A 70530-nucleotide genomic window follows, 5' to 3' on the forward strand; every position below is an offset into this window, starting at 1 on the left:
TGGAGTGGAGTGGAATGGAATGGAATTGAATGGAATTGGGAATGGAATGGAATGGAATAGAGTAGAGTAGAGTAGAGTAGAGTGGATTGGAGTGGAGTGGAGTGGAATAGAATAGAATAGAATAGAATAGAATAGAATAGAATAGAATAGAATAGAATAGAATAGAATAGAATAGAATAGAATAGAATAGAATAGAATTCTTCTAGTCCAGCCCCCTACTCAAGCATGAGAACCTACTTGTTAAAATGCATTTGGAACAGCTGACTTCCTGCGATAATAGCTTTAACATCATTAAACATCCACATCTGCCTTTCCCAGGTCCTTGGGAAGAGCTCCAAAGGTGGACAAAAATTCCAAATCCAGTCTGAACATCTGGCTGACTGTGCGCCTAACCATAATAAGGTGCTGGACCAGAAGCATTGGAATATTGAGCTGCAAACCTTTGGAGCACCCCTAGAGGGCCACAGAGAGACAGAGAAACCACCCATTGCCCACTGCCGCCCTCTAGTGGCCTCCTGCAAATTGGCCAGTCAGGCCAACAGCTGTATTTTAACCTGGACTTAATTGGCTCCTTTCCTGGGAATCTCAGTGGGAAAACCAAAGAGATTTTCAGGTTCTCACCATCCCAGGGAACTTTTCCAAACCCATCTGGAGCACGGCTCTCTCGTACACCTGGGCTTCCCATAAATTTTGATTTATTACTGCTCCGAGCTCATTACTCACACATCTGTTTTTAGTTTAATCCACCCCTGCAGTCCAGTCCCCCCCCTTCCAGCTTGACTTCATTAGCTCCTATGGAAACAATGAGGTCATCCAGGGGGCGGAGCCTGGCAGTTCTTGGAAGATGTGCATGAGCTGCCCTCACTGGTCTCTTTTAGACCAATCCACAGGACATTCTTCTTCATCCCGATTGCGACATCGGTTCTCTGCACCGGGCATAAATCAACATAACCCAAGGCACTGAACTTGCAGATTTGCAGCCTGTGAGTCATGCACACACACCTGCCTGTGCATGTCTGCACGTTGCACAAGTGATTTTTGAAGCTCCTTGTCAAACCACCTGAATGCCGTCTCCAGCATGGATCCAGAAGGCTGAATTCAGAATCAGAATATAGCTGGAAGGGACTTTGGAGATCTTCTAGTCCAGCCCCCGCCCAAGCGGGAGATCCTATACCAGGGGTCTTCAAACATGGCCCTTTTATGACTTGTGGACTTCAACTCCCAGAATTCTCTATCTCCCGTGTTTCCCCGAAAGTAAGGCCTACACAAAAAATAAGCCCTAGCTTGATTTTTGGGGGTGGGCCTAATATAAGCCCTACTTCCAAAATAAGCCCTAATTTGGGGGCGAGGCACACACCCAAAAATCAAGCTAGGGCGGTGGTGTGGGGTGGAGCTGCCCCCACCCACCCTGCATCCACTTCCCTTGCAGCCAGGTCTCTCCTTGCCAGCCCATTTCTTCTTCTCAGGCCTCTTCTGCAGCCAGGCCTGCATTTCTCAATCACAGGGCTTTCCAGAAGGCCATTGCACCGAGAACAGAGCTATGGATTCAATCCGTACTTCGGTTCTGCAAGATCTCTGCAGCCGAGGACCAAACTATGGATTGAATCCATAGCTCGGTACCTAGCTGCTTAGACCTTCCGGAAAGACCTGACTGCAAAATGCAGGCCCAAATGTAGCTGCAGAACTTTTGGCCCCAGAAGAAGCGGACCGGCTGGGTGAGGCTGTCAGTGCCGGAGGTGAGATAAGGCCTACCCCAAAAACAAGACCTGGTGCCTCTTTTGGAAGCAAAAACTAAAATAAAATAAGACCCGGTCTTATTTTGGGGGAAACAAGGGTATGTTCTTCCTCAACCAAGAGACAGCTATGACCTGGATGACAGAGTCTCTCTGAAGACACTTGGTTCGATTGGTTTGTGGCTCACTCTGCTGCACAAAAAAAGGCAACGCCCCGTTCATGCTTTTTAAGACAGGTAATCCACAACCTACCACCACAAGGGAGCCCAAAATTTATGTTCCTAAGCTTGTGAGCTTTGTCCCCATTTTGTGACCTTTCCTGCCGCGGTTGTTAAGTGAATTGCCGCAGTTGTCAAGTTAGTAACAAGGTGGTTAAGTGAATCTGGCTTCCCCCATCGACTTTGCTTGTCAGAAGGTCGCAAAAGGGGGCTACAGTACAGATAGTCCTCGATTTACAACAGTATGTTTAGTGACTGCTCGAAATTACAACCGCACTAAAAAAACAAAGCGACTTTGGACCGTTTTGCACTGATGACCACTGCAGGATCCTTACGGTCATGTGATCATAATTCAGATGCATGGCAGCTGGCATGTACTTATGACAGTTCTACGATCATGTGATCGGCATTGGTAACCTCCCCAGCTGGCCTCTGACGAACCAAGTCACTGTGGGAAGCCAGATTGGCTTCATGACCCCACATTCATTTAACAACTGCAGCGATTCGCGCAACAATGGCGGCAAAGAAGGTCGTAAAATGGGGCATAATTCACTTATCAATGGTCTTGGTTAGCAATGGGAAAATTTGGCTGAATGGTGGTCATACGTCAAGGTTACCTGTAACTCAGTTAATTGCAGATCAGGCTATGCCTCCCTTTCTGTCCACCTTTTTGTGTGTGTTTGTGTGTGTGCGTTTGCGTGTCTGTGTGGAAGAAACTTGCCATCAATCTTTGCCATTTCATTGGTTCTTTTAACGGCACATTGCTTTGCAGCAGCGCCACCTAGTGGCAGATGATGGGAACAGGAAGATTTACTAATTGTTTAAGAAGCGTGGTAATCTTCAATTTACAATCACTCGTTTAGCGACCATTCACGGTTACCATGGCACTGATAAAAGTGACTTAGACTGGTTTTTGCATTTAGAACTGTTGCAGCATCCCCACGGACACGTGATCAAAATTCTGGGAGTTGACAACTGGCATGTAAATAATAATAATAATAATAATAATAATAATAATAATAATAATAATAATAATAATAATGATGATGATGATGATGATGATGAATGTGCTCAGTTTGAGAGTGGGCAACTAAATTTCATTTTTGATGTGTGCTGTTGTGCCCACAGTAGAAAAAAAAGACAATAAAGGTAATCTTATCTTAATAATAATAATAAAAATAACAACAACAAATGCATACAAAATCAAACTTGAGAAGACAGCAACAGATAGTAAGTGCCACCTATGCAAAGAAGCTGAAGAAACAGCGGACCACCTGGTGAGCTGCTGCAAGAAGATCGCACAGACTGACTACAAGCAGCGGAACGACAAAGTAGCCACAATGGCGCATTGGAAGATCTGCAAGAAGTATCGTTTGCCTGCAAGCAAGAACTGGTGGGATCATAAAATATAAACTGCTCTGGGACTTCAGAATTCAAACAGACAAGCACCTGCAACATAACAGCCCGGACTTAACAACTGTCGATAAGAAAGACAAAAAAGTCTGGATAGTGGACGTGGCAGTGCCTGGAGACAACAGAACAGACGAGAAAGAACTGGAGAAGATCACAAAATACAAAGACCCACAAACAGAAATAGAAAGACTGTGGCAAAGGCAAGCAAGGGTAGTACCAATAGTAAGAGGCGCCTTGGGTGCAATCCCAAAACAACTGCAGCATCCCTTGAACACCGCCATTGTCATTGACAAATTCGCCATTAGTCAGTTGCAAAAGGCGGCCTTACTAGGAACTGCTTCCATCCTGTGACGAGATCTGTAATACCGTCAAACATCCACATCTGCCTATCCCAGGTCCTTGGGAAGGACTCGACAGGTAGACAAAAATGCCAAATCCAGTCTGAACCTCTGGCTGACTGTGCCATGATCAATAATAATAATAATAATAATAATAATAATAATAATAATAATAATAATGATGATGATGATGATGATGATGATGATGATGATGATGTTGTTGTTGTTGTTGTTGGAAGGGACCTTGGAGGTCATCTACTCCAACCCCCTGTTAGGCAGGTAACCTATACCATTTCAGACAAATGGCTGTCCAGTTTTAGCAAATTTGCTGTGGGTTCACATGAGGTCCATTTGCAAACTTCTCAGCCGGCTTCCGACAAGGAAAGTCAATGAGGGAAGTTGGATCTGCTTAACGACTGCACGATCCACTTAACAACTGCAGCGATTTGTTTAACTCTGTGGTCCAAAATGCAAAAAAAGGCTGACATTCAGTGGCAGTCTTCAGCCACCATTTTATTCCACCTAAATAAAATGCATTAAAAATGGTGCATCCAAGGCAAAGTACAGGTAGTCCTCGACTTATAGCGGTTCATTTAGTGACCATTCCAAGTTACAACGGCACTGGGAAAAGTGACTTCTGACCATTATTCACATTTAACGACTGCTGCAGCATCCCCAGGATCAATTCAGACACTTGGCAACTGACTCACATTTATGATGGTCACAAGTATCCTGTGGTCACGTGATCTCCTTTTGCGACCTTCCGACAAACAAAGTCCATGGGCAAGCCAGATTCACTTAACGACCGGGTTACTAACTTATCAACTGCAGTGATTCACTTAACAACAGCGGCAGGAAAGATTGTAAAATGGGGCAAAACTCACTGACCCAATGTCTCACTTAGCAACAGAGATTTGGGACTCCATTGCTGTTGTAAGTCGAGGAATTACCTGTAAGGTATGGAATGCAAATCCCCGAGTTTCCTTTAGTTCAGAGGTGTGCGACCTTGGCGATTTTAAGACCTGTGGACTTCAACTTCCGGAATGCTTCATTAGAATAGAATAGAGCTGGAAGGGGCCTTGGAGGTCTTCTAGTCCAGCCCCCTACTCAGCCATGAGAACCTATATCATCTCAGACAAGTGACTGCCGAGTCTCTTCTGAAAAACCTCCAGTGATGGAGCACCCACGATTTCTGGTGGCAAGCTGTTCCACTGGTTAATTGTCCTCACTGTCAGGAAGTTTCTATTTAATTCCAGGTTGCTTCTCTCTTTGGTCAGTTTCCATCCGTTGCTTCTTGTCCTTGTCTTGCCTTCTGGTGGAGAATAGATTCACCGTTCCATTCTATTCTATTCTATTCTATTCTATTCTATTCTAGTCTGTTCTGTTCTGTTCTGTTCCTTTATTCTGTTCTGTTCTATTCTATTCTATTCTGTTCCTTTTCTTCTATTCTATTCTATTCTATTCTATTCTATTCTATTCTATTCTATTCTATTCTATTCTATTCTATTCCATTCTATTCCATTCCATTCTGTTCCCATGTTCTGTTCTGTTCCATTTCTTATTCTATTCTATTCTATTCTATTCTATTCTATTCTATTCTATTCTATTCTATTCTATTCTATTCTATATTCTATTCTATTCTATTCTATTCTATTCTATTCTATTCTATTCTATTCTATTCTATTCTATTCTATTCTATTCTATTCTATTGAGCCTTGGTGGAGCAGTGGGCTAATGCCTCCTTAAGTAACACCAGCTGCCTGCAATTAGTGCAGGTTCGAGTCCCACCAGGCTCAAGGTTGACTCAGCCTTCCATCCTTCCGAGGTAGGTAAAATGAGGACCCAGATTGTTGGGGGCAATTAAGCTGACTTTGTAATAATGCCGCTTGGGGGGTGTATGAAAGCCCTAATAAGCAGGCATATACATAGAATGAAGGCTACTGCTAAGCTTGTAAGCCGCCCTGAGTCTTCGGAGAAGGGCGGGATATAAATGGAATTAAAAAATAAATAAATAAATAACTGTCCAGGTAGTCCTTGACTTACAACCATTTTTTTAGAGCCATTGGAAGTTGCAACAGCACTGACCATTTTGCCCACTTTTCTTGGCCTGATGTTCACCAGATGTGTGTGAGAATGGAGGTTCAATCCTTCTGGAGGACATGAAGTTAGTCTCTTCCCCGGCTGCCCTTTGTAGGCGACAGAAAAGATATCACGTCCAGAAAGTCTTAACAAATCTGCTTTTTCCACCCTAAGCTCAATACCTCAATTTGCTTTTTGTTGTGAAATGTTTCTCCTTCTCCTTCTCTCCCTTGTAGCACTGATGATGTGATTTAGTTGGGTGATGAAATGTCTGCAGGAAAACAACCAAACTCAGGAAGCATTGAAGACCCCAGAGTCTTCAATGCAGCATTCCAATCTCTCAGGGGCTGCCCCAAAGAAGAGGGAGTCAAGCTATTCTCCAAAGCACCTGAAGGCAGGACAAGAAGCAACGGATGGAAACTAACCAAGGAGAGAAGCAACCTAGAACTAAGGAGAAACTTCCTGACAGAACAATTAACCAGTGGAACTCCTTGCCTCCAGAAGCTTTGAATGCTCCAACACTGGAGGTTTTTAAGAAGAGACTGGAAAGCCATTTGTCTGAAATGGTGTAGGGTTTCCTGCCTTAGCAGGGTGTTGGACTAGATGACCTCCAAGGTCCCTTCCAACTTCTTCTTCTTCTTCTTCTTCTTCTTCTTCTTCTTCTTCTTCTTCTTCTTCTTTTTCTTCTTCTTCTTCTTTTTATTATTATTATTATTATTATTATTATTATTATTATTATTATCCTCTTCCTCTTCTTTCTTTTCCTCTTCCTCTTCCTCTTCCTCTTCCTTCTCCTCCTCTCCCTTGTAGCACTGATGAGGTTACCTAGCTAGGTGATGAAATGTCTGCAGCAAAACAACCAAGCTCAGTGAGCACTGAAGGAGGAGTCCCTCTCCTTCCTTCCTTCCCTCCTCCTCCTCCTCCTCCTCCTCCTCCATCTCTCAGCTTCTTTTCTTGACGGTTTTCAAGGTGCTAGTGATGACATACAAAGCCCTACATGGCATGGGTCCGGATTACCTACGGGAGCACCTACTGCCAGCATCAACACCCCTTCGTCCTGTGCGCTCCCACAGAGAGGGCCTCCTCAGGGTGCCACCGGTCAGAGAATGGCGGCTGGTGACCCCCAGGGGGAGAGCATTCTCGGTGGGTGCGCCAATCCTCTGGAACCGCTTACCAGCCGAAATCCGGATGGCCCCCGACCTTCGCACCTTTCGGCGAGATTTAAAAACCTATCTATTCCAGCAAGCCGGCCTGGCCTGATAGATTTGGGGTTTTATTTGTAGATCTGGGGTTTTTATTTGTTTTATTGTTGGTTTATTGTATACTTACTTTGCTCTGTACACCGCCCTGAGTCCTCCGGGAGAAGGGCGGTATATAAAACGAATAAATAAATAAATAAATAAATAAATAAATGTTCCCCAGATGAGTTGGTTTTCAAAGCCATGGTGGGCAGCGACATGTGTGAATGGAAGTCCAATCCATCTGGAGAAAACGAGGCTGGGAAAGACGATTCAAATTCATCCTCAAGATATTTCTCCTTGTCGTCTTAAGCCCGAGCAATTCTCTTTTGCGAACAGCAAAAAAAAAAAAAAAGGCCCTGAATCATTTTGAACAGTCTTGCCTTGCCAAGGTTTCTAGCTTGTCATTCGATCAGTCAAAAATGTTTGACAAGCAGGTGACAACATGGGAAAACACAAAAGCAGCCTGGTTTGCTTGTCAACATCCTGGATGGTTTTCAGTGAGGGGCAGAAGGGGGAGAGAGCCTGTTCCGTTGTCCAACCTTGGCAGTTTTAAGACTTGAGGACTTCAACTCCCAGAATCCCCCAGCCGTTTTCATTCAGCCCTGGGGTCCATCCCTCTTTTGCTTCAGCGCCCTCTGTCGCCATGGCTGGTCGGTCTGCTGCCTTCCATCCAGAGGGACGGGCGACAAACACAAATCACAAGTTGTGTGATTTTAACTGAGTTGGTTAAATGTGTTGTGTGAACACAGCCTGGCTGAAGAGTCAGGACAGCTCTTGTGTGTTTGGCCTTATTGATCGATTGATTTGTAAAGCGACACTAGAACTCCCAGTCTCCTTCTGATTGTTCCAAAGTCACCCAGCCGGCTTTCATGCCTAAAGCGACACTAGAACTCCCAGTCTCCTTCTGATTGTTCCAAAGTCACCCAGCCTGCTTTCATGCCTTGAGCGACACTAGAACTCCCAGTCTCCTTCTGATTGTCCCAAAGTCACCCAGCTGGTTTTCATGCCTAGAGCGACAGTAGAACTCTCAGTCTCCTTCTGATTGTTCCAAAATCACCCAGCCGGCTTTCATGCCTAGAGCGACACTAGAACTCTCAGTCTCCTTCTGATTGTTCCAAAGTCACCCAGACGGCTTTCATGCCTAGAGCGACACTAGAACTCCCAGTCTCCTTGTGATTGTTCCAAAGTCACCCAGCCGGTTTTCATGCCTAGAGCGACACTAGAATTCTCAGTCTCCTTCTGATTGTTCCAAAGTCACCCAGCCGGTTGTCATGCCTAGAGCGACACTAGAACTCACAGTCTCCTGGTGATTGGCCCTAAATCACCTTGACAGCACTGACTGCTGATCCACACTAGAATTGCACACTATTACTGCTCACACAAAACGTTTAATCAAGTCAGACACATTTACCAGTTGCGTTTCAAGGATATGCAAAGCTTGGTTGTGCTAACCTTGTTTCCTGTTCTTTTGTGACTTAGCATGTTATGTGAATCCAGAAGCAGGCTAAATCAGTGACAAGTTTCATGGATTGTGTGAAGGCTTTTGGTTCTGCTTTGGGGTTGTTGTTTTTTTTTACACTCTTCTGATCACCAACATTTTTCCTTATAAATTCCAAGTATATTTCTCAGCCTCAGAGATTTCAATATTGAATTGTAAGGCCGTTTTTGTGGCGAAGTAGGAATTCTGCAGCAAATTCTGCGAAACCCTCCTCATTTGTCAAGTGCACCTTAAGATTAGAAATGTCATTGTGCCAATTACGGAAGGATCGAAGGACTTTTTTTTTATTCACAGAAAGTGGCCTTTTCCAGGTTAGTTTTGGAAACTAAACTGCACCCTAAAAAAAACCTAACTAACCTGGTTAAGCTGGCTGCACAAAGACTGCCGGAGTGTGCTTGCTTTGCAATTTTTCTAAACTGCAGTTTGTTTATTTATTTGGCTTTCTTTGTGAGATTCAGGCTCGCATTTTCTCCCATAAATAACAGCTAAGCCCAAATAATTCGGGGATAACAGCTCCCTCTCTAATTGATGAAGAATATTATTGCTTACAATCTTAAAGGTAAAGGTTCCCCCGCACATGCGTGCTAGTCGTTTCCAACTCTAGGGGCCGGTGCTCATCTCCATTTCAAAGCCGAAGAGCCAGCGCTTGTCTGAGGATGTCTCCGTGGTCGTGTGGCCGGCATGACTAGACGCCAAAGGCGCACGGAACGCTGTTACCTTCCCACCGTAGCGGTCCCTATTTTTCTACTTGCATTTTTTACGTGCTTTCGAACTGCTAGGTTGGCAGAAGCTGGGACGAGTAACAGGCGCTCACTCTGCTACGCGGCACTCGGGATTCGACCCGCCAAACTGCCGACCTTCTGATCGACAAGCTCAGCGTCCTAACCCACTGAGCCACACCGCAATCTTAATCTAAAGCAAAATATAAGCAGAATTGCCATCCGGGGCTGATCGTTCCATTGGCTGGCAATATCAAATGCCCACTGGAAATCATTCGACTTGATGACCCTTCTCTAAATCATGTGGTCGTGGGTTCCACAGTTTAACTTGTGCATAGCTTTAAAAAATATGTCCGCATAAGTTTAGAGAGCTATTTGCTTTTAAGTATCCTGAATCCCCACAGTTCAGCCTTATTCAATCAACCCAGTTTCTCTTTTCACCGTTTCCTCCCAAAGCTTGTTGAGAGGAATTATCTTCAATTCTACAATTTTTTTTTTGTTTACCTTGTTCCTCAGATACAAAGGACCAGATGTGGTCTCCAGCCCCTTTGATCTTGGAGCAAGTCAAATGATCAAAAGACCACGATATATAAAAAAAATAGATGCGGAGGCCCTAGAAAGAGTACAAGTCGTGCCCGACTGACAACCGCAATCGAGCCCGAAATTTGTGTGGCTAAGCGAGACAGTTGTTAAGTGCGTTTTGCCCCATTTTACGACCTTTCTTGCCGCAGTGGTTAAGTGAATCACTGCAGTTGTTAAGTTAATAAACATGACTGCTAAGTGAATCTGGCTTCCCCCATTGAGTTTGCATGTCAGAAAGTTGCAGAAGGACAGCCATTTGCCTGAAATGGTAGAGGGTCTTCTTCTTTAAGCAAGGGGGTTGGACTAGAAGACCTCCAAGGTCCCTTCCAACTATTCTATTCTGTTCTGTTCTGTTCTGTTCTATTCTATCCGGATTTATGGAATCGGTTGCCGTTTGAGCTCCGGATGGCGCCCGACCTTCGCTCCTTCCGGCGCGATCTGAAGACTTATTTGTTCGAACAAGCCGGCCTGGCCTGATGGCGGATGGGTTGGGATTTTATTGTTGTTGTAAATATATTTCCCTATTGTTTTAGCTTGGGCATTTTGTTTAATCTCTTTTAATATTTGTATTCTTGTACTTTTATATGTTTGCCCTGTTCACCGCCCTGAGTCCTTCGGGAGAAGGGCAGTATACAAATAAAATTATAATTATAATTATAATTATAATTATTATTATTATTATTATTATTATTATTATTATTATTATTATTATTCTATTCTATTCCTTTTCTCTATTCCTTTTCTATTTCTTCATTCTATTCTATTCTATTCCATTCCGTTCCTTTTCTATATTCTATTCTATTCCTTTTGTATTCTATTCTATTTCTATATTCCATTCTGTTCCATTCCATTCTATTCTATTCTATTTTCTGTTCTGTTCTATTCTATGCTAATCTAATTTCTATTCTAATCTAATTTCTATTCTATTCTATTCTATTCTATTCTATTCTATTCTATTCTATTATTCTATTCTATTCTATTCTATTCCTTTTCTATTCTATTCTATTTCTATATTCCGTTCCATTCCATTCTATTCTATTTTTTGTTCTATTCTATTGTAATCTAATTTCTATCCTATCCTATCCTATCCTATCCTATCCTATCCTATCCTATCCTATCCTATCCTATCCTATCCTATTCCTAAGTCACTTTTTCCAGTGCTGTTTTAACTTCAAACAGTCCCTATACAAATGGTTGTAAGTCATAGACTTCCTATAATTACAAGTTGGCCTTGTTATTGCAATTGGCTCGCCGAGTCCCAGGGATGAGCAAAGCAAAAGCAGGCGTTTTATCCGAGAAATACCGTCTTCCCGGTGAAAAACATGGCTCTCTGGGGGGGTGGGCCTCGGGCTCCCCAAAGGACCCACAGAGGGAACATTCATTAAAATAATTGAACGTTCCAGGAAGCTGCCGTTCGAAGGAGACCTACATCTCTGCTGATTGGATGGTCCAGAAAGAGAAAGAAGATCTGGAAAAGCAGCCGGGTGAAGGAGAAGAAGAAGAAATGGGCAAATATTGAAAAGAGGCCATATTTTTTTGCCACTCCTGGGGTTGTTTGTTTGTTTGATTTTTTGGATTTTGGGGGTGTTTTTTTCAAAACACTTGTTTGGATTCACACAATATTCCGGGGCTTTTGAACGACCCTGTTGCAAGTTGACACGGTAGGTTTGATTACGTTCAAGCAGTGTTTTAAACCATATGGACTTCAACTCCCAGAATTCCCCAGCCAGCTATGCTGGCTGGGGAATTCTGGGAATTGAAGTCCATGTAGCTTAAAGTTGCCCGGGTTGAAAATCACTGTGCTAGAGAAGACTCTCAAATTGTTTTTTTCCTTCCATTTCTCCTCACCCAAGGCTCCTCTCCCAGGGAATTCTGGATGTCCACCCATCTTAAAAGTAACCAAGGTTGAGAGACACGGCCTTAAAACATTAGCAAGCCACGAACCCTTTCGAATTCCCCTCCCTCCAAATTTTAACCTTACGTAATGCAGGGGTTTGCCTGTAACATTAATTTTGCATTATGCACATCTGGTCTTGTTTTCCTAACAAGCTAAGGTTAATTTGATATATTTATCATGGGCTTGCTCCTTCATCAACCCTTTAAAAAAAAAGAAAGAAAAACAATTAGCCCCAAAAAGACTGCAGAAGGGGGGGGGAGATGAATGCAGGACAGATTTCCTACAGGAGGAAAAAAAAGAATATCTTTCTTCTCTTTCTTCCATTCAGAAACCTCCCGATTAATTTCTTCCCCGTTCCTCTGAATTAATAACTTCTTCATTAATTCTTGGCTCCCCTTTTCCCCGGAAGAAGACATGGTGAGGACGTGCGCTATCCTAAAGAAATATGCCTCGAAAAAGTAGGAACAGCTTAATCGACTGAATGAAAGACAGGCAGTCCTCAACTTGCGACCACAGTTGCCAGGTGTCCGGATTTTGATCATGTGACCTGGAGGATACTGCAACGGTCATAAAAATGGTCCTAAGTCACTTTTTTCGGTCCCTAAAAGAAATGTTGTAAGTCAAGGACTTAAATTTTTAGGTTTTTATCCTACCTTTATTACTTTATAAGTAAGGCGGCAAACACATCCAAAGTTCCTGTAGGAGATGACCAGGCTGAGCCCGAGGGAGGGAGTCAAACGAGTCATAAGTAATAATATAAATGTTGGAAGGGACCTTGGAGGTCATCTAGTCCAACCCCCTGCTCAGGCAGGAAACTCTAGACAATTGGCTGTCCAGTCTCTTCTTAAAAATCTCCAGTGTTGGCGCATTCACAGCTTCTGCAGGCAAGTAGTTCCACTGATTAGTTGTTCTAACTAATTCCTCCTTAATTCCAGGTTGCTTCTCTCTTTGGTTAGTTTCCATCCATTGCTTCTTGTCCTGCCGTTTGACTGTTAGTAGTTCAGATTCCTGTAGAGAGCTTAAGCTTGCATTCAATTTTTTTTTATTAAAGAGTTTTACAAAAAAAAATTCAATACATATCCCCAAAACCCACCCACCCCAAGCTTGCATTCAATCTTGATGTTCATTTGAACTGGCTGGATTTTCTGATTTTTCCCCCCTGCCATGTGACAGTCCCCTCTGAGCCAGGGAAGCTGGCTGGGTGAGTTTAGGGCTAGTCGCTATGGCTCAGAACTAGACCACCTCACAGGGTTTTTGGTAGAGGGAAAATAGGAGGAGGAAAGAATATTTATGTTCATTGCCTTCACCTGTCTAACCCCACATTAGACACCAAAGCCAGTAGGGTGAGTTTGGACCAATTAACCAGGAGACTGTGAGTTTTAGTCCCGCCTTAGGCATGAAAGCCAGCTGGGTGGCTTTGGGCCAATCCCAGGAGACAGTGAGTTCTAGTTCCACCTTAGGCTTGAAAACCAGCTGGGTGGCTTTGGGCCAATCCCCAGGAGACAGTGAATTGTCTTAGTCGTGAAAACCAACTGGGTGCATTTGGACCAATCACCAGGAGACAGTGAGTTCTAGTTCTACCTTAGGCTTGAAAACCAGCTGTGTGGCTTTGGGCTAATCCCCACGAGAAAGTGAATTGTAGTTCCGTCTTAGTCGTGAAAACCAACTGGGTGGATTTGGACCAATCACCAGGAGACAGTGAGTTGTAGTTCCACCTTAGGCTTGAAAACCAACTGGGTGACTTTAAACCAATCCTTCTCTCTCAGCCCAACCTACCTCACAGGGTTGTTGTGGGGAGACTAGGAGGAGAAAGGTGTCTTGGATATGTTCACCGTCTTGAGGTATTTATTAAACATAATAAAGGTGAGATATCAATAAATAATTCCAGTGCCCACCATTTAAGACAGCTGATAATAAAAGAGGAGGCCCAGTGGTCTGAAAATCATGGAGATGGACCCCATTAGACTGCTGTAATCTTTTCTCTTTTTTTCCTGCCTGTTTGGCAAATCCTTACCACCTTGGGGAGCCTAGCTGGCCAAAATATATACATATATTTCTTGCATGCTCCTGTGATTTTAACAGCTGCAGGGCTGGCAGAGTTCCAGCTTGAATGAGGCTTTCTCCATAATTGCACGTGGTTGCCAAAAATCTGAAATTCTGCTTCTTAAACAGAAGCCTTTGCCAAAATTGAGCTGGCTGATCCAGGGTGAAAAAGAAACTCCAAATTTTGCCCGTTCTTCCAGAAAAGGCTTGCTTCTTACCACTTCCTAACTTTGACATGGTGACTCTTTCACACTACGCTCAACCAGAGTTAAAATCCCAAAAGATGCATTCATATCATGTACTAAACTTGATTTTTTTTAAAAAAAAACAAAACAAAACACCACATTTAGCATGTTCTGAAAATCCAACCCTGCCTGGTTAGCAAAGGGTTTAAAGTTAAACCGATGTTTCTCAACCTTGGCATCTGGAATTTGTGTGGACTTCAACTCCCAGAATTCCCCAGCCAACATGGCTGGCTAGGGGATTCTGGGAGTTGAAGTCCACATGTCTTAAATTTGCTAAGATTAAGAAACACAGTGCTAGAGATGACCAAAACCTTTTTTGTTTTCCTGGATTTTTTTCCCTACGTTCCCCTGATTACGGAATTCTGAGAGTTGAAGCCCACACCAATTCCAGATGCCCAAGTTGAGAAACACTGGTTTAAAAATATTAAGCTATTCCAGAAACCTGGTTATTTCCAAAGCACTTTAAGCTTTATGGATAAATGAATCCAGGTTTGTGCGGACCTCTTTAAATTTTATTTTTAGGATCCTGAGGTAAGCAACGCAGAGAGAGAAGGAGTGCCCTATTTTGAGAGAAAACAGTTGCATATTTGGACACTGACAAGCAAAGTTTTGGACTTAGGTCTTTAAATTTCTTCCCTCTTTCCCCACAACAAAAAGTTTCTGCACATAAACCTCACCCTTTCTACACAGGCCTTTATAATATGTTAATTCAGCTTAGGGTACCAGTGGCTTTTAATCACATTTTTGCCTGGTCAGTTCCTCTGCCGGTTAACACTCCAAAGTCAGCAAGTCAATTGGAAGACAAATTAAAATACAGATAGTCCTTGACTTACAAACATTTGTTTAGTGACCGTTCTAAGTTACGTTGAAAGAAAAATCAGGTCCAGTTCCAAGGCGGCTGTCTCAGAACTGCATGCTGCTGTTGGTTCTGCTCACCATTAAACCTTCTTTCCTAAGTAGCCAGCCTCCATTTTATTTCCAGCATCTTAGCCTCCATTTTCTTTACTCCCGGCTTGGAACCAGACCTGTTTTTTTCTTTCAACGGTTACAATGGCACTGAGAGAGAAGTTTTTTCTTTCAACAGTTACAATGGCACATGACTGTTTTCACACACGTACGACCGTTGCAGCATCCCCGTGGTCACATGGTCAAAATTCGGATGCTTGGCCAACTGGTTCATATTTACGACAGTTGCAACGTCCCAGAGTCATTTGATCACCACTGGTAACTTTCCCAGTCGGCTTCTGACAAGCAAAATCAAAGTTGGAAGCCGGATTCCTTTAACGACCACGTGATTCACTTAACAGCTGCAGCGATTCGCTTAACAATGGTGGCAGAAAAGGTCGTAAAATGGGGCAAATAAAAGCTGTGCTCTTCAGCAATAGAAATGTTGAACTCCCTCGGGGTCGTAAATACATCGACCACCTGTATTCGAGGCCTTTTTCATTCCAGAAAAAAAAGCACAGTATGCACAACAGGAAAATAAAGACAGGTTTTTAGTGACCGAGGAAATGCTGCTTACATTTTTACAGTGGCCAAAGGCCTGGGATGAAGAAATGAGGGTTTGAGACAGAAGGATTGGTGAAGAGTTGTGATGTTTTTCAAAAGGCTTAACACGCAGCAACTTTGCTGTTGTTGAGAAGGCTTTTCGACTTTTGCCAACGATAACCGGAAACCAAATTTGGAATGTGGCATAGCTACAGCAACATTCAAAGTTCAGAATACTGTTACTTCCTCTCTCAGTCTAGCAGATTTTGGAACCATGCAAGGAAACGTTGCAGGACTATTGTGAGGGACAGCGTCAGTGAAGGGGTGAAGGGGTGGACAGGCGCTGGGGATAATCAGATTCGAATCCAGTGTTTCTCAAACTTGGCAGTTTTAAGACATGTGGACTTCAACTCCCAGAATTCCACAGGCAGAATACGGGGATCCTAGGATTTGAAAACTGGCTGAAGAATTCTGGGAGTTGAAGTCCACGCATAGGGTTAGGAATTTCTGGGGTTTGAAGTCCATGCATGTTGGATGAGGAATTCTGGGAATTGAAGTCCATGCATGCTGGATGAGGAATTCTGGGAATTGAAGTCCACATATCTTAAAAGTTGCCAAGTTTGAGAGATGATGTTCCAATCCATCGCCAGGCATGAAAAGAGACCAGATTTGTCCCTCTCTCTCTGCCCAATCCTGGTCACTGGGTTGTTGTTGTAGAGAAAATAGAAGAAAAATAGGAGAGAGAGAGAGGGAGAAAGAGAGAGAGAGAAAGGAAGGAAGGAAGGAAGGAAGGAAGGAAGGAAGGAAGGAAGGAAGGAAGGAAGGAAGGAAGAGAGGAAGGAAGGAAGGAAGGAGAGAGAAAGAAAAAGAAGGAAGGAAGGAAAGGAAGGAAAGGAAGGAAGGAAGGAAAGAAAGAAAGAAAGAAAGAAAGAAAGAAAGAAAGAAAGAAAGAAAGAAAGAAAGAAAGAAAGCCACATTGGGTTGTTTTTGACTCCAAAGCAACATGAAGATAGATTCTTTTTCTGTGATGCTCTGTCTCTAAGTTGGTCTTTCAAGTTTTTCACGTTCAAAGCTGTCCATGCTCCTCCTTTCCTGCTTCTCTAACTTTCATTGCCTTAGAACGATGGCCCCTTTATGACTTAATGGACTTCAACTCTCAGAAGTCATGAGCCAGCCAGGCTGGCTCAGGAATTCTGGGAGTTGAAGTCCACAAGTCATAAAATGGTCATAGTTCCCTCACGCTGGCTAAGGAATTCTGGGAGTTGAAGTCCACACGTCATAAAAGGGTCATAGTTCCCTCACGCTGGCAGAGGAATTCTGGGAGTTGAAGTCCACAAGTCATAAAAGGGTCATAGTTCCCTCACGCTGGCTGAGGAATTCTGGGAGTTGAAGTCCACAAGTCATAAAAGGGTCATAGTTCCCTCACGCTGGCTGAGGAATTCTGGGAGTTGAAGTCCACAAGTCATAAAAGGGTCATAGTTCCCTCACGCTGGCAGAGGAATTCTGGGAGTTGAAGTCCACAAGTCATAAAAGGGTCATAGTTCCCTCACGCTGGCTAAGGAATTCTGGGAGTTGAAGTCCACACGTCATAAAAGGGTCATAGTTCCCTCACGCTGGCAGAGGAATTCTGGGAGTTGAAGTCCACAAGTCATAAAAGGGTCATAGTTCCCTCACGCTGGCTGAGGGATTCTGGGAGTTGAAGTCCACAAGTCATAAAAGGGTCATAGTTCCCTCACGCTGGCTGAGGAATTCTGGGAGTTGAAGTCCACAAGTCATAAAAGGGCCTTGGTTCCCCCCCTCTCCCCCCCCCCGCCTTAGTGTCATGCCAAACACCACAGCTTGCCCAAGTCTGATCTTTATAGGAATAGCCCACGTCACATTATCCTAACATCTTTTCCAAGGCCTTCGTGGCTTCGTGGCCTACCAAATGCTCCTCATGTGTGTACAGTAATTCTCGATTTACGACCACAACGGAGCTGCAAATCTCCATTGCTAATCCAGGCAAGCATTAAAGTGAGTTCTGCCTCATTTGATGACCTTTCGGCCACAGCTGTTAAGTGAATCACACAGTTCTTAAGCGAATCGGGGTTCCCTGTGGACTTTGCTTGTCAGAAGACCCCAGGACACGGCAACTGTCATCAATATGAGTCAGTGGCCAAGCGGCTGAATTTTAATCCCATGATCATGGGGATGCTGCAACGGTCATAAGTGTGAAAAACGGTCGTAGGTCACTTTTTTCAGTCCCGTTGTAACTTTGAAGGGTCACTAAATGAACCGTTGTAAGTCGAGGACTACCTGTATTTCTTTCAGAATAGAACTGGAAGGGACTTTGGAGGTCTTCTAGTCCAACCCCTTGCTCAAGCAGGAGATCCTATACCCTCTGGGGGATGTTGCAACGGTCGTTAAGTGTGAAAAACGGTCATAACAACTTCCGTCCTGTCTCCAACCTTCGCTTCCTTGCGAAGGTCGTTGAGAGCGTGGTGGCACGACAGCTCCCTTTGAACCTGGAGGAAGCTGAATATCTAGATCCGTACCAATCGGGTTTCAGACCGGGGCACAGCACGGAGACGGCATTGGTCGCGCTGGTGAATGATCTCTGGCGGGCCCGAGATAGAGGTTATTCTTCTGTCCTGGTCCTATTAGATCTATCAGCGGCTTTTGATACCATCGACCATGGTATCTTACTGCGTCGTCTTGAGGGGCTGGGAGTGGGAGGCACCGTTCTGCGTTGGTTCTCCTCCTACCTCTCGGACCGTTCGCAGACGGTGTTGGCAGGAGGGCAGAGGTCAAGCCCTAGGCCTCTTAATTGTGGAGTGCCTCAGGGTTCGGTGCTCTCGCCCCTCCTGTTCAACATCTATATGAAGCCGCTGGGAGAGATCATCCGTAGCTTCGGGGTGAAATATCATCAATATGCTGATGATACCCAGCTATTCATCTCCACCCCGAACCAACCCAGTGATGCCCTTGATGTGATGTCCCGTTGTCTGGAAGCGGTACAGATTTGGATGGGAGAAAACAGGCTTCGACTCAACCCGGCCAAGACTGAGTGGCTGTACATACCGTCATCTCGTTTAGTCCAAGAGGTTCCATCTCTGACTATAGGAGGAGAGATGTTACCTCCCATTGATAAAGCACGCAATCTGGGCGTCCTCCTAGATCCACGACTCAGTTTTGAAGATCACATTGGAACCGTGGCTAGGGGGGCATTTGCCCAGATTCGTCTTATATACCAATTGCGCCCCTTTTTGGACCGAGATGCCCTACGTACAGTCACCCACGCACTCGTTACCTCCCGTATTGATTACTGTAATGCTCTCTACATGGGGCTGCCCTTGAAGACCACCCGGAGGCTTCAGCTGGTGCAGAATGCAGCTGCACGGGTTGTGATGGGAGCTTCCCGATACTCCCATATTACACCCCTCCTGCGTGAGCTGCATTGGCTACCAGTTGCCCTCCGGGTGAGATTTAAGGTGCTGGTACTTACCTTTAAAGCCCTACATGGCTTAGGTCCGGGATACTTGCAGGACCATCTGCTGCCGGGAACAAATTCCCATCGTCCAGTACGCTCACACAGAGAAGGCCTCCTCAGGGTACCGTCAGCTAGGCAATGTCGGCTGGCGACCCCCAGGGGGAGGGCCTTCTCTGTGGGAGCACCAACCCTATGGAATCAGCTCCCCCCAGAGCTTCGGATAGCCCAAAACCTCCAATCCTTTCGCCGCGGCCTCAAAACACACCTGTTCCACCAGGCTGACCTAGACTGACAGGCATTTTAATTAATTTATATTTAGTATTTTTAATTCATTTTTAAATTCTCTAATTTTTATTGCACTGATGTTCTCAATTTCATTTTATCTTGATTTATGTACTTATTATATGTTTTATTGTGAGCCGCCCTGAGTCCTTCAGGAGATAGGGCGGGATATAAATCCCATCAATAAATAAATAAATAAATAAGTCACTTTTTTTAATGCCGCTGTAGCTTTGAATGGTCACTAAACAAACTGTTGTAAGTCGAGGACTACCTGTATTTCTTTCAGAATAGAGCTGGAAGGGATCTTGGAGGTCTTCTAGTCCAGCCCCCCCCCCCCACTCAAGAAGGAGACCTCTACCCTTTCAGACGGGTGGCGGTCTGCAGTCTTTTCTTAAAATTCCTCTCCTCTCGATGGTTGACCCTCCAAGGCAGAAGCTGTCCGCCATCTCCACCTCATCAATTCCAAACTTTCCCTGACCTGGGTCAAGGGGGTTGTGTGAAGACCTCAAGATTTCTCGGAGCTCCTCACAAACTCTCCCCAGAAGGAAAACTGGTAGCCAGGCGTATAATCCAGATATCGGCTACTGTTTGAATCCCCAGGTGCAGAGCCAAGGGTGAAAAGGTGGTAAGCTGACAACTCCACAGCTGCCGATCCAGTTTCACCGCCTCGGAAAGCCTTGGGGGGTTAGGGTGTTTGGGAAACACAGAAGCGCCCCAACCCCACGTGGCCGGCTACCTATTTGGCAAGGCGTGAGAGAACAGCGTGTCTTTGCAGATCCCGGGAGAGAGAGCTTTTGGGGTGACTCCTGTCTTGATGTACGTTTTAATTTCCAGGAGCTGAGTTTTTAACCAAAGGGTTGCCGTGACTCACCAGGGTTTCTTTGAAAAAAACCATACCGATGCCAGCCAGCCAAGACTAGCTCAGCCAGCACCGGCAGCTGAGGAAGCTTCTCTTCAAGTTCTTCTCCAAGGTGGTTATGTTTCGGTCCCACTGGTGGCTGGGTTAGTCCCGGTCGATGGCCTCTGGAATTCAGAACCGCTGGGAAGAGTGGCACCAAAAGAGGTAAGGTTCATATTTACCAGTTAACACACCATAGCGGTGTTCTGCTATTGCCTGTGAGAGCTTCAGAGTTGCACAGGATTCTTTGTCACACGCCGGGGGGCAATGCCCGTTCCATCATGATGGAGTATAGGTAGTCCTCGGCGTACGACCACAATTCAGCCCAAAATCCCTCTTGCGAAGTAAGGCAGCTGTTAAATGAGTTTGTTAAGTGAATCACTTCAGTGGTTAAGTTAATATCACGGTTGTTAGGTGAATCTGGCTTTCTTAGCAGGTCGCAAAAGGGGGTCACATGACACCCCCCCCAGGACCGTCATAAATACATGCCAGTTGCCGACCATGCAAATTTTGATCACGTGACCACGGGGATGCTGCAACGGCCGTAAGTGTGAAACACGGTCATATGCCAGAGCATTTGTAACTTTGAACGGTCTGTTGTTAAGTCGAGGACTACCTGTATCCACCCTTGGGATTAAACCTGGGCAGAGATCTGAAGGATATTTGGAATCTACAACTGCTTGTACTCCAAGTCCTGAGTAGGATACACACCTACCCACCCACCCCTGAAAAAAAAAGAAGGAAAAACATTGCTGTGTTGGTACAGACCAGAATTCGGATTGTCTGGCACAGATGGAGTTAAAAACCACCTAACAGTACGAAATTTCAGATGCGTCTCGTTCCTTGGAGTTATCTCCAAAGTTGACACTGGAGGTTTTTAAGAAGGGACAGGACCACCATCTGTCTGAGATGGTTTAGGGTTTCCTACTTGAGCAGGGGGCTGGACTAGATGACCTCCAAAGTCCCTTCCAACTCTGTGATTCTGCTCTGTTTTGTTCTGACAACATGATGGCAAAACATTCCTAAATATAAGGGAAATCAGTGAGTCGAATTAGTTTTTGTTCAAGTTCAAAGATGGTTTGATTAAACCTCATTTCTGCTTGCTCTGGTTTCTGCCCACTTTTTTATTCTGACTGTTTTGAAATTGGGGGGTGGGGGGGGTCCTGGCATGCCAATCAAATGCCAAGGAAAACTTTCGGGCCTGAAGTTGAAAACTGTGTACTTGCAATTGTGTAATAGTGTCTGTGATATACCTTTCACCAGGGGTCACCAACCTTGCCAACTTTTAAGATTTGTGGACTTCAACTCCCAGAATTCCCGTTGGCAACTTTAAGACCTGTGGACTTTTAAGACTTGTGGACTTCAACTCCCAGAATTCCCTAGCCAGCCATGCTGGCTGGGGAATTCTGGGAGTTGAAGTCCACAAGTCTTAAAAGTTCCCAAGGTTAGATACCACCATCAAAGAACAACACCTGCCTGTCGGACTCTACAGGTAGACAAAACTTCCAAATCCAGTCTAAACAGCTGAGTGTGCAACAAACCACAATAGGTTTGAATCTGCATGTATTAATCCCATTTATATCCCGCCCTTCTCCGAAGACTCAGGGCGGCTTACAATTGAAAGCACAAATCAATGTGCTTAGCAATAGCCTTCATTCTATGTATATGCCTTCTTATTAAAAACTACCGGTCTACATTTTGGAAAATGCGTGGGTTAAAATCTTAGGGAACTTTAAAATCCAAACAAACCAGCATCTTGTTCATAGCAGGCTTGATTTTTAGCAGTTGTTGCAAAGCAGAAAGTCTGTTCATTAATGTTGCTGTTCCTGGTGATGCTAGAATTGAGGAGAAAGAATTGAAAAAAAAATATATATATGAAATATTGGGACTTGCAGATTGAAGCTGAACGTTTATATATATAAAAAAATAAATCTGTTGTTAACGCCAGTTGTGATTGGAACCCTTGGAGCAATGTTGAAGAGACTTGCTTGATAGTTGGAAATACTGAATTTATCAGAGTTGAAGACCCTAATTTTACAAAATCCTACCTTGCTTGGAACAATCTACGTATAATCCTTAGCGCGTACTTAATGCTTTTTAAGTCCTTAATTAGGATTTAGAATTAAAAGTAGTCCTTGACTTATGACTAGACTACAACTGAGCCCCAAATTTCTATCTCTAAGTGAGACAGCTGTTAAGTGAGTTTTGCCCCATTTTGCAACCTTCCTTGCCGCAGTTGTTAAGTGAATCACTGCAGTTCTTAAGTTAGTAACACGGTTGTTAAGTGAATCTGGCTTCCCCATGGACTTTGCTTGTCAGAAGGCTGCAAAAGGGGATCACGTGACCACGGGACTGTGACTGTCATAACTCCGAGTCAGCTGCCAGGCATCTGAATTTTGATCAAGTGACCACGGGGATGCTGCTATGGTCATAAGTGTGACAAACAGCCATGTCGCTTTTTTCAGTGTCGTTGTAACTACAAACGGTTACTAAATGAACGGTTGTAAGTCGGGGACTACCCGTATTAAGTTTCCACCAGTTGTTGTGACTCAGGGCCAGCCTGTGGGTCCGACAGTCGGCTCCGATGTATCGGATGACTCAGACGAGGGGGAGGAGGGAAACGAACCGGCTGATGATGGTTCGGAGGCTTTGCAGAGCCCTCAGCCGGGGACCTCTTCTCAGCTGCGTGAGCCCGAGAGTGCGGAGGAAGATGACCCACAGCTGGCCCTGTTCAAGGACGCCCGACGCAGGAGGCAGTCGAGCAGGAACAAACAAAGAAATATTGTGGGACTCCTCGGGAGGAGGCACAGGGAGACCACGCCCTGAGCTCTCTATAAAAGGAGTGTTTGGGGAGGGGCTGGTTGCTGAAAGCAACTTTTCCGCTTGAGAAGACAAGCTCTAGTGTTTTTGTTAACTGCGTAATTAAATCTTGGCAGATGCCTTTTAGCCTTGGACGCTCTCCAGTCTCTTCTTTCTGAATAGGGGTTTGCCTTACTCAAGGCCAGAAGAGGGCTGGTTCAGAACACCAGTCTCTGACTGTGAATCTAACCATAGATTGCCCACCCAAAATAATTAATAATAAAAAAATTTTTAAAACTGGGGATATGAATGGTTAACCGTCTTGGGGTTTTCAAAAAAAAAAAAAAATTCAGCCTTTTCCAGACTGATAACAGCCTGAACATCCAAAACAGGCTATCTGTTAACAGACATCCTCTGTTACATTTTTTTTTTGCCGATATTCCTTCCTCTCTTTTATTTTTGCAATTAAATTTTGATATGCAGGAAGCGCTCCATTCATTTAGTGACAATTCAAAAGGGACTTAGGAGCCATCCTCACATTTAACGACCGTCGCAGCATCCCTTCCCCCCATAATCAAAATTTGGGCACTTGGCAACCTGGCATATATTTTCCAAGGTTGCAGCATCCTGGGATCACTTGATTGTAATTTGTGAACTTTCCAGTTGGCTTTTGGCAAGCAGTGCCAATGGGAAAAGCCGGATTTCAATCTAGGCTAATGTAAGTTGTGATGCCAAGGGCAACTTGCATCACCCCCTAACCCAGGTTTTATGTGAACAAAAAGGTTAAGAAGGATGAAGGATTAACAAATTCGGATTGGAGATTTTTCTGCTATCCACAAAGCGAGGCCGTGCAGATGAGTGTGGCAATTGACTGGGAATGGGGGAGACGCACCTCCAGAACATCTGGAAGATGCCAGGTGGGTGAGGGGAGCATTATGGAAAACCGGAGAAAAATAGGGAGAAACCACCCCAACATCTGCATTCTCTTTAATGCCCCACTGCATTTCACATGAACTAAAAACATGCAGGTCTGTCCTTACAAATTCGTGTCTGGAGGCCAAACCACGTACACATCTGCCTGGCTGAAACAAGAAGACACCTTAAAAAAAACAAAAGTTTGGCCCTGCCAGGCCTCAGTTAGGGGTGTTGTGTGAATGTAGCCCCTGGCTTTTGTCTTTTAGCATAAGCAGAACACATCATCGTCTTCGCTTTAGGGTTAATTTGCAATCCTACTGCTAAGATCTCAACCTAGTCCCTATCCTTTCAGAGAAATACATTCAAATTTATTGGCTCTCCTCAGTGTGTGCACAAAAGTTTTGCCAAGTTTTCAACCAGCTGCTCAAAATATGCTATTAATGTTTGCTGGGTCTGCAGGAATAAGAGGGGGTGGGATTTTAAAAATCTGGAAATAAATACAAACAGGGTACACTTAATGTGTACACCTATAAAGCAGCTGCTTGAAAAATTGGCTACCTGAGCTATATGTAGTTGCAAAGGCCCGAGATTTATTTATTGTAAAAAGACCATGATCTTGAGAAGGAAAGAGACGTCCCCTTTTTTTGGGGGGGGCACAATTTACCTAATTTAGTTACTGGATTTATCCCATGTCTGGATTCAGATAGTACTTTTTAGTTTGAATTAGTGTTTTTCAACCTTAACAATTTTATGAGGTGCGGACTTCAATTCCCAGAGTTCCCCAGCCAGCTATTGTGACTCTTTCTTTACTGTCCCTTTGTAAGGACTAAAGTAGCAATACAGTGCACACCTTCAGGAGAGGGGTGTTACACACATGCGTAAAAAGAGGAGGGACTTCTGTATGGAAAAAGGGAACATCTTCACACAAGCTTCCCTCTTTGCACCTGTCCCACAGCTGGCCTGGTGGAGGGAGCCTTAGGGAGTCAAAAAAAAAAAAATCAAGATGGCAGCCATGTAAACAAAGCTACATCCCTTCTTTTTGTGCAGCAATCCCGATGGTGACTTTTGGGGGTCACTCTCCCACACATTATGCTCTAGTAACACAAGATGTCCAAACAAGTGCCATTAAAGTTTTAACACAACAACCTGGTTCCCACTGTGGGACGTCAGCCCTCCCCGAAAGAAATATTATGGGGAATATTAAAAAGGCAGAATATTATATTTCCCCAAAGGCGTAATGGAAAATCTTAGGCAGAAACGGGCCCCCACCCCCCCAAAGTTTCTCTGCCCCAAGCAGAAACTAGGCAGGGGCCAGGTTTTAGTAATGCAAATGTGATGATCCTTTCAGAAAGATTGGAGCCAGGAAGTTTGGAGCTGATGGGATTAGAAAGACAAAAATCCTTAAATCCAACCACCTCCCCTCACTCAAAAGATCCAACACAGGAAGTAAGCCATCAGCCACAGCCCCAAGGAAGCAGGATATTATGACCTTTGGGACATAATAGGATTAACCCACCACCATCAGAATACCAGAAAAGCACACTCAAGACTCAGATCAAACTTCATGCCACAGGAACAACTCCAAAGCCCAAGAAGGTATAAAAAAACCCAACACTCCCAGCTATATGTGGTCAGTTTTTCCGGCTCTGCTCTTCAATAAACTACAATCTTCTTTCTAAAGCAGTCTCCATTTTGTTTATTCCCGGCTTGGACTGGACCCTGATGTTAGATTTTGCTTGAAACACAACACCTTAGCCTGAGATAATGGCTAACTTCCCCTGACCACGCTCAACCCCACAATTCCTCCCCCTGGTTTAAGCCTTGATTAGCTTATTGTGCCGTTATTTTTTATTTTATTTTAATTCCATTTATATCCCGCCCTTCTCCGAAGACTCAGGGCGGCTTACAAGCTTAGCAGTTACTGGCAAGAGAAATCTCAGCAGATGAACACGTGTGTTAAAAGTGCGTTGAAATCACAACACGTGTGTTAAAAGTGCATTGAAATCATCTTGGTTACAGGCTTCTGGTTTGGGATTTTGCACACTCCCAAGTTGACAGGACAGTACAATGCACACCAGAGAGGCAAGGAGCTCCCTTTGCGGGTGACGTTCAATGAGAGGTTTCCCGGGGCTGTTTCCGTTTAGATGTCTGCATCAATAAAAGGGTAGGATCGATGGCCACGAGGTGCCCTTCCAATTTTAACGTCTCGGGAGCTCCAGGCTGCAGGGGGAAAAAAAATTAAACCTGCGTAAAATCAAGACACAGAAATAACTCAGGAATGCCCATGATCGCCCGGGACTTTACACGTGGAACTTTTGCAAGCTTTTTTTTTTTTTTGCAAAATCAGAAACTATGCAAAAGTCCTAGCCGGATGCATTTCAAAGAAAGGTGGCGTGAGAAAGACCGCCAATAAGCCACGCGGCTCTTGCAATGCAAACTTCTGAACTCAGCGCCGCGTTTTTTAAGTCACCCGCGTGTAAAATGTAACATTCACAAGGGCGATGGCGACCAACCGGCAGCCGCGAGCGCTTTCAAGCAAAAGCGACTCCGTTCCGTTGAGCGGGTCTGATCCGGGCGTCCCGGTTTCCCCTCGCGCTTTTAATCACGAACGGCAGCAGCGGCGTCCAATGCCACGCCGCAAAGCGTCAACATTGTGTTCGCTCGGCCCTCCTGGCGAATGATAACCGTCGGAGTTCTATGTCCCGCCTTCCGTGCGCCTGGAGCGGACGAGCCGCGGCGGCCATGTTGAGTGCGGCAAAAAAAGCCACCGAGGCAGGGAGAGGTTTTACGGTCGGCCCGAGCGGCCGTCGCCGGACTCTGACCCCGAGAAAGGGATGTTGGAGCGGCGGAGCAGGCGGCCGCGTGGGACGCGACCCGTTAGCGGCCTCGACTGCGCCGCGGCACCGGCTGGTATCCCAGGCAAGGGCGCCAAGCGCCATCTTAGGTGTGGCAGGTCTTGCCGGGCTGCCCTTTTCCGCCGCCCTCATTGGGTCTTGGGGAGGGGGAGGGGGGGCAACCGAGCACATTTTCGCACTTTTGCGTCCCGGGGGGGGTTGCAATTCGGGGGAGGTCACCCCGAAATGCAAACTCCCACGAACGGGGGCGGGGAGAGGGAACCGCGCGACCCCGAAGGGCGCCCGTCGTAGCTTTTGGGGGGGCGGGATGGAGGGGCTGCTGTGCATGTCCCCCCCTTTCTTTTTTTTGCAAAGTTGCAATCGCAAGCGCTTAACGGCCGAGTCTCTTTGCAAACTTAACAAGACGGGGCGAGGGGGGGGCGGAAGGGAAGCACCATTTCGCCGGCGTTTGCTTGGCTTTAGATTCTTCGACGGGGTGGGGGAGGGAGGGGAGAAACGTACGTTCAGCTTTGCAAAAGGGGCTTTTTGCCCTCGCCTTTTTGGGGAGGGAGGGAGGGAGGGGGTGGGTGGCTCTGCAAAGCCGGAGAAGCGGCTCCCGGGTCGGGTTGCCTTCCTTGCAAAAAAAGGCAAGGCGGGGGAAGAAGGCGGGGACCGAGGTCTCCCTCCTTCCCTCCCCGTCGAACACGCAGGCGAGCGTTCCCACGTGCGCGCAGAGCACTTGAAACACCCCCCCCCTCCTCCCGGGTGCCCGTCGGCCAAGCGCGCGGCTCCGATGGGGCCGCGCAAGTCCGTCCCCTTTGTTTCCCACCCCCCCCAACTTGCGCAAGGGGAAAAAAAAGGCACTTGGGGTGGGGTGGAGGGTTTAGCGCAACCCCGACGGGGCCGCGCGGAGGATGGCGGACCCCTCCGTCGGGGGGGAAACGCCGCGGTGGACGTGTTTGGGCGTTCGCGTGTGCAACGGCGCCTTTTCAAACTAGGCCGAGCCGGAGCCAATCCGGAGACGGCTCCCTCTCGCGACCTTGGCCGGGGTCCGCTCCGTCTGCGGGCGCCCGCGATCCTCCGCACGGGCGCCCAGTTCCAACGATACCCCCCCCTCCGTTGGCGCATGCGCCCTGGCGCTCTTTGCAAAGACCCCCCCCACACACACTTTCTCCATGCAAGAGAGCTGGGGAGGGGGGCGGTGTGAGTGCAAACCCCCCCCCCTCTCTCCACCCTCCGACTGCGCGGCCTTTGCAAGCGCCTCCCTCTGGCGCGCGGGTGTTTTTGCAAAAGCCGCCTCCGCGCCTCCCCTCTTTGAGCGGCCCCCCCCCTCCGCCGACGGCTCGTCAGCAGCCTTGCCCATTGTTCGGCCGCTCGGCCAATAAGCGCGGGCGGCTTCTCCCGGGCCGCCCAATCGGGGCCGGCGAAGGGAGTGCGCGCGCCGCCCACTGGTCTATATTAAAGGCGGCGGCACCGCGTGAGCCCTCCACTGGCAATCCAAAGCCATCTTTGCATTGTTCCTGACCCGGCTGTCCGGCTTGCGCGGTTTTTTTTTTTAATCGTCGCGGGGGCTTCGCTCTTCATCCGTCTCTTCTTCCTCCTCCGTCGTCGTTTGCTCCTCCGCCTCCCCCTCCCTCCGCGTTTTGCAACACCTTCCTCCCCCCCCCCTTTTGCAACCCACGCGGCGTACGCGCCCTCGGATCTGTCCGTCTTCGGGGCTCCCTTTTTGTACAAGTCGCGGGCTTTTTCCTCCGCACGACAACAACTCCTCCGTTCCAGCCATGTCAGACACAGCCGTGGATACCAGCTCCGAGATCTCCACTAAGGTAAGCCTGGGCGGATGGTCCGGATCGGCTGCTTCTTGTTGTTGTTCTGTTGTGTTGTTTTTTTTTTTGTGCACCCCTCGGTGCACTCTTCCCGCCCCGTGGAAATCCGTGTAGGCTTGTATATGCGTGCGTGTGTGTGAATCCGCTCCTTGGCGCTTTGGCTTCTCCAGCAAAGGCGTGCACCGGTGTCTCCTCCGCTCGGGCTTCTTCCTTCCTTTGTTTGCAATCGGATCGGCTCGGCTCTTGCGCCGCTGCCCGGCTTTCTTAACCCGACGGCCTGGCATCCTTGCGTGGGTCGGGGTGGGTGGGAAAGGGGAGTTTCGCCCCCGTGGGGGCGCCCGGAACGCCTGAGGAAGTGGGCAGGCAGGTCGTTTCGCCTGCCGTCGCGGGCTTTTTTTCCCCTCCGGTTTGGCCAGGCTCGGAAGGGCGCTTTGCTGGTGGTGGAAGCGCTGTCCGTCGAAAGACGACGCGGGGCTTTTACAGACGGCGCGGCGAACTTCAAGGGCCCCGCGGGAAGAAAAAGGCGAAAGTTGGTCCGGAGGAGCCGGGCAAAAGGCGACCGACCGACCGGCGGGCGCGATTGCAGGCGCCGGCTTGACGAGATGCCTTCCTTATTATTCCCGGCCGTCCTGCTCCGCACCTGATCCCGAGCGCGGCTCCCCTTCCCTTCCCTTTTGCCCTCTTCGGCGGGTGGGGGGCAAGTTGTGCGTGTCTGGCGCGCCCCCTCGTTAGCACTAATTGGCTCGGGCTAATTGCGCGGAAACAACTTCGCGACACCCCCGCGAAGAGAGAGAGAGAAAATCGGAAACGGTTTGGCATGGGGGGGGGGCGAGAGAAGCCCCGTAGGAAGGCACTCGAGCTCTTCTGTCCCGGGGCGTCGGATCCGGCAACCCCGGCTTGGTGCCGTCCAGCAGCGCGCTTCTTTTGTTTCCAGCAGGCGGAGCGCGTCGCGGCGGCCTCCCGGCACCTTCCCGGACCCATGGCTCGGCTCGCCCCGTCGCCCCCTCCGTCCTATACCGGCAAAATCCCCCTCCCGCCGAAAGGCAGCCGAAGCCCGACGGGCTCCGAGGGGCTGAATCGGTATCGAAGGGGGAAACGGGGAGAGAGGGGAGGGCGAGTGTTTAGAGATCTCCGGGTGGGGGAAATCCCCCTCCCGAAAGTTGGGGCGCCCTCCCTCTTGAACTCCGGATGGCCCTAACCCCGCTTGCTTCCCTTCCCCCCCCCCTTTGAAGAGGCAAGCCGCTCCGACGGGGGGGGGTTGGAGAGGAGACGTCGGAAGGCGGATTGAAGCTGCCCGGCGGAACTCGCGCGTCCCGATGGAGGGAGGAGGAAAGGACGGACGGGCATCCGGACTGCGCGGAGCCAAGCGGGCGATGCTGCCCGGCGTTTTTCGGGGGGGGGCTCCCTCCCCGAAAGGCAGACGGTGGGGAGGGGGGAAAAGGAAGGCGGGCTCCGGCCCCCCCTTTCCCGCGGGCGGTGGATACAATGTAGCCGCCGTCGTTGTTGGGTGCCTGGGGGGGAGGGAGGGAGGGAGTCGCCGGCTCGCCAGCCTCGGGGGTTGCCCGGAGAGAAGGGCGGCGGGGGGGTGGGTGGGCAGCGCAATTCCGGCCCCTTGCCTGGTGGGAAGGGGCGGCCGGGAGCCCCCTCCCCGACGCCGATCGGCCGTTCTCCCACGCGGGGATTGACCTGGACCGGGTGTGAGAGTGGGGAGGGGGAGAGAGGAGGAGGAGGAGGAGGAAGGCGCTTTATCAAAGAGCCTAGACGGGGCGGCGTGGGGGGGGGGCTTTTGTTCCTGCAAAGGGTCACCTTTGGGGCAGGTTGCAACCTGCGGGGCTTGCAAGCGGGTGCAGGCTGCGGAAGGGGGGGGGATTTCGGTGGGGAGGGCAGCCTCGGGGATCGCGGGGCTCCCCCGGGGGAAACCTCGTAGGGGAGGGAGGATTAACCCCCCCCACACACACACACACACATCCTATATCCAGTCCTGGGGAAAAGCCTTGGCACTGCTTTTCCCTCCCGCTCCCGGCATCTGGGCATTAAAATGCGGAGGGGGTGGGTGGGGAAAGCTTGAGATTGATTTCCCAGGCGGGCGGCGGCCCTTCTCTCCAGCGCCGCCCCCGGCTGTCTGCGGCCGCAGTAAACAGCGAGCGAGCGGCAAGCCAAAGCAGCCGCCCCCCCCCCCCCGCATCACCACCACCACGTGCCGCTTTCTCTTGCTTTTCGCCTTCTCCGGTCCCTCCGCCCGCGCGGCGCCTCTTGGGAGTCGTAGTTCGCTCCCCCGGCCGCTTCCCCTTTCCTCGGCTGCGCTCTCCCGCTCGGGAAAAGACTACGCGTCCCGGCGTACTTTGGGAGGTTGGGGCCGGCTGGCCAATCGGAGTGGCGCCAACTGTGGCGCGTAGGTTTGAATTGGCCCAGAGCGCATGGCCTTGATTGCCGCGGGGAGAAGGAGGGAGGGGAAAAAAAAGAGTTGCAAGCTCTTGCGCGCCCCCTGCAGGAAGGAGGATGTTGTTACTGCAAGCTTGTTTTTCTTTTCTTTTTTAATGGGCTTTTGAAAATCCAGAAAAACAAAAACCACACACTCTCAGCCTGATTAAGAATTAGGGAGAGAAGCACTTAAGAAAGCTTGGAATTAATCAAGGGTGCATCAGTGTGCTTGGCAGTGTGTGGTTTTGGGCTAAAAAGCTGCAGTGGTAATGGAGCTCTGTGTGTGTGTGTGTATGTGTGCCCGTTTGCCTTATTATGGCTTCTGTTTTATTGCCCATATTCTCTCCCTGTTAGTCAATGGCGTTCTTCTGTATTGATGGGGCCATGAATAAAACATGCATCTCCGAGAGATAACACAATGCCAATGCCGGACCTTGGCTTTGTTTTAATGTGTGCTTTTGCTAATAATGCCTTGCCTAGATGGCATCTTTAGGATCATCCCCTTGCCCTGTGTTGTGGCTGGCCTTGAAGCAGTAAACAGCTTTTGCCGGGGCTTATAATTACAAGGCAGCCTTATCGGGATGCGTCAAAGAGGTAAACATTGGACTTCAAACGTGTTGTTGCTTGTAAGCTGGAGGCTGTGGTGGGTGATTTTTTCTCGGAGACACTGTCTAGGGAAAAGGGAAAATTGTGCTTGTGTTCTTGAAATGGCATTGGAGGCAGCGACAGCAGCCACTTTTCCTGGCTTTTGCAAAGAAAGCAGCCTCAGCTTGGGAGGAAGCAAATTTATTTGGGAGGAAGCAAATTTAGGAAACTGGGTCGTTTTTTCCCATGAATTTGGCTGCGGATTTCCTACCGCGCAAAGTTTTTGCCTTTTAGAAGAGAGATCTGGAAAGTGCACGGGACAGATTGCCACAGATCAAGCCAGCTTTTGCAACAACCCTATGGGCAGGAAAGCTAGAAGCTGCAGGTAGTCCTCGACTTAACGACCACAATTGAGCCCCCCCAAAATTTCGTTAAGTGAGGCTAAAGTGCAGCTTTGCCCCCATTTTACAACATATCTGGCCCCAGTTGTGCAGTGAATCCCTGCAGTTTGGTAAGTGAGGAGCGTGGTTGTTAAAGGGATCTGGGCTCCTCACCGATTTTGCTTATCAAAAAGGGATCACGTGACTTTGGGGCACAGCAAAAACGGTCGTAAGTGTGAACCGGTTGCCAAGCACCTGAATTTGGATCGCGGGGCTGCTGCAAAAAGAGCGAAAAAGACGGTCATTGGTCGCTTTTTTCCCAGTGCCTGTTGTATGTCCAGGATTACCTGTACTTTTTTTTTCTTTTAAAGAGTAGATGGGGTGGGCTGGCAGTTAGAGTTTTAAAAAGGAAATTCCTGATCCTCGGATCCCACTTTGGCTGCAGTTTTTTGAGGCACACCGGTGGGCTGTTTTTTGGGGGGGGGGCAAACGTGTTAATTGGGTTTGGCCCGAAGCTGTTTGTGATGCCCGCCGCACGAACGCTTGTCTAATAATAAAGGGGCTTCTTTATTTGCCTGTTAAGGCTGAGCTCCATGGAGAATGGCGAAGACAAAGATAAGATAGCCAGTTGCTAAGTCCGCCCCTGCACCATTGTTGTTTTTCCCCTTGAGGCAAGCCAGGGGTTGTGTCTGCAGAATTGTTTTTATACCAGGGCTTCTTCTTCGCCTTTGCAGCTCAGAACACGCCAAGACACAACAATGCAAGGGTTTTGGTGTGGTGGTGGTGGTGGAGGAGAGTTGTGCCTTGCCAAGGAGTTGCACCCTCATTTAGAGGAGATCCCTTTAAAAATAAAATGAATAAAAACGCATCGCAAACTCCCTTCGCCTCCGAACGGTTTTGAGTCTGGTTAATCTCCTCTTTTGCTGTGATTGAAGGAAGTGGAGGGCCCCACAAAGAGCCTTAACAACTCCTACACAGTAGTTGTGTTGACCGGGTTGTGTTTACTTTTTTCCCCCCCCACACCACCACCAAAACTTTCCAGGAGCTTAGCCGTATCTCCTGTGTAGGGATTTGCACCAATCTGTCCTGGTGGGGAAGGTTGGAATCCCGGTGAGTCACGCCCCGTTTCTTTTTTCTTTTCCCCCCTTTTAAGGATTTGAAAGAAAAAAAGGAAGTTGTGGAAGAGACAGAAAACGGCAAGGATGCCCCCGCCAACGGCAATGCCGTAAGTATGTCAGCTAGCATGAAATTGGAGGCCGGGTGGGGCGGTAGGAAGAGCCGGGGAACCCCGATTGAAGTTTCCTAAGTAGAAGAAAGTTTGCATGGGCTCATTTTTTTAAAACTTCCTGGTCCTGCTCGTGAGCGATTGCTCCTCCGTCCACATTCACACAACCCGCTCAGATATGGTTGATATAAGCTGGCCAGTTCAGGCTGGAAGCCAGCGCCTGTGGAAGCTTAAGCCATTGGAGTTTAATCTCAATTTAGCAGGTTTCTGCAAACCACAGCAATTCTGCTTGGTTGATTCTAGTCTGGTGAAAAGAAGGACTAGGGGTGACGTGATAGCAGTCTTCCAGTATTTGAGGGGCTGCCCCAAAGAAGAGGGGAGAGATCAAGCTATTCTCTGAAGGCAGGAGAAGGCACAATGGGTGGAAACTAGTCAAGGAGAGAAGCAACCTAGAACTAAGGAGAAGTTTCCTGGCAGTTAACCACAATTAACCAGTGGAAGGACTTGCCGCCATCAGAAAGTGTGGGTACTTTATCACTGGAGGCTTTTAAGAAGAGAGTGGACAGCCACTTCTCTGGAATATGGTACTCTAGAGCTTCCTGCTTGAATGGGGTGGACTAGAAGACCTCCAAGGTCCCTTCCCTTCCCACTGTCATTCTGTGATTCTGAACTCTGGTTCAGAGTGGTGTTGTGAACCCAGGACATTAGTTCTTCTGGTGTAAGGGAGGAACACCAGTCCATATTTTCAAGTATTTTATATAGGGAGCGTAAATTAGTGTTTCTTAACTTTCACCACTTGAAGATGTGTGGACTTCCAACTCCCAGGATTCCCCAGCCAGCTAGCTATTGGTGTGTAGAGCAGTGGTGGGAAACCCTGGCCCTTTTATGACTTGTGGACTTCCAACTCCCAGAATTCCTGAGCCAGCAGAGCTGGCTCAGGAATTCTGGGAGTTAAAAGTCCACAAGTTATAAAAGGACACCCTGTTTTTCCACCCCTGGTGTACAGACCTGAAATAGGTGTTTGGCTACCGCAAACAACAGTTGCAGTGCAACAGACACTTCAAGTGAGGGTGGGGTCCCTTAGCAAAGTTTACCCCTGTTTCCTCATTTCCCCCCCCCCCCTTTAGTTTCCGTAAACTGCCCTGTAGATGACAGCTCTTTTGTCACAGCTGTAGGACTTCCGACAGAGATGGTTTCCTTACGGGCCGTAGTTCTGCCGGATCTGTAAGGGCCAGTCTGGTGAAATGGGGTTGGGGGTGTTTGATGGGTTCCCCGTTTATTTTTATTTTTAAGTGTGCTTCATTTCCGCAAAGGAGAACGAGGAAAACGGGGAACAGGAAGCGGACAACGAGGTAGACGACGAAGAGGAAGAGGTTGGCGACGAGGAGGAGGATGAGGAAGAAGGCGACGGTAATTTTTTTTCTTTTTTTTTTTTTTTTTTGGTCTCTGGGGAAATGTCAGTCCACCTGCACGGAGGGCACCGCGTTGGAGAAGGTTAGGCTGAGCTTGCTAGGATTGAAAGCGTGGAGGGGGGCTGGTTCCCCCTAGTGGCCCTTTTGCATAGAGCACGATGGAACGAGTCGAAAGTTCGTCGATGGTGATCTCAGCAGGAGGAAAAACATCTAAATAGGATTGTGTGCATTTGCAAAAACGGGTGCCAAGATCTGGAATTCACAGGTACAACCTTTTTTGGGGATGTGGGGGGAAGGAATTAAAAGCAACCGTTCACTTAAATGGTGCCGCCTTCTAAAGGTCTGGGATTTGTTTTTAACCTTTTCTCCCAACTCTCATCCCAGCTGGTAGGTTTGAGACTACTCTTATCTCTTAGAAGAATAATAGAATAGAATTATAACTTGTCACTCTGAAGGTACATTAATCGGCATACGTTGCAGCGAAATTCCATTTTAACATACGCCAATTAATGTACCTTCAAAGAGATAAATCAAGTTATTATTCTATTCTATTCTTTCAAACCAGATGGGTTGCATTCCAACCAAGAATGTGCAGAAAAATATATTATTATTTTGCTGATGCATATTAATCCCACCTGAACATTCCTAATACTCCTTTCTCCTATTTCCTTCCTTTTTTTTTCCCATACTGTTTGACTTCCGGGACTGAGGAGAACCCATTCTGGAGCTTCTGTTGGAGTTGAACTTGTGGAATATTTATTAGATTTTTTTTTTTTAAAAAAAAAACAACATAAAAATAAAAATAAAAAACCGCCCAATAGCCAAACTTGTCTGGGCAGTTTTCCATAAAACCCGTTAAAAACACAGTGCAAATAAAAGTATATACAGTTAAGATCAACAAAATGCAAAATGGGAAACACCCCATTCGAACCAAGTAGCCATTCAGGAGCGAAGGTAATCTGTGTTAAATAGAGGAACAGCTGGAAGTTTTTAAGAAGAGACTGGACAGCCATTTGTCTGAAATGGTATAGGGTTTCCTGCCTGAGCAGGGGGTTGGACTAGATGACCTCCAAGGTCATTTCCAACTTATTATTTTTATGATGTCCAAGGTCCTTTCCAACTACCACCACCACTACTACTACAACTACAACTACTACTACTACTACTAAATATAATAATAATAATAATAATAATAATAATAATAATAATAATAATAATAATAATAATAATATCATCTCAGTAGTCTGGAAAAGAGACTTCAGCCCAGCTTTACTGGATGGGCTTTTGCAAGTGGGCCCCAACACCTCGAAAGCTCCCCTTTGTGTCTTAGGGAAGGCTGGGTGAGAGCTATTCCAAGCAGTCCTCAGCTTAACGACCACAATTGAGCTCGACGTTTCTGTTGCTAAGGGAGGTTTGCCCCGTCTTGCGACTTTCCTCGCCGCTGTCGCTAAGTTAAAAACCCTTGCGGTCTTTCAGGTACTAACGGCTGTTAAGCGAATCCCGGATTCCCCCATTGGCTTTGCTTGTCAGAAGGTCGCCAAAGGGGATCATGTGACCCTCCCCCACCCCTGCGACCGTCGTAAATACGAGCCAATTTGTCCAGCGTCTTCAGTTTTGGCCACGGGGATGCTGCAATAACCATAAATGTGAGGGGGGGAGAGTCATAAGTCTTTTTTTATTTTTTAGGGCCACTGTAACTGAATGGTCACTAAGCAGGGATTTCTTGTAATTGATAGCTGGGCAGAATTTTTGCCGGGAAGATAAATGCAGGTCCATTCTTGCATGGCACAAGGTGCAACCTCTGTAATTTGCTATCCTTGGGCTGGTGCATCTCGGGGGGGGGGAAACACCTGCTTTTGGGGTCGGCCATAATTGTCGGGCTTTCCCGCAGTTTGCTGTTGCGAAGTGAAACGTCCGTTAAGTAAATTTCGCCCCCAGTTAACCACAAAAGTTGTTAAGTGAATCACTGCAGTTCTTAAGCCAGCAAACCGGTTGTAAAGTGACTTTTGCTTGTCGGAAGGTCGCCAAAGTTACACACACACACACACACACAAACACCAAGGAGATGGCTGCAAGGGTCGAAAGCGTGAAAGGCGGTCACGAGTCGTTTCTGTCTTCCTCCCCCCCCCCCCGGTGCCATTGCAATTTCGAACGGCCTCTAAGTGAACCGTTCGTAAGTCGACGCCCTGTGTTTTGCACGGACTCGTTCGTCGACGCCACGGACTGGGGAGCTGCAAACGCTTTTGGCGCTTCGAATGACCCGCAGTTGCCTTGGGACGGGCACTCTCCCTGGGCTTAGCTGCCTTGCCCTGAGTCCCGTGCCAGCTGGAAGGCGCCCATGAAATGCCAGCTGCCAGACCTGCTGAACGAAACCTGCCGCCTGCCCGTCGAGGCAACTCTGCCAGGACTTAGACAGCGGCTGGCTCCCATTGAGGGTTCCCCCCCCCAATAAGTCCACTGGCATCCCGGCTGTTGTTTTCCAGTATCTGTTGCCGGGTGGGGATGGTTGCCTGGATACACCCTGCCTGCTGATGGAGGGTGGGGGTGGGGTGTATGAATGGAGCCCAGAAGCCATGGGGGGATGCCTTGCACTGCCAGCCTCCCCCACCTCTGGTGGTCCTTCCTTCCTCCTCCCTCTCTACCCCCCCCCTCTTCTCCTTTCCTTTCCTCCCCCTCTCTCCTCCCTCCCCCTTTCTTCTCTCTCTCAATTGGCTTTGCGTGTCACGAAATTGGAGAAGCTGATCTTGCAGGTGGGGGGGGAGTGAAAAAGTTATTCTCGGGTGACCCTAATCTCACTCAGATCCCAGTGGCACTTAAGCCAGATTATTGGCCTCTCTGGGAAGGGTCAGGCGAGCCCATTTATTTAAATCCGAGAGCCTTAAAGCAAACCCCCCCTTGCCCCACCAGCAGCGCCCAGCTCTGGCTGGAAAACGCTGGGGGTGGGGGGAGGTCTCCCTCTCCCATCAGATGGGGTGGTCCCTGGATTCTGTGGTTTGTTTCCATCCTTTCCTGAATCGAGTTGTGTTCAATGCTTCTTTTTTTCCCTCTTTCCCCTTCTTTCCTTTCCTCTTTCTTCTCTTTCTTCTCCTTCCCCCTCTTCCCTTCTCTCGTTTCTCTGCCCTCCTTCCTCTTTCTCCTCTCTCACCCTTCTTCTCTCTCCTCTGCCATTCCTATCTTTCTCTCTCCTATTTCCTCTCCTTTCCCCCTCTCTCCCTTTCTCAGAGTTTGAGAGGAAATGGGGAGAATCCAGAAGCGGGATAATTGGAAACCGTGTGCCCAAACTAGCAGGAGTTCTGGCTCTCCTCCGTCCCTCCTTAGAGGCTTATGGTGGAGAAGAGAGGCAGAGGGCAAGGCAGCCCCCCGCTTGGCTGCCCCAGGCCTTGTGTGACCTCGGTTGGGAGGCCTCCATCCCACCGCTGGCTTTCCCCACGAAGAAATCTTCTCTTCTCCCCGGAGGTTTTTCCAACACTTCAGTAGCTTAACTTTTAGCCACGTCCTCTGACAGGATTTTAGCCGTTGGCATCGGATTAAAATGAGCACTAATTAGCAACTGCATGCATGGTAGAAATTAATGGATGAGTGTTCAGCAGCGCTTCCTGTCGCCGCACAAACCTATTTGGCAGGTGCTTTTTTTAAAAAAAAATTATCGTGGTTGCCTTTACAGTTGGTCCTCGATTTACGACGGTTTGTTTAGTGACCTTTCTAGGTGACAACGGCAGTGAAAAGGGCGATTGATGACTCTTTGTGGTCACGTCATCAAAACTCAGCTGCTTGGCAACTGATTCGTATTTACGACGGTTGCAGCGTCCCTTCTGCACGTGGCACGTGGATCCCCTTTTGCGAGCTTCCGACACGCTGAGTCAAAAAGCCAGGGTCAGCTTTTGAACCACAGTGTCCCAAACTTAACAACTGCAAGAATTGTTGTAAAGGGGGCAAAGTTCACTTTGCAACTACCTAGCTTAGCGACAGAAATGTCGTAAGTCAAGGACTACCTGTATTTGGAAAGGAAGAGAGCTGGGGAAGGTTGGCTGTGGGTCTGGCACACACATAACAAACCCACACAGCTGGCAGATCTGAAAGCCTGCTTGGTTTCTACATTTCCCTAGAAGCAACTCATTTCTTCCTGGGTTTGCTTCCCATCTTCTGAATTTATTTATTTATTTATTTAGATTTATATACTGCCCTTTCCCGAAGGACTCAGGGTGGTTTACAGGGCATTTAAAAGAAAGTCAATACAAACGTTAAAACAAATTAAAAAAGATTAAATAGAACCCTGAGAAAATTAAAACCCAGTTAAAATTAAAATTAAAAAATTCTTAGCTTGGGCCAGAGAATGACTGGATTCTCTTCCTTCCTCATGTTTTGCAACTTACTGTAGGCATCTGGTGTGGCCTACGGACAGGAAACGGGATGCTGGTTTAGATAAATTCCACCCGTCTCTTCTGGTGGACCCCCGACCGCTTTGAAGGCACCATCTTGGGGAATCGGCCTGGAAGGATGTAAAGCGGGGGTCTTCAAACTTGGCCCTTTTATGACTTGTGGACTTCAACTCCCAGAATTCCTCAGCCAGCATAGCTTACTCTCTTGTAATCCCTTCCTATGCAATCTCTCCACTAGAGGAGGTAAGAGGAAGGAAAAAAACAGCCGTGCCTGGCTGAGGAATTCTGGGAGTTGAAGTCCACAAGTCATAAGAGGGCCAAGTTTGAAGACCCCTGATGTAAAGAAACTGTGCGCCAGGAGTTCGTTTCTCAAGCTGTCCTTCCTTCTCTAGGCGAAGAGGAAGATGGCGACGAAGACGACGAAGCTGAAGGTCTGGCCGGCAAACGGGCAGCTGAGGACGATGAGGTGAGGGACCCTTGGAGAGAAGGGCAGGAGGGGAGCAGTTTTGGCCCCGTCTCTTAAACGTTCATAATTTCTAATATCTATGGAGATTCTTTTTCAGGAGGCAACTGGACTTTCCTTTGGAAGACATTTTGTTTCGCATCCAAGAAGCTTCTTCAGCTCTGACTGGATGGTGGAGGATGGAAGGATTTATACTCCTTGCAGACTGCTGGTCGTTTGCCTTTTAGAGGGTCGTTGAGGCCACTTGGAAGTTTACCTCAGGGTCACCTGAGTGGTGCAAATGGGCGTGGAGCCTCCTTGGAACGGCTGAAAGGACTGTCTACAGTCTACAACGGGGTCCTTTTCTGCAGGTCCAAGAAGGCTCCACATCCATTTGCCCCACTCAGGTGACCCTGAGGTAAACTTCCGAGTGGCCTCAACGCCCCTCTGAAAGAATGCAAATGGCCGGCTGCAAGGAGTATAAATCCTTCCATTCCCACTATCCAGTCAGAGCTGAAGAAGCTTCTGGAAGCGAAACGTCTTCAAAGAAAAACAAGAAAGTCCAGTTGCCCCTTGAAAAAGCTCCTTTGGGATAATTTTTAATAGTTTTATCAAAATATACTTATAAAGCAAACAGACAGAAATATAAAATATACAGAAATATAAAATACAGAAACACAAAGAAAAACGAAAATAATGGGGAAAGAGGAAGAGGAAAAAGTGTAGGGTAAAAGGTAGAATAAGATAGCAACATAAACCTCAACGTTTTACTTTTACCCAGTAATGTATACTAGCCATTTCTATAACAACAAACCTATCTGATCAACCAGTGGAACAGCCTGCCACCAGAAATCATGGGTGCTCCATCACTGGAGGTTTTTAAGAAGAGGCTGGACAGCCATTTTACCTGAAATGGTATAGAGTTTCCTGCTTGAGCAGCGGGTTGGACTAGAAGACCTCTAAGGTCCCTTCCAGCTCTTATTCTATCCAATAATCAGCAAAACCCAGTATCGGGAGTTTCATATTTTTCTCAAGCGGAAAGTCCAGGAGTAGTTTCCAAGTAGAAACAAAATTAATTGTCCCCTTTTCTTGAAACGAAGCAGTCGATTAAGCCATCTCTGGTAACTTTTGCAGCCTTTTGTCCGTTGTGGGAATCCAAAGTGTCTTTCCATTTTTGTGCGTAAAATATTCTTGCTGCCATTCACATAGATCCAGGGGTCTTCAAACCTGGCCCTTTTATGAGTGGTGGAATTCAACTCCCAGAATTCCTCAGCCAGGCACGTGTGCCTGGCTGAGGAATTCTGGGAGTTGAAGTCCACCAGTCATAAAAGGGCCAGGTTTGAAGACCCCTGACATAGATGGCCTTAATTTCAACCCACACAATCTTGTCTTTTGAAGTCACCCAAAAGGGCCACTTGCTTGTTAGGCCAGACCCATCATCCTGAGCCCAGTGTCTGAAATGGCCCTTTTCTTTGCTCAGGTTTCTCGTCTTTGATCTGAGTCTCTCAGGTACCAGGGCACTTTCACAAACCTACATTCCCAGGGATCTTCAGAGCAATTGACAAGATAATCCAAGCTGTAATTCTTATCGCAGAGGATTCTAAGCAGGGACCTCAGGGTGGCTGAGGAAGATGGGGGATGTAGTCTGACCCAGATAGGGGAAAAAAGAGCATTACTCAAGGTGTTTTTTTTAAAATTATTTTTTTTATTTTATTTTTTATTTACCAAATTTAGAAACTGCCTTGATCCCCTCACAAGGGAGGCTTGTATAAAAATAAAAATAACGGAAGAAAATGGGATGGGAAAGCAGTTGGGTGTATGAAAGGATTAAGTATGCTTTTCCTGCACCGCTTGGTACTTCTCTGAAGAGTTCTGTTGGATCAGGAAGGCTGTTGTTGCTGAAAGATATAGGAAATGGGGCATCCTTGTGGCTCTCTGAGCTTGGTGGTTCTCTTGCAGACATTTCGTGACCCAACTAGAGAACATTACAGTGTTAGGAAGCAGTTGGAGACTGACCCCCAAGATTAATGTTAGACCATCAATCAATAGTAAACAACAGGCTAACAATCACCATAATAACGCCAACACACTCTTCTAACACTGATGATGTTACCTAATTAGGTCACGAAACCTCTGCAAGAAAACCGCCAAATTCAGGCAGCATTAAAGATCCCACAGCGCTGATGATGTTAGTTAGTTGGGTCATGAAATGCCTGCAAAAAAACAAAGATCACACACACCCAGCTCAACCCTCAGCAACAAGAGTTTCTCTGCTGTTGGAGGCATGGACTTGGCCGTGAAAACCAATTTCAGGAGCACAAAAATAAATCTCGGAACAGGACATTTTATACTGGCGAAAATTTCCCTTCCTAATCTTGATTTCTGTGGCCCTTTGCAGGACGACGACGTCGATCCGAAGAAGCAAAAAACCGACGAAGACGATTAAGAGAGTAGAATAATAAAACAACTTTTTTTTTAAAACTTAAAAAAAGAGGGAATTTTTTTTTTTAAAAAAAAGGCCAGCGTGACCTACTTCACCTTTGAAAACTTCCTGTTACAAAACGACAACAAAAAAAAATAGGTCCCCTTGTTGCTAACGGTCACCGTCATAAAGTAGAGCAAACAAAACCCCGTAAAAGCCGTACGGCGCAGAGCCGCCATTTTTCCCCCCAACTTGAACCCTTTCCCCACCCGCCCCATCCTGAAAATCTCCCTCCCTTCCCCCGTCGTGGCTGGGGGGGGAGTGGGTGATCCCCCTTCTCCCCTCCCCACCGGAGACTTCAAGGCCCAGCTTGCTTTCTTAAAAGTAACTTTAAAAGGAGAATTTGTTTGTATTTTTTATTTACATTTTATATTTTTGTACATATTGTGATGAGGTCAGCCATTTTTAACGCGATCTCCGATTGACCAAAAGGGCAGGGGAGGGGGGGGGGGCTTTTGAAGTGTGTTCTTTTTTTCCTTGCTTTGTTCCTTATAAACGAAACAAAAAAAGACAAAAAAAAAATTCCTGACTTTACTTGTGGTGTGACCGTGTCCAAAAAAAACAACAACAACCCATTGTCTCGAAAGGAGAAGAAAAATTAAAAGAGACACCTTGTAAAAAAAAAAAGAAAACAAAATAATGCAAAAAAAAAAATTCCAACGTTTTACGATGAGCATTCCAACAACACTTTTTTTTTTTTTTTGTGTATGTACTTTTACCTTGTACCATAAAGTAGTGGGGTTTGTATGAGATGGCAAGGCCAAAGATTAAAAAAGGGTTTTTGTTTTTTTTTCCTTTTGTTTTTCTTTTTTCTTTTCGTCTTTTAAGAAGTTGCTGTTAATTTTTTTCTTCTTTTTGGCCTGTTTGATGTATGTGTGAAAACAATATTGTCCAACAATAAACCGGAATTTTATTTTGCTGAGTTGTTCTAACGAAGCTGGTTGCACAAACGCTGTGTAGTTTTTTTTTAAAAAAACCCTCCTCTTTCCCCCCTCCCCCCCACCCCGTTAAAATTATCTCAGCTTATTGAGGCTTTTTAGCAAATAAGTTTTCGTAGATAAAACGACCGCCACTGAGCCCCAAATTTCTGTTGCTAACGTGAGGCTTGTGAGTTTTGCAACATTTTGCAACCTTTCCCACCACAGTTGTTAAATTAGGAACACGGTTCTTAAGCGAATCTGGTTTTCCTCATGGAGAATCTGGTTTTCCTCATTGACTTGGCTCGTCAGAAGGTCGCAAAAAAGGGGGGGCATCACAGGATCCCGGGACGCTGCAACCGTCATTAATATGAGCCAGTTGCCAAGCGTCCAAATTTTGATCAAGTGACCGGGGGGGGGGGATGCTGCAGTGGTCCTCGATACGAAAAATGGTCGTAAGTCACTTTTTTAACATCGTAACATCAAGACGGTCGCTGGTTTTAAGTTAGGGACTACAGTATTACATTCTCCCCACCTCATCCTTTCTCTCCCTCTATAAATATTTTTCTGCTTTGCAAAATGCTGCAAAAGCTAGGGCAGGTTTAGGCAACTTTGGCTCTTTTATGACTCGTGGACTTCAACTCCCAGAATTCCTGAGCCAGCCATGCTGAGGAGAAATGGTTTCCAAGCTGAGCCATGCTAGCTCAGGAACTCGGAGTTGAGGTTCACGAGTCATAAAAAGAGCCAAGGTTGCCTACCCCTGCCTTATACACTAAATCGGGTTTTCAAACTTTGGCCCCCTCGTGACTTGTGGACTTCAACTCCCAGAATTCCTGAGCCAGCATGGCTCAGCTTGGAAACCTCTCCCTTTCCCCTCAGCGTGGCTGGCTCAGGAATTCTGGGAGTTGAAGTCCACGAGCCATAAAAGCCAAGGGTTGCCTACCCCTGGTAGTGATTAAGATGTTAGTTTAGGAACAAGGAGTCGGTGAACTCTAGTCCCACCTTAGGCATGAAAGCCTCATGAGTGACTTTGGGTCAATCGCCAGGAGATTCTGAGTTCTAGTCCTGCCTTAGGCATAGGCCACATGGGTGGCTATGGGCCATCTACCCCAGTGATGCAGCATAACCTTTGGCTAAATGAATCCTAGTTTTGTTTCTCTGAGGCCATCTAGCCATAAGGATGGCTATCCATTGCTTTTCCTTCCCAATTCATTTAGGGCAGGGGTAGGCAACCTTGGTTCTTTTATGACTCGTTGGACTTCAACTCCCAGAATTCCTGAGTCAGCATATGCTGACTCAGGAATTCTGGGAGTTGAAGTCCACGAGTCATAAAAGAACCAAGGTTGCCTACCCCTGCCCTGGGATCGCCTAGTGGTCTCTTGTCCTCAAGGAGATGGATGGGACCTCTGCCCAGATCCCCATTAAGGAATCCCAGTTTGATTGAGAAGGGCGTAAAACACCTCTACACAATGTTTCCCTACCAGAATTTATTTCCAGCAATTTTTCTGGTTCCTAAGTGCTGCTTTCCAAAAAGTTCTCCAGGTGGGTTCTACCCATCTACACAGAGCCCCAAAGATGTTCTTTCTGCAATGGGGGAATCCAGTCCAGAAACACCCTTGATCAGTTGACATGCATAAGGGTCTCAAAAGGAAGAACGGGCTGAACATGAAAAAAAAAATGGAGGTTGGGTGAGGTAGGCTGGTAGTCTCATATGAGTTCTCGAAGAGATCCTGACCTGTTGGATTTTAGCCCAGCCAAGATGACTGCCTAGAAATGTCACCCAGGCCCACACTTAACCTTGCAATTTTTGATTTGAGTTGACTTCACACATGTGCATCAATCAAAGAGGGCCCATCTTTCTGTTTACTCCACTTAGGATGTCTGGATCATGCATAGGAAGGAGAGGGTGTCAAGTAAAATTGGAGTGCTTCCATGGTTTATGGTCCAGGACACCTTGCATAGTTCTCATATGACGCTTGTACCCCTGCAAAATCCAGTCTATAAAAAGCTAGATAACCACCAGAGGGCACCAAACAGCGGGTGTATCACACTGCCATCTAGTGGTGCCATTGGGGCGTTACAGTCTAGATGCCCACACATCTCCAAATTGCTACTCTAAAGCCCTGAAGGAGCTAACACCCGTAGTCTTCGGCTTGTAATCACAATTGAGGCCAAAATTTCTGTTGCTAAGTGAGACAGTTAAGTGAGTTTTGCCTCATTTTACGACATTTTTTGTCACACTTAAGTGAATCGCTGCCATTGAGTTCTTGTAAATCTGGCTTCCCCAACAACTTGCTTCTCAGAAGGCCCACAAAAAGGGGATCTTGTGACACCCCCCCTCCCGTCATAATCACATGAATCAAGCATCCAAATTTTGATCAGACGACTCGGGATGCTGCAGCGGTCGTGTGCAAAAAATGGTCCTAAGGCAGTCACTTTTTTCAGAGACCTCGTCACTTTGAACGGTCATGAAACGGACGGTTGTAAGTCGACTTTCCTGTTGAATTGTTCCTTCTAACAACTCTTGATATTTCAGAAGTGTCCCTTTTCAATGCTTCACATCATTCCCATCACCCATTCGGGGTGGGGTACGGAAAAGGGGGCTTTGAAGGAACGCCAGAAGAATTCCTCAGCGGCTTCCCAAGAAGAACAAGAGAGTTCTCCACAGGCTGCTGATGCTAAGGAGATGAAGGCAGCTTCTCCGTTAATTGTCTTCTGCAACTTTCCCGGATCTTGAGGTTGGGTTACCCTGGCGGGATGAATAGCAATAGCACTTATATAGCACTTCACAGTGCTTTTACAGCCCTCTCTAAGTGGTTTACAGTCAGCCTCTTGCCCCTGTCCAACAATCTGGGTCCTCATATTACCGACCTTGGAAGGACGGAAGGCTGAGTCAACCTTGAGCCGGTCAGGATCGAACTGCTGGCTGTGGGCAGAGAATTAGCCTGCAATACTGCATTCTAACCACTGTGCCACCAGTGCTCAAAGAAGGAAGGAAGGAAGGAAGGTTTTCACTGCGGCACCCCGTTGTCATAGCAGCAGCACTAGCATGAGTGGGGTGTGAGTGCCACGGCCCACGGATTGGGGAACCCTGGACTAGAAAACCTCCAAAGTCCCTTCCGTTTCTGTTATTCTGTCTTTCTGCATCTCTTGTGGGAAAATGGCCCAGATTCCCACGAAGGGAAGATTCTGCTTAGCCTGGCTAAAAAACAGAGAATAAATTTGATCAGCAAAGAATCCAGAGCAAGGTTGAGTCAGAAAAGCTTTAACTGGGACAAATCCCCAGCTGAGAATTATACACACACACAGAGAGGAACAGCTTGCCTCCAGAAATCGTGGGTGCTCCATCACTGGAGATCTTTAAGAAGAGATGTTAGACAGTCACTTGTCTGAGATGGTATAGGATGGTTCTCCTGCTTGAGCAGGGGGCTGGACTAGAAGACCTCCAAGGTCCCTTCCAGCTCTATTGTATTCCAAGAGAGGCTCTGGGAGCAAGCCACTAGTGCAAATAATGCAATAATGCCGCTTGGGGGGGATGTGAAAGCCCTAATAAGCAGGCATATACATAGAATGATGGCTACTGCTAAGCTTGTAAGCCGCCCTGAGTCTTCGGAGAAGGGCGGGATATAAATGGAATTTAAAAAAAGAAAAACATTTGTGTATGTACGTGTGTCGGAACCTATCAAGCTGGGTATTCCCAAACTTCGCCAAAGGGGCGAGTGTGTTTGTGTGTGATACGCATACACGCACACCCTCCAAAAGAATGAAAACATTTTGTTGGGTTTCAGCCAAAACCCATTGTGTGTCTGTGTGTGTTTTTCAGGATCTATCAAGCCGGGTATTCCCAAACTTTGCAAAAAGAGGAGAGTGTGTTTGTGTGATACACTCACCCACCCACCGAAAGAATGAAAATAAAGATTTTCCTAAGGTTTCAGCCCCGGGCGATAAGTAAATATGCCCCTGACTTTTAAGAATTCTGTTTTAACTAATTCCTTTGAATTCAGCGAGTGAAGCTTACAATACGGTAAGATTTTTTGCCCTAGAGTGGAACAATCAAGTCACATTTTCGACCCATTTTCATCAGGAAGATGTCTGGGCCTTGTTTTCTATAGTTGAACTTAGTTTCCGAAATAGCCCCTGGCATTGATATTTGTTCTTGGGGGGGGTATCTTCAGGAGGGGTCAAAAAAGTCAAGATGGTGCCCAGAATTAGTTCCCCCTTTTGAATTCTCTTTTTTTTTCAGGCTTTGGAATCAGCTAACATTTTGAAATCTCGATCAAGAGAGACAAAGCTTTGGGAACAGAAAATTAGTAGGACACAGTGGGGAAACACCCCTGCTCTAGATAATCTGGGTTTGCCCACGGTGCTGAATTGTTTCAATCATAGTTTACACCCCTGCTCATCACTGGCTGGGTTTACACATGATGTTAAGTTATAAACCATGGTTTAAAACCACAATGGCTGGATACATAGGACAAGCTAAGACCAAACCGAACTCTGGCTTATGGTAAATTTAGTGGTGCTTCAGGGACAACCATTTCATCAGCCTGGCAGCCTGCTGGTTGGGGAATTCTGGGAGCTAAAGTCCACCCTTTCTGGCTGGGGAATTCTGGGAGCAGAAGTCCATATATCTTCAAGTCTCCAAAATTGAAAAATGCCACTGTAGAGAATTGTCAGGAGTCTTGACCAAAAAGGGAAATTTAAAAAAGAAAGCCACAACATTTTTGAATGGTTGCTAAGGAAACTACACTTGTAAGTAAGTAATTTATAACCTGGGTGTTTACAACAACAACGTGGATGTCTCCATGGAGTTGCCTGGAATCCAGAACATTTCACCTTTTATCTGGGCAGTTGAAGGAGAGCTGCAGAGCCCTTAAGCTGACATGCCACTTAGAGGACCCAATATATATACCCATGTTTCCCTGAAAATAAGACCGGGTCTTTTTTTTTTTTTTGGCTTCCAAAAGAGGCACCAGGTCTTATTTTCCAAGTAGGCCTTATCTCACCTCCAGCACCACCCAGCCGGTCCACTTCTTCTGGGGCTGAAGTTCTGCAGCTGCATTTGGGCCTGCATTTTGCAGTCAGGCCTTTCCAGAAGGCCTAAGCAGCCGAGTACTGAGCTATGGACTCAATCCATAGCTGCAGAGGTCTTGCAGAACTGAGCTATCGATTGAATCCATAGCTCCGTTCTCGGCTGCACAGGCCTTCTGGAAAGCCTTGTGACTGAGAAATGCAGGCCTGGCTGCAGAAGAGGCCTTGTAAGAAGAAGTGGGCCGGAAAGGAGAGGCCTGGCTGCCTGATAAACGGGTGCAGGGCAGGTGGGGCAGCTCAACACCCCCCACAACTTGATTTTTAGGTATGCGCCTCGCCCCAAAAGTAGGGCTTATTTTTGGAGTAGGGCTTATATTAGGCCCAACGCCAAAAATCAAGCTAGGGCTTATTTTTGTTGTAGGCCTTACTTTCGGGGAAACATGGGAGATAGAGGTAGGTAGATAGATAGATAGATAGATAGATAGATAGATAGATAGATAGATAGATAGATAGATAGATAGATAGAGGATAGGGAACCTTGGCTCTTTTATGACTTGTGGACTTCAATACCCAGAATTTCTGAACCAGCCATGCTGACTCAGGAATTCTGGGAGTTGAAGTCCATAAATCATAAAATAGCCAAGGTTCCCTACCCCAGAGATAGATAAATAGATAGATAGATAGATAGATAGATAGATAGATAGATAGATAGATAGATGGATGGATGGATGGATGGATGGATGGAAGGAAGGAAGGAAGGAAGGAAGGAAGGAAGGAGAGAGGGCAATTTCTTTCGGTAAGAACAACTTCCCAAATGCCAAAGAAGATCCCAACCTAGTCTTTGTAATGCTCTTGGTCATAGTCCAGCTCAGCGCATGGTAAATGCCGCTGATCTCATGACAACACAGAGATCCAAAGCTGTTTTCAGTTCAGAGGGGAGCTGAATCCATATACGGTAGTCCCCAACTTACGACCACAATTGTATGAATCTCAGATGCAAAACTCTATATCCTAAAAAAAAAAAAATGAAGTGTTTGCCAACCTTGGCTCTTTTATGACTGGTGGACTTCAACTCCCAGAATTCCTGAGCCGGCATGGCTCAGCTTGGAAACCTCTCCCTTTCCCCTCAGCACGGCTGGCTCAGGAATTCTGGGAGTTGAAGTCCACCAGTCATAAAAGAGCCGAGGTTGCCTACCCCTGGCCTAACCCTATATAGATAGTCCTCGAGCACAACTGAGCCCCAAATTCCCTTTGCTAAACAAGACAGTTGGGCAGTGAGTTTTGCCCCATTTTATGACCTTCCTTGCCACAGTCGTTAAATGAATCACTTCAGTTACTAAGTTAATCACACTGTCGTTAAGTGAATCTGGCTTTCTCCACTGACTCTGCTTGTCAGAAAGTCACAAAAAAGGACCAACTGACCCTGGGGACACGACGACCGTCATAAATATGAGTCAGTTGCTAAATGTTTGAATTTTGACCACATGACCGTGGGGATGCCGTCATGGCCGTCAGTGTGAAAAACAGTCATAAGTCACTTTTTTCAGCACCTATAATAAATGGAATAAAAATAAATAAAATAAATAAACTTTGAACCGTCACTATATGAACCGTTGTAAGTCCAGGATACCTTGTCTTTAAAGGTGCCCAGGACCTTGCTAGATTTATGAATCAACAGTACCCTCTGGTGGCTGAGATGTGAGAAAACATTTTGTAAGCCAGACAAAACACAAGGCAGGACAACTGGAATTTCCAAGATCTCAGAAGAACGTTGTTTGATCCAGCTGAGAGCTTTTTCTGCTGGTTAACCGTGCAAGAGTGAGATTAGAGCACCAGAGGGCAGGACAAGAAACAATGGTTGGAAACTGGTCAAAAAGAGAAGCAACCTGGAATTACGGAGAAACTTCCTGACAGTGAGGACAATCAACCAGTGGAACAGCTTGCCACCAGAAATCCTGGGCGCTCCCCGGGCCTTGTGTGACCTCGGTTGGAAGGCCTCCATCCCACCGCCGGCTTTCCCCACGAAGAAATCTTCTCTTCTCCCCGGAGGTTTTTCCAACACTTCAGTAGCTTAACTCTTAGCCACGTCCTCTGACAGGATTTTAGCCGTTGGCATCGGATTAAAATGAGCACTAATTAGCAACTGCATGCATGGTAGAAATTAATGGATGAGTGTTCAGCAGCGCTTCCTGTCGCCGCACAAACCTATTTGGCAGGTGCTTTTTTTTTAAAAAAAAATCGTGGTTGCCTTTACAGTTGGTCCTCGATTTACGATGGTTTGTTTAGTGACCTTTCTAAGTGACAACGGCAGTGAAAAGGGCGATCGATGACTCTTTTTTTTTCCACATTTTTTAACGACCGTGGCAGCATCTCCGTGGTCACGTCATCAAAACTCAGCCGCTTGGCAACTGACTCGTATTTACGACGGTTGCAACGTCCCGTCTTGTGTGTGGCACGTGGATGCCCTTTTGCGAGCTTCCGACACGCTGAGTCAAAAGCCAGGGTCAGCTTTTGAACCACAGTGTCCCAAACTTAACAACTGCAAGAATTGTTGTAAAGGGGGCAAAGTTCACACTGCAACTACCTAGCTTAGCGACAGAAATGTCGTAAGTCAAGGACTACCTGTATTTGGAAAGGAAGAGAGCTGGGGAAGGTTGGCTGTGGGTCTGGCACACACATAACAAACCCACACAGCTGGCAGATCTGAAAGCCTGCTTGGTTTCTACATTTCCCTAGAAGCAACTCATTTCTTCCTGGGTTTGCTTCACATCTTCTGAATTTATTTATTTATTTATTTAGATTTATATACTGCCCTTTCCCGAAGGACTCAGGGAACCGTTCTAGAGAACTGCAGTGATCCGCTTAACAACTTTTATGGCAAGGAAAGGCCTTGGTGGAGCAGTGGGCTAATGCCTCCTTAAGTAACACCAGCTGCCTGCAATTAGTGCAGGTTCGAGTCCCACCAGGCTCGAGGTTGACTCAGCCTTCCGTCCTTCCGAGGTGGGTAAAATGAGGACCCAGATTGTTGGGGGCAATAAGCTGACTTTGTAATAATGCCGCTTGGGGGGTGTGAAAGCCCTAATAAGCAGGCATATACATAGAATGAAGGCTACTGCTAAGCTTGTAAGCCGCCCTGAGTCTTCGGAGAAGGGCGGGATATAAATGGAATTAAAAAAAAATGGGACCAAAGTCACTTAACAATCGTCTGGCTTAGCCGCAGAAATTTTGGGGTCAGTCGTCGTCGTAAGTTGAGGACTGCTTCTCTTCAAGATCAATTGAAGAAGAATTTTTTTTCTTTTTCTTTTTAAGGATTGATGGATTGAAAACTTAAAAAAAAAAGCCACGGAAGATTACCGGTATTTCAATATGTTATTGCGGCAACAAGATTATTATAACGCACGGAGATGGAAAGATTTGCTACTGCCCCGTTACTCATGGTTGTTTAAATCGGTAGAATTTGCTGAGGTGGATAAACTAATTTCTTTGATTAAAGAAAAGACATTATCTACATTTATTGCTGACTGGAAACCTCTTATGAATTCTTTGCATAATAAAGGGAAAAAACCCGAACCTCTGCCTTCTGATTTTGATGATGAGACGGGAGAGATTATAGGAAGAATCATAATATGATGTAACTTGAGAGAGAGAGAGGTTAGTATATGTTTGTATTTATAATTACAATTTTTTGGAATGTTTCCACTCTTTTTTCTTTGATTTCCCCCCTCCTTTTCTTGCACCTTTTGTGTTCCCTTGGATGTCTTTTTAAAATTTTTCCTTCCTTTCTACTCCTTTGTGAGAGCTTTTGTTTTCCAGCTTAAAAATTATACATGGACAATATTGTACAGTTAATAATAATAAAGTTGGAAGGGACCTTAGAGGTCATCCAGTCCAACCCCCTGGTCAGGCAGGAAACCCTATACAGTACAGTTAATAATAATAAAGTTGGAAGGGACCTTAGAGGTCATCCAGTCCAACCCCCTGGTCAGGCAGGAAACCCTATACCATTTCAGACAAAATGGCTGTCCAGTCTCTTCTTAAAAACTTCCAGTGTTGGAGCATTCACCGCTTCTGGAGGCAGATACGACAGTACAAGTTTCTGTGTTTTAAGATTCCAAAGATTGTACTACATACAGTTTATCTCAACCTCGGACACTTTTCAGACGGGAGGACTTCAACTCCCAGAATTCCCCAGCCGAGCTAAACGGTGCAGAAAACAAGCAGCATCTATTCCAAGAACCTCTTCCTAATCAGCCTCAGGAGAATTTATTTTTCTTTCACAGCCCAACTGGGCCCGGCCTTGTGGGGAAAAAAAAAAATCCCATTTTTTTTAACCATTTGTCTTGTTCTGCTTATCCAGCTGCTTGTTCCCTCCGTTTTGCCCGCTGGCCTTGGGAGAAATATTTGAAACACAGAGCGGCTCCGGTGCTGAGCGATTTTCACGGCAGTGAGGTTTGGGAGGAAGAGAGGAGGAGGAGCGAACCACTGCGGCTGTCCAATGAGTAACACCGTCGTTAAGTGAATCTGGCTTCCCCCTTTGACTTTGCTTGTCCGAAGGTCACAAAAGGGGATCACGTGACCCCAGGACACGGCAACCGTCATAAACGCGAGTCCGTTGCCAAGTGTCTGAATTTTGATCGCGTGACCACGGCGATACCGTGATGGTCATAAGTATGAAAAACGGTCATAAGTTCGCTTGTGGTCAAGGGCATCTACATCTGTTTACCAGCATAATTTCCCGGGCCTTTATTTTTAATCCCCGTGCATTTCCCTTTCGTATTAAGAGGGATATTATTTTCATAGTTGGGTGGAGCACAGCTGGATGTTAAAAGGACAACAGGAAAAAAGGACAAAGAGGGTGTGTGTGTGTGTGTGTGTGTGTGTGTGTGTGTAGGGTAACGAAACGGTGGCTGCCTGTGATAAAAGACCGAAGTCTGCTGGTTTTCTTTGAGCCTCAGATGGAAGGGAGGAAGCATTTTGCAAATCATATTAGGTTAGATTTGATTAGGCCACGTCTGGAGCAAAAATTATCTCTGGCTGCAACAAAACGGGGGGGGGGGGGGAGGGGGCTGGGAAACCATAGCTGCTCTTTGGAAAGGCCAGAGTGAGTCAAAGCAGAATGTGGAGACGGTCAGTCATGGAACCTCCACAGACGTTTTAGCGCTGCACTTTGGGATGAACCCCCTTCGAAGGGCCTGGGAGCATGGATGGGTTTCCAGGAAGCATTGCAAAACCATCGGAGCTTCAGTTGGAGATGCAGACAACAGGGATCCATCCCCAACAGCCTGCGGCTCCCCCTTCCTTCCTTCCTTCCTTCCTTCCTTCTTTTTCTTCCTTCCTCCTCCCCTCCTCTTCTCTTTTTCTTTCCTTCCTCCTCCCCTCCCCTTTTCCTTCCTTCCTTCCTTCCTTCCTTCCTTCCTTCCTTCCTTCCTTCCTTCCTTCCCCTTCCCTTTCATTTTCCTCCCCTTCCTTCTATCCTTCCTTCCTTCCTCCTCCCCTTCTTTTCCTTCCTTCCTTCTTTCCTTCCTTCCTCCTCCCCTCCCCTTTTTCTTTCCTTCCTTCCTTCCTTCCTTTCTTCCTTTCCTTCTTTTTCTTCCTTCCTTCTCCCCTCCTCTTCTCTTTTTCTTTCCTTCCTCCTCCCCTTCTTTTCATTCCTTCCTTCTTTCCTTCCTTCCTCCTCCCCTCCCCTCTTCTTTCCTTCCTCCTCCCCTCCTCTTCTCTTTTTCTTTCCTTCCTCCTCCCCTTCTCTTTTCCTTCCTTCCTTCCTTCCTTCCTTCCTTCCTTCCTTCCTTCCTTCCTTCCTTCTTCTTTTTCTTCCTTCCTCCCCTCCTCTTCCCTTTTTCTTTCCTTCCTCCTCCCCTTCTCTTTTCCTTCCTTCCTTCCTTCTTTTTCTTCCTTCCTCCTTCCCTCCTCTTCTCTTTTTCTTTCCTTCCTCCTCCCCTTCTCTTTTCCTTCCTTCCTTCCTTCCTTCCTTCCTTCCTTCCTTCCTTCCTTCCTTCCTTCCTTCCTTCCTTCCTTCCTTCCTTCTTTTTCTTCCTTCCTCCTTCCCTCCTCTTCTCTTTTTCTTTCCTTCCTCCTCCCCTTCTCTTTTCCTTCCTTCCTTCCTTCCTTCCTTCCTTCCTTCCTTCCCTCCTTCCTTCCTTCCTTCCTTCGTCTCCTGGTGAAGACTGGAAGGGGTGAGAAACTCAGAGAGGACACAGAGCTGTCCTTGTGCACTTTGCAGACCTCAGTGCAAACGTGCTAAAGAACTCTCAGCCCTCTTTCAGAAAAGCAGCCGATGGATCAGGTTGCTGAATGCCAGCCAGGCACCATTTTCTTGAGTGGCCCATACAGGATGGGGAAGATGGATGCTGAAGTCCCACAGAACCAGAACATTCCTCTTTGGGAAGACTAAGGAACTTAACGCCGTGTTTCTCAACCTTGGCCGCTTGCGGATGCATGGACTTCAATACCCAGAATTCCTCAACCAGCAATTCTGGCTGGGGAATTCTGGGAATTAAAGTCCTCACATCTTCAAGGTTGAGAAATTTTACTCTCGAATTTTTGGTTAGCATGGGAAGAATCGTGGTGTTTTACTGCCATCTAGTGGCCAAGCCTGTCAGCAGCTGAGATGGTCTGACCAATGGAGAATTTTAATGGCGGGTTATAATGCGACCTTCGGTCCCTTTGTTGGTCTAGTAGTCACAAGCCAGGAATCCTGGGAGTTGAAGTCCACCCATCTTCAACTTGTGAACATAGAGAAACGCTGCTGTAGAGCCGGACGAATTGCATCCTGAAAGGGACTAAATATCATAACAGTTTTTCAGTAGCACCTTTTCGTACTAACGAAATCATACGCTTTGTGAAATGCAGCACGAGTCCGTTAGGGGCTAGTCCTGGTGAAAGTTACCACAAAACCGCTTAAGCCTAATCTTTGAGAACTCCTACAGCAGGGCTTTTCAACCAATGGTACGGGTACCACCTGTGGTACCTTGGGCACCTGGCAGGTGGTACGCAACCATCCTAGAAAAGTGGTAGCGGGGGAAGGGAATGAGATAAACTGGTGGCAGCACCGCACAAGCCTGAGCGAGAGACGGCTGGAGCTGCAGGGCTGTCGGGGCTCAGCGGAAGCACCAGGATCAGCGCCAGGCTCCAGCTGAAGCTCGGCACTGATCCTGGCGCTTCTGAGCCCAGAAGAAGCACCAATCAGCTGGAATGTTGCAGCATCTCCAGGGTCTTGTGATTTACATTCAGAGGCTTGGCAACTGATTCATATTTATGACGGTCACAGTGTCCCAGGGTCATGTGAAGTGACCAAAACCTGCTGCAACCATCCAGCAGAGGCAGGGGGGAATAAAAACCAAACACCCCCCACCCCACCCTCGCTGCCAACCCTCAACAGAAATGCTGACAACAATGAAAACCTCGGACAGGAGGAAGATCGCCACCAGGTGGGCAGGCAGGTGTCTTGCTCGGCTGTGGCTTGAGGGGCATTTTTTTCCGTTCCGTTGTGACTTCGAACAGTCACCAAGCGAACTGTTGTAAGTTGAGGACTACGTGTACTTCATCATTTTTTTCCCTTTTTTTTGTTCATCACGTTTTTGACACCTTTGCTAGGTGTCTGGTAGTACTCGGATGTCGCCATATCCTAAAAGTGGTACAATGGGTGAAAAGGTTGAAAAGCCCTGCTCTAGAGGGCTGGTGGGCTTCCAGAAGAATAGAGGAGGGATCTCCACCCTATCTTCTCAAAGGGGAAGGAGGAGGACCTGAGCAGTTACAGGCCCATGAGCATGTTGTCTGTCTCGGGGGGGTCTCCAAAATTGGCCACTTTTAAGACTTGGTTGGACTTCAACTCCCAGAATTCCCCAGCCAGGCTAGGAGTTGAGGTCCAGAAGTCTTCAAGTGGCCAGGTTTGGTGACCCCTGGTCTATCCTGAAAAAGGCCCTTTAGCCTTAGACCTGGTGTGGGTGAGAATTTGGATAGGAATGCAACAAGTAAGATGAATCGCTCACAAGGTAGTTCCACCAAACATCTGCTTTTACATGTTTAGTAGCTTTAAGTCTTCAAAAGATCTCCAAATTCAGAAAGAGGTTCCAACCGCAAATTGGTATGTTAAAGCAGGGGTCCCCAACCCTGATCTGTGGACCGGTACCGGGCCGTGGCACGCCAGCAACCGGTCCGCACAAACAAGCAAAGCCCCATCTGCGGGATGCAGGCAGCACACAAAACCACACACCCTTCACTCCACGGAAAAACCTCTCTCCACGGAACCGGTCCCTGGTGCCCGAAAGCCTGGGGACCTCTGTGTTAAAGGATGCTAATGAACAGATAACAGTCCATTCCCTCTCCCCCTGCTCCTTACCTGTGATTCCCGTCACTTCCCACTTAATGACCTGCATGTCTTGGGGTTTTGACAGTAACCGGGCTAGCCAATTGCTGTCCTAACACAAGGACTATTTGTTACCTGCTTTTTTGCCTTGGTAATAGAGGGGTGGCATGGTGGCTCAGCGGTTAAAGATGCTGGGCTGTTCGGCTGGAAAGCCGGCAGTGAAGGTTTGAGTCCTGAGCTCCGTGTGATGGGGTTGAGCTTCGGTCCTCGCCTCAAGCTCCTACCAACTTAGCAGTTCGGAAGCATGCGAATGCGAGTAGATAAATAGGTACCACTTCGGTGGGGAGGAAACGGCGCTCCGTGACGTCATTGCTCGCCACCTGACAAGGGAAATGTCTGAATACGGCGCTGCTCGGCGGCCTTGAAACGGAGAGGGGCGGAAACGACTAACGGAGTAAAATCCGCAGGGACTCCCTTTAACCTTTTACATGTAATAGAGCCAAAGGAATTGTAGCCCGACAGTTGGAGAAGGATGGTTTCGCTCCTGTCTGCTAAAATTCAAGCCCAGTAAATGTGTAAGTGTGTAAAAAAATGTCAGATGCTAAGCCGAACCTCAGCTGCTTTCTGCTTAATGAGTAAGCTATAGTAGGAGAAGCTGTTTTGAGCACAACAACGATCCTTTTCTGCTGATGGGCTGGGCAAAACCTCTAAAATCCACTACAAGATAGTTCTTGACTTACCATGGTTCATTTAGCGACTGTTCAAAGTTACAACGAACTTGCAAAAAGTGACATATGACCATTTTTCACACTTATTTTTATTTTATTTTATTTTTATTACATTTATATCCCGCCCTTCTCCGAAGACTCAGGGCGGCTTACAAGCTTAGCAGTAGCCTTCATTCTATGTATATGCCTGCTTATTAGGGCTTTCGCCCCCCCAAGCGGCATTATTACAAAGTCAGCTTATTGCCCCCAACAATCTGGGTCCTCATTTTACCTACCTCGGAAGGATGGAAGGCTGAGTCAACCTTGAGCCTGGTGCGAACCTGTACTAATTGCAGGCAGCTGGTGTTACTTAAGGAGGCATTAGCCCACTGCTCCACCAAGGCTCTTTTATGATCATTGGAGTATCCCCACGTGACCAAAATTCAGATGCTTGGCAACCGGTTCCTATTTGTGACGGTCGCAGTGTCCCGGGATCACGTGATTCCCCCCTTTTGCGACCTTCTGATCGAGCAAAGTCAATGGGGAAGCCAGATCCACTTAACAACCGTGTTGCTAGCTTAACAACTGCCGTGACTCGCTTAACAATCGTGGCAGGAAAGGCCGTAAAGTGGGGCCAAACTCACTTGACCAATGTTTCACTTAGCGACACAAATTTTGGGCTCAATTGTGGCCGTACGTTGAGGACTACCTGTACTCAGGTTTCGTGCGTATCAACCTTGGGCAGAGTTGTGGAAAGAGGGACTTGAAGTGCCAGACGTGCTTTGACTGCAGCTGACCAAATCACAGCCTTGCAAGGTAGGCCAGGTCAGGAAACAAGACTCCCATTGAAGATTATGTTCTATTGAGATGATCGTTTAGCTCAGGGGCAGGCAACCTTGGCTCTTTTATGACTCATGAACTTCAACTCACAGAATTCCTGAGCCAGCCATGCTGAAGGGTAAGGGAGAGGTTTCCAAGCCGAGTCATGCTGGCTCAGGAATTCTGGGAGTTGAAGTTCACGAGTCATAAAAGAGCCAAGGTTGCCTACCCTGGTTTAGCTAGTTCTTGACTTAACAACCATGTCGAGTGAAAATTTGGCAGCTACGTGCCTTGTGTTTTCATCTTGCCATTAGAGTAAGAGGGGTGGGGGAGGAGGTGTTGCTTTTAACTGGGTTAGAGCAGAGGTCCCCAACCTATTGGGCACCAGGGACCGGTCCCATAGACAGAGGTTTTTCCATAGATCGGAGGGTGTGTGGTTTTGTGTGCTGCCTGTATCCCGCGGATGGGGCTTTGCTCGTTTGTGTGGACTGGTTGGTGGCATGCCCAGTACTGGTCCACGGACTGGGGGTTGGGGATCCCTGAGTTAGAGAAACGAAACCTTTCCAGTTCTACGGAACCTTGCTGAGAGTCGGCAGCAGGGAAACCTTTCAAGGACTTTCTAGCAGGTGTGAAGAAGATAGCCAACGGTTCCCATAACTACGAAAACCTGCTACAAGGAGCTACGTGGACATTTTGGTGGGGTGGGGTTGGCTGGGAAAGTCATTGTTGTATGCTACAGTCTGAGGGCTTGGGATTTTAGAGCTAGTTTTACCTCCGCCTTTACCAGGCCGTGTATTCAATAAACAGTAAGCTTTTCCGGAAATGAAAATAATCCTGGATTTTTTATTTGGATACTCGAACTGGAGGTCGACAGACTACAATTGGGAAGCGGGACTTCTGTTGCTAAGCAGGTGGTTGTTAAGGGAGGCACGCCTCATTTTATTTTATTTATTTTGCCACGGTGGTTAAATGGATCTGTCTCTCCCCCTCCCCCCATTGACTTGGTTTGTCAGAAGCCATTTCGGAAGGTCTCAAATGGAGATCACGTAGTTGTCAGGATGCTTGTAAATGCACACCAGCTGCTAAGTGCCCAGATTTTGATCATCTGACCACAAGGACATTGTAACAGTTGTTAAGCGTGAGGACTAAGTTGCCAGTCACTTCCCAATACAGGTAGTCCTCGACTTACAATCGTTCATTTAGAGACCGTTCAAAGTGACAACGGCACTGGCCAAAGTGACTTAGGACCATTTCAGTTATGATCCTCATGGTCACATGAACCAAACTCGGCTGCTTGGCAACTGGCGTGTACTCAGGACAGTTGCCGTGTCCCGGGGTCCCATGATCCCTTTTGGTGACCGCCTCACAAGCAAAGTCAATGGGGAAGCCGGATTCACTTAACAACCGTGTGGCTAACTTGACGGCGGCAGCCTTAGCAGCTGTGGGAAGAAAGGTCGTAAAACGGGGCGAAGCTCGCTTCACCGCTGTCTGGCTTAGCAATGGGAATTTTGCGCCCAGTTGTGGTCGTACGCTGAGGACTATCTGCTTATGGGGCCCCAGCAAATCTCTTGTTGTCAATTCTCCCGAGCACCTCGCGGAAGGAAGGATGGAATTGAAAAAATGTCAGTCTTCCTCACATTCCCAGGAACGCCTGCATACTCACAAACTCTTTGTTCCGAACCGAGAGAACCACGGTTGGGAAAATTGCAGGGAACGATCTCGGGAGTAACAGGATGTCTTCCTTACTGAGGAATTTTGGTCCCTTCAAGGATTTAGGGCTGAAAAAAGGTCTAACATCGAATGTTCTTGCTGTCAATGCTGCAAACACTTGACATGTTTTTGCACGAAGAGGCAGCCTTTCGTTTAAACTGCTTCGCTTTGAATCACCGAAGGGAGGGAAATGTCAAACGTCTATTTTGAGAAGGGAAGAAATAGCCGCGCACAGAAAGGGAAGGGAAGCTTCATACGTAAAACTAATGTGATTAATGACGTGTAAACAAGGGTGAGAATTGTGTATGATACGATGGGCTAGGGGAGGAGATTTCCGATTCTGGCATCCATCCAGGAGTGCCGATGCTGCGTTTCATTATTAAGACGTTTTAGATTAAAAAAAAAAATGCCTGAATTTTGTTTGAACTGTCTTCAGTAATCGGAACCATGACACTTGCTTTGACAACATATGGAGAAGCAGCCTTTTTCTTTTAACTTGTGTGTTACTCTTGAGAGTTAGAATTAGACGATACAGGGGGAAGGAAGGAGGATGAATGTGCATGGAATAAGTTAAGACGTAACGATATTGTAGTAGTGCACGATTCAAGGCTGTCTGAAATAAGAGATGATAAGAAATGGCGGGTTGGAGAACTGGAAGGAGAGCCTGCATTTCCAACTAATCGGAGAAAGTGATTTAGGACTGTTAATTGGAGGAGGGAATTGTACTTTGAAACTCTTGTGCTCAGAGGAGGGGAATTCAGATTTTGGCTTCGACCGTGTACGTGCCGATGTTATGCTCCTCGAATAAAGATTCTTTAAGGTAAACAACGCCTTAAAGTTCTTTGAAGTTCTTTGAAGAGTTTCATCTGTCGGAACCAGGACAAGGTCATTATATGGAGCTGAGGACAAAGGACGGGAAACACACACACACACACACACACACACCCTCCCCCCGAAGATCCAATCGTTTCCTGCTATTTACGTGGAATAAAAAAAATCGGAGCGAACCTGGAACGTTTTTGCTTTTCAATCAGAAATTTATTTTTAATTACATTATGTAAGAATATTGCAGTCTATTTTACAAGTTCGAGGAGCAGGACGGTGGGAGAGGTGAGTCTGGACCAGTTAAACCGAGAGGAGAGTCGGAATTAAAAAATGAGAGAGAGAGAGAGAGAGAGAGAGAGAGGGAGGGAGAGAGAGAGAGAAAGAGGGAGGGGGGGGGGAGAGAGAGAGAGAGAGAGAGAGGGAGAGGGAGAGAGGGAGAGAAAAGAGAGAGACGGGGAGCCGAGCAAAGGAAACGTGAAACGAATAAAGAGCCAATGAATCAACTGAGCTGACAGACACCCTGCCAAGAAGGCGACTAAGGACGGAGACATATAAAGATCTAAAAAAAAAAAAAAACCCAACCCATGTACAGTCTTGATCCTTCGTGCCCATTTGGGTGCTCTCCCCCACAAAAAAGTCCTTCCTCCCTTACCCAATATCCGAGCAGATGTGGCTACAGCGTTGCCTTGTCCCGGAGGGAAGAGAGGGCTACGTTCAAGAGCACGAGTCTCGCCAGGCCCTAGATCTCCTAAGGGGGGGAGGGTCTTCTTTCCACTTGGGGGGGGAGAGAAACTGGGGATTTGGCCCCCCGGGGAATCAGGTGAGGGGAGGAACTAAGCCAGGCCTGAGCCTGCCACGGCCGGCTCTCAAACGTAGAACAGTCTTACTTTGGAAGTGCTGACAAGGAGGTCGTCGTCGTAAAACTTGGTTTCTATGATCACGTTCCCGCTGCAGAGGGGAGGGGGGGGGGACAAGAAGGCAGAAGGAAAGGAACGGGGAAGGGGAAAAAAAAGGTTAAATAATAATAATAATAATAATAATAATAATAATAATAATGATAATAATAATAATAATAATAATAATAACAACAACAACAACAACAACACGAAAGGTTAAATTAATAATAATAATAATAATAATAATAATAATAATAATAATAATAATAATAATAATAATAATAATTTAATTTGTATACCGCCCTTCTCCCGGAGGACTCAGGGCGGTGAACAGGGCAATACACAATAAAAATAGAATACAAAAATTAAAAAGCCATTAAACATTATGCCCATAAAATTAATACATATTAAAATTAAAACTATTTATAAAAACCCAACCCCATCCCGTCAAATGGCAGAAGAGAGACGGTTAAGGCTTTAAAAACTGGGCAGCGTCCCTGAGTCTAGGGCTCCGAATGTGCCCCGTTTGGGGGGGGGGGCTTTACTGTTATTTATCTGATATATTTTTTTTGCACTGCCTTTATGACTTTATCAGTAACTCAAGGCGGCGAACATTTCCTCGTACGCCTTCCTTGTCTTTTTCTCACCTTCACAGCAACCCTGTGAGGCGGGTTGGACGGAGGGAGAATGATTGGCCCAAAGTCACCCAGCCGGCTTTCGCGCCCAAGGCAGGACTAGAACTCACAGCCACCCTGCGACTGGTCCAAAGTCACTCAGTTGGCTTTCGTGCTGAAGGCAGAACTAGAACTCACAGCCACCTGGTGGCTGGCCCAAAGTCACCCAGCCAGCTTTCATACCTCAGGGAGGACTAGAACTCATAGCCACCCTGTGACTGGTTCAAAGTCACCCAGCCGGCTTTCATGCCTAAGGCAGAACTAGAACTCACAGCCACCTGGTGATTGGCCCAAAGTCACCCAGCCAGCTTTCATACCTCAGGGAGGACTAGAACTCACAGCCGCCCTGAGATTGGTCCAAAGTCACTCAGTTGGCTTTCACGCCTAAGGAGGAACTAGAACTCATAGCCACTTGGTGATTGGTCCAGTCATCCAGCCGACATTCACGCCTAAGGCAGGACTAGAACTCACCGTCTCCTGATTTCTAGGCCAGCACCTTAACCACTACACCAACTAGTTAATTATTTCAGTTGCTGCCTATATTTATTGTGCAGTATTTTTAATTGTTTTAAATGTTTTTCTTTTATTGTAGTAATTGTTTTTATATCTTTAGCACTGTCAGCTGCCCTGAGTCATTGGTTGAGATAGGTGGCTGTAGAAAATGAATGAATGCATGTATGAATGAATGAATGAATTAGCCTAAATGACTTCCTGGAGTCAGGATTGTGGAACTTGGAAAGTCAGGCTCCGAAGCATAAAAGAATTTATCCTTTCACGGCACAAGCAGCCAACCCTAAATATACAAACTGAATGCAATAAAGTTTAAAAAAAAGCCGAGGCTGTAATTTGATTTTGTATTTTACTGCACTGCAAAACGTTGGAAATCAATGATTTTTTTTCTTCCCCCTTATCCCTCCCTGTCCCTTTCCCTATTATCTTTATTTTCATTTTTATTTCTTATATACGACAACCTCAATAAAAATGAAAACAAAAAAGACATCAGGTGAAGCTCCCCCGTGAGTTCAAGCCGAGACGCTTGGCGACGCCCTAACCCTAACCCTAACAAAATTAACGAGAAGAATAAAATAACAATCGGGAAATTAAGGCTTGCTTCACCACCGCTTGGAGCCAGAGAATTCAGCTTTGGAGCTGACTTCGGCTACGACACCCGAACTGGGATCCTCTCCCCCTTTTCCGCCTTCTCGGCGTTCTGGGAAGTCGGGGGATTTTTGACCCGGGCTTGTGTGAACGAGAAGACGAAAACGCAACCCACTCACGTGAGAACATTAGCAGGCATCATTTGCGACTCCGGAGCTGCTTCTATCAAAGACTGCCAGGTGTTGGTGGAGTTTGGGATGACAAAGCCGAACTCAAAAAACCACTCTGCAGAGATAGGAAGAAGGTGAGTGCCATTAAAAAAAACCACCCCAAATTCACCCCCTTTACGCTTGTCCGGCTAAATAACAGCCTGGAAGCTACCCCCCACTTGTCCCTCAGTCTCATATATGGGCAGGATCTGAAATGGTCTCAAGCAGTGTTTTTGAACCACGACAAGTTTAAGACGTGTGGACTTCAGCTCCCAGAATTCCCCAGCCACCTATGGTGGCTGGGAAATTCTGGGAGCTGAAGTCCACACGTCTGAAAAGTTGCTAAAGTTGGGAAACCCTTGCCAGAGAAACCAAATTCTTCCATCTTTCAGCTCCAAAGAACAATTCAGACGTGCTCTCCGCACGGGGCAGGATTTGAAGTCATCTAGACCCGTGTTTCTCAACCTCAGCAAGCTTAAGATAACCATAACACAGTTGGAAGGGATCTTGGAGGTCTTCTAGTACCGGGCCGCGGCATGCCGGCAACTGGTCCGCACAAACAAGCAAAGCCCCGTCTGTGGGCTGCAGGCAGCACACAAAACCACACACACACTCCGGTCCGTGGGAAACTCTCTCTCCACAGAACCGGTCCCTGGTGCCCAAAAGGTGTTGGGCATCTCTGCAATACAGGTTTGTATTGTACACAATACTCCTGAATTGTATTGTCTACATTTCGTATGTGTATGTGTGTATGCATGTATGTATATACGAAATGTGGAATGAATGAAAATATATATATATATATATATATATATATATATATATATATATATATATATATATATATATATATATATATATATATATATGACAAATGCTTGTTAACTATTTTTTAGATTACCTTGCTAGGTCCCAAACATGGGACAAATCTTTATTTCCTGTGTCAGCTTATCCTGAAGGCCATCGACAGGCAGTAGTCACACCGGTGACAGCTCATATTTGTGTAAATTTTAAATTGCTAACAAATTTTAAATTGCTATATGTATATCACACTTTAGTTAAACTTAATTACTTAAACTAAATTTGTATATCAGTGATTGCATGTTCTCTGTAAATTCCATACGCTAAATAATAAATAATAATAAACCTTATAGAATGACTTCTGATAGGGTGGAAAAATGTTAATTCTTTCTGCTGCCTCTCTCTCTCCTTCTCTCTCTCTCTCCCTCCCTCCTTCTCTCGCTCGCTTCCTTTCTCCTTCTCTCTCTATCCCTCCTCTCTCCTTCCTTCCCTCTCCCCCTCTCTCCTCCCTTCTCTCCCCTCTCTCCTTCCCTCTTTCCCTCCCTCTTCTCTCTCCCTTCCTCCCTTCCTCTCCCTCCCTCTCTTGCTCCCTCCCCCTGCTCCCTTCTCTCTCCCCCCTTTCCTTCCTTCTCTCTGTGCCTCCCTCCCTCCTTCTCTCTCTCCTTCTCTCTCCCTCCCTCCTTCTCTCCTTCCTTCCCTTCCCTTCCCCTTCTCTCTGTCCCCCCTCTCCTTCCCTCCCCCTCCTCCCTTCTCTCTTCCTCTCCCCTTCCTTCTCTCCCTCCCTCCCTTGCTCTCCCCCTCTTCCCTTCTCTCTCTCCCCTCCTCTCCTTCCTTCTCTCTCTCTCTCTCTCTGTGCCTCCTTCTCTCCTTCTCTCTCTCTCTCTCTCTCCCTCCCTCCCTCCCTCTCTCTCTTCACCTCCTTGGTGAACACCCAGCCCAGGTCTCCCTAGAGGAGTAAAACAGCACCTTCTAGACATTGTCCCTTGAAATAAACTTTCTGCTCCAGGCGGAATTTTTCCATCTGCTCCGTGGAGGAAAAATTGAGCTCCCGAGACACAGCTTTGCATTTCAGAATTTTCTTAGGAACTCGAGCTGAGAAAGAGAGAAAGGAGAGAGAGGGCGGGGGGGGGGGGTTTAGAAAATTAAGATGCCCAATAATAAGACAAGGCCTGCTTGCCTGCCTGCGGTGGCCCACGGGGGCTCGGATGTCAGCGTATGCCAAGAGGCGCTTCCAAAAGTTGTAAAAAGGCAGGCAGGCAGGCTGGGTAACGCAACTGCTCCTCCGCTCTCCCGTGCAAGTAAGAAAACCAGCAGGGCGTAATCTGTGCCCGTGGAGCCAGATGAAAAAGGCCAAAAAAAAAAAAAATTATGCTAGGGATGCACGGCAACCATTCCCTGCACTTTTCGAAAGCCTGCGTTTGCGGGCGGAGAAGAATCACACAGCTGGGAGACTTTCGATTCACACTTTCATTCTACGTCAGGGCTCAGAAGAGACTTTGCCCAATGGAAAGGGTTTCCCCCCCCAACAAGGGGGTTATCAGCCCTTGAAAGCAGCAGAGAGGAATCCCTCCCCTGGTTTGGAAGGCATTAATGCCGTGTAAATTAGGTATTATTCAGCAGGGTAGCAGAGCGATTTTGGATCTATATAATAACAATAATAATAATAATAATAATAATAATAATAATAATAATAATAATAATAATAATAATAATAATAATAATAATAATAATAATAAGTCTTCATTGATTAGCCCAGGGGTAAGCCACCTTGGCGCTTTTATGACTGGTGGACTTCAACTCCCAGAATTCCTCAGCCAGCATGGCTCAGCTTGGAAACCTCTCCCTTTCCCCTCAGCGTGGCTGGCTCAGGAATTCTGGGAGTTGAAGTCCACGAGTCATGAAGGGGCCTAGGCCTAGGCCAGGGGTAGGCAACCTCGGCTCTTTTATGACTGGTGGACTTCAACTCCCAGAATTCCTCAGCCAGCATGGCTCAGCTTGGAAACATCTCCCTTTCCCCTCAGCATGGCTGGTTCAGGAATTCTGGGAGTTGAAGTCCACCAGTCATAAAAGGGTCATAGTTCCCCCCCCCCATGCTGGCTCAGGAATTCTGGGAGTTCAAGTCCATGAGTCATAAAAGAGCCAAGGTTGCCTACCCCTGGATTAGCCCTTGGGCTATATCAAAGTGGATCTATATAATAAAGACTGTGGAATCTGGAACCTAACAGTGGATCTTGAAAAAAAAAGCCAATGGCCAGATTAATGGTTGGCAAGACAACTGATGATGGTGATGATGATATAGAATAGAACAGAACAGAATAGAATTACAGAATAGAATAGAATTATAGAATAGCAGAATAGAATAGAATTATAGAATAAAATAGAATAGAATAGAATTACAGAATAGAATAGAATTACAGAATAGAACAGAATTATAGAATAGCAGAATAGAATAGAATTATAGAATAAAATAGAATAGAATTACAGAATAGAATAGAATTACAGAATAGAACAGAATAGAATAGAATTATAGAATAGCAGAATAGAATTATAGCATAAAATAGAATAGAATTACAGAATAGAATAGAATTACAGTATAGAATAGACTTACAGAATAGAATAGAATTAAAGAATAGAATTATAGAATAGAATTACAGAATAGAATTAAAGAATAGAATAGAAGAATAGAATAGAATTAAAGAATAGAACAGAGTAGAATAGAATAGAATTAAAGAATAGAATTAAAGAATAGAAGAATAGAATAGAATTAAAGAATAGAACAGAGTAGAATAGAATAGAATCTTTGTCATTGTGTAACTCACAACGAAATTAAGTGCTGTCCACAGTGCTACACACAAGTAAAAACCACAAGTAAGAACATACATTATATACATACATCCTTCACATTCTATTCAGACTCAGGGGTGCCCAGAAACAAACCAGGGTTCCACCAAGTCTTGCTCATAGCGATGAAAATTTTGGACTCGGTTGGGGTCGAAAGTTGAAGGCTACCTGTATTTCTACCTGTTAGCTGAGCTCACACCGGAAGTCTTCTCTGCACAACGAGCTTTTTAGTTGCAAAGCCCGTCCGAAGACTTTGCAGAGCAATTTCAGGCTGCCGGCTAATTAACCCATCGAGTAAATAAATCACGAGCCTTTCAAACCAGGAGTCTCCAACCTGGGCAACTCTTCGGACTTGTGGGCTTCAACTCCCAGAGTTCCTGAGCCAACCGTGCTGCTTGGAGAATTCCAGGAGTTGGGAGTCGACAGGCCTTAAAAAAGGGGGGGAATTCTGGGAGTCAGGAGTCCGCGCATCTTAAAGCTGGCTGGGGGGACTCTGGGAGCTTGAAGTCCACATTTCTTCGAATGATGGGAGACACCCTGGCCCAGAAAATCCCCCAAACAGCCAACGCTTTACCTTCGTGCTCCACTCCGGGGACCGAGAGATCTTCGGTGCCTTGCCAGAGGATTTTCCCGGTCTCTGCATCCCGGAGATTCATCCAATTTCTGTTTGTATGACAGTTGAGGAAGATAAATATAAAAGGGAAAAACACATGTCTGAACTGTGACCTTACTGTCACATTCTCCCAGGGCAGGGGGGTCTTCAAACCTGGCCCTTTTGTGACTTCTGGACTTCAAGTCCCAGGATTCCTCAGCCAGGCACGCGTGACTGCTATCATGTCTCCCCTCGTCCTTCTCTTTGTTAAACCAGTAACTGTGAGAGGGATCTTGGAGTCTTAGTAGACAATCTCTTCAATATGAGCCAGCAGTGTGTTGCAGCTGCCAAAAAAGCCAACACAGTGCTAGGCTGCATTAACAGAGGGATAGTATCAAGATCAAGTGAAGTACTAATACCACTTTACAATGCTTTGGAAAGGCCACACCTGGAATACTGCATCCAGTTTTGGTCACCACGATGTAAAAAGATATCGAGACTCTAGAAAGGGTACAGAGAAGAGCAACAAAGATGATTGGGGGACTGGAGGCTAAAACATATAGGGAACGGTTGCTGGAATTGGGTATGTGTAGTTTAACGAAGGGTGAGGGGTGACATGATAGCAGTCTTCCAATATCTCAGGGGCTGCCCCAAAGAAGAGGGAGTCAAGCTATTCTCCAAAGCCCCTGAAGGCAGGACAAGAAGCAACGGATGGAAACTAGTCAAGGAGAGAAGCAACCTAGAACTAAGAAGAAACTTCCTGACAGTGAGAACAATTAATCAGTGGAACAATGCTGGTAAATGCTCCAACACTGGAGGTTTTTAAGAAGAGACTGGACAGCCATTTGCCTGAAATGGTATAAGGTTTCCTGCATGAGCAGGGGGTTGGACTAGATGACCTCCAAGGTCCCTTCCAACTTATTATTATTATTATTATTATTATTATTATTATTATTATTATTATTATTATTATTATTATTATTATTATTATTATTATTATAAACCAGACATAACCAATTCCAGCAACCGTTCCTTATATGTTTTAGCCTCCAGTCCCCTGATCCTCTTTGTTGCTCTTCTCTGTACTCTTTCTAGAGTCTCAACATCTTTTTTACATCGTGGTAACCAAAACTGGATGCAGGATTCCAAGTGTGGCCTTACCAAGGGATTGTAAAGTGGTATTAGCATGTCACGTGACCTTGATTCTCTCCCTCTGTTAATGCAGCCCAGCACTGTGTTGGCTTTTTTGGCAGCTGTAGCACACGGCTGGCTCCTATTTAAGTGATTGTCCACTAGGACTCCAAGATCCCTCTCAGAGAATCGCGCAGCGTGTGTCCGAATGTAGTCAGAGGTGCCAACACAAATCAGTTTCATATAAATAAGTATATTTACAGTAAATAAGATAGCCAAACCGGAGCGGAAAGGAAGGGAATTCCCCCTTTACTCTCACACAGCCAGTCTAAGTTATGATTCTTTCACACGATGCCCGGCTCTCTTTAACCAATTAGCAACAACTGTGTGTTTTTACTCATTGTCCGACCCTTCACTGCTCCAGCTATTAAAATTTAAATATCTGAACAAAATTACTTCCTGTAATAACCTTTTTACCTGTGGCAGAATCAAATCAGCAAAAATATTTTTAGAGAACGTTCTGCATCCTGCAATCTGTTAAAATGACAGTGGCACTCCATCCATTCCCAACTCAGAATTAAATAGCAACGGACCCGCATCTCTCCAACTGGGAGTGTCGGACCCCAAACCTGACGTAAAATAAGGACCCAGGTGTGGTTGTATGGCAGTTGGATGTGCTTGCCAGAGAAAGGAAGAAGGAAGCTTGGAAGATGGAGGCTAGCAGAATAAGAGAGTTGGAAGGGATCCTGGAGGTGGTCTAGACCCTATGCAATTTCAGTCAAATGGCTGTCCAGTCTCTTCTTAAAAACCTCCAGTGACGGAGCACCCACAGCTTCTGGAGGGAAGCTGTTCCACTGGTTGATTGTTCTCACTGTCGGGAAATTTCTCCAAAGTTCTAGGAGAACTCCTAGGTTAGGTTAGGTTAGGATAGGATAGGATAGGGTAGGATAGAACAGAACAGAATAGTTTAAGTTTATTGAATTTATATACCGCCCTTTCCCCGTAGGACTCAGGGCGGTTTACAAGGTATTTAAAAACGTCAATACAATACAAAAGTTAAAAACAATTAAAAACAATTAAATTTGATCCCTGAAAAATATAAAACCCCCAATTAAAAACTCTCAGCCTGGGCTGGAAAGCTCAAAGAGCCAAGTCTTCAGGTCCCGGCGGAATGAACGAAGGTCAGGGGCAGTCCTGAGCTCTACGGGCAGCTGGTTCCAAAGGGCAGGTGTACCCACAGAGAAGGCCCTCCCCCTGGGTGTTATCCGCCGGCAATCTTATACCGGCGGTACCCTGAGAAGGCCCTCCCTGTGGGAGCGCACAGGACGAAGGGAATTTGATGCCGGCAGCAGGTGTTCCCTTAGATAATCCGGACCCAAGCCATTTAGGGCTTTATAGGTCATCACCAGCACCTTGAATCTCACCCGGAGGGCAACCGGAAGCCAATGCAGCTCGCGGAGTAGAGGTGTTACACGGGAGTATCGGGAAACCCCCATCACAACTTGCGCGGCCGCATTCTGCACCAGCTGGAGCCTCCGAATGGTCCTCAAGGGCAGCCCCATGTAGAGAGCGTTGCAGTAGTCTAACCGGGAGGTCACGAGAGCATGGGTGACTGTGCGTAGGGCATCTCGGTCCAGATAGGGTCGCAACTGGCGCACCAGGTGAACCTGGGCAAAAGCCCCTCTGGTCACGGCTCCTATGTGATCTTCAAAATAGAATATAGGAAAGGAATAGAATAGGCCTTACATTTAGGCAGGAAAAATCAAAAGGCACAAATACAGACTGGGCCAGACCTGACTCAAAAACAGCGACTGTTAGATGGACCTAGTGGAGTCCTAGTGGACGATCACTTAACTATGGGCCAGCCCTGTGCAGCAGCAGCCAAAAAAGCTGATACAATCCTGGGTTGTATAAACAGAGGCATAGAATCAAGATCACGCGAAGTATTATTACCGCTTTATAAAACCCTAGTGAGACCACACCTGGAATACTGCAGCCAGTTTGGGTCACCTTATCATAAAAAAGATGTTGAGAGTTTGGAAAAAAATTCAGAGAAGAGCAACTAAGACGATCCAAGGCCTGGAGACCAAAACGTATGAAGAACAGCTGCGGGACTTGGGTTTGGCTAGTC

At 46.7% G+C, this 70530-nt stretch overlaps 2 protein-coding genes across 3 annotated transcripts; one reads left to right on the plus strand and one right to left on the minus strand.

The window, feature by feature from the left end:
- The first annotated feature begins 28165 nt into the window (after positions 1-28165).
- On the plus strand, positions 28166-42765 carry PTMA (prothymosin alpha). Of its 2 annotated transcripts, none has more exons than XM_083364075.1 (5): positions 28166-28517; positions 33057-33128; positions 34445-34538; positions 39312-39385; positions 41760-42765. In XM_083364075.1, the coding sequence occupies exons 1-5, from the start codon at positions 28473-28475 to the stop codon at positions 41805-41807; spliced, it is 333 nt and encodes a 110-aa protein (XP_083220201.1). In that variant the 5' UTR covers positions 28166-28472; the 3' UTR covers positions 41808-42765. The 2 variants fall into 2 exon arrangements, with proteins under 2 accessions (XP_083220201.1, XP_083220200.1); XM_083364074.1 differs by having other exon boundaries at positions 28168-28517; positions 34442-34538.
- Positions 42766-60276: 17511 nt separating this feature from the next.
- Positions 60277-67353, minus strand: PDE6D (phosphodiesterase 6D). The gene is made up of 4 exons (XM_083365067.1): positions 67251-67353; positions 64802-64927; positions 63005-63110; positions 60277-61105 (listed from the first exon to the last, which is right to left on the minus strand). Exons 1-4 carry the CDS (start codon positions 67330-67332, stop codon positions 61024-61026), a joined length of 396 nt encoding a protein of 131 aa, XP_083221193.1. The 5' UTR covers positions 67333-67353; the 3' UTR covers positions 60277-61023.
- Between the last annotated feature and the right edge of the window lie 3177 nt (positions 67354-70530).

This window comes from Vipera ursinii, assembly GCF_947247035.1.
Source record: "Vipera ursinii genome assembly, chromosome: 5".
NCBI lineage: Eukaryota > Metazoa > Chordata > Lepidosauria > Squamata > Viperidae > Vipera > Vipera ursinii.

What these genes read in the sequence shown, in the direction of transcription:
- PTMA (XM_083364074.1), top strand. Translation starts at nt 28,473, where the DNA reads ATGTCAGACACAGCCGTGGATACCAGCTCCGAGATCTCCACTAAG. An exon ending in GCTCCGAGATCTCCACTAAG is followed by an intron (nt 28,518 to 33,056) that starts GTAAGCCTGGGC and finishes CCCCCTTTTAAG; the next exon opens with GATTTGAAAGAAAAAAAGGA. An exon ending in CCCCCGCCAACGGCAATGCC is followed by an intron (nt 33,129 to 34,441) that starts GTAAGTATGTCA and finishes ATTTCCGCAAAG; the next exon opens with GAGAACGAGGAAAACGGGGA.
- PDE6D (XM_083365067.1), bottom strand. Translation starts at nt 67,332, where the DNA reads ATGAATCTCCGGGATGCAGAGACCGGGAAAATCCTCTGGCAAGGCACC. An exon ending in CCCCGGAGTGGAGCACGAAG is followed by an intron (nt 64,928 to 67,250) that starts GTAAAGCGTTGG and finishes TCTCTTTCTCAG; the next exon opens with CTCGAGTTCCTAAGAAAATT. An exon ending in ATGCCTGCTAATGTTCTCAC is followed by an intron (nt 61,106 to 63,004) that starts GTGAGTGGGTTG and finishes TCCCCTCTGCAG; the next exon opens with CGGGAACGTGATCATAGAAA.